The following is a 62,455-nucleotide window of genomic DNA, read 5'->3' on the forward strand; positions in this document are numbered from 1 at the left end:
CAAGGATCCTTCATTGACATAGTAGTTTCTACTTAAATTAGAATTCAGGATACATATTCATACAAATTTATTTGACTAGCGACTCAAGCAAAACACACTATGTAGTTATCAAAAGAATAGCGCACTTTGAAAAATCAGTGTGGTAGAAGTAAATTACCATTATCATAATACATAGAACATATTTTACATTTAAGTAATAATTATTACTTATGTTATAGTTCTAAATTATTCTATTTTTACAGACAAATAAAGTACTTTCCTACTTACTGTTTGGTTGGCTGGGCTTCGCTTAATTGAAACTAAAGTGTAACCCAATTTTTTTTTTTTAATTCAGCTGTTGAGATTCTTTGTAGACATTGAACATTTGTAGATTTTAAGATGCCCTGTTAAATCTTAATGAGCGTAATTCTTGGCTAGTGTTTGTGGGACGGAATGAATGTGAATGTCATACCTAGGGTATTAAACTGCAGCATTCCTTTAAATGTTACTTTCCAGAGAAAATTACAAGACATCGCAGATACCAGGGCCTTTTCATTGGGATTTTTGCAATGCTGCACTCGGTGCTTTTGTCTTTGACAGGTATTTGTTTCCTGAATGTGCTTTATGATGTTTTCTCTGTTTTGCATCATACACATGCAGAGTTTGGGATATTTAGGAATGCTGCTATTCAGACTGCCATAGCAAACAGGTAGAATAGGAAAAATGCTTTTAAGGTGAGTTTACATGTATTCTTTCACTGAATCTTTCCAGTATTGTTTATTACTGGAATATTACAACAGTAATTATATTACTGTTGTATTGCTAGAAGAGATGAGTAGATACATGTAATATTGATACTTATTTTTCAGAAATAACAGTCCTCCAACAGTACATCAGCATCAAATAGGCTGAAGATGAATAGTAGAGGAAATCCATAAAGGGTCACTTAAACTGTTTTAAAGGTCGTTACTAGAGAAATGTAATTAATTTAAAAACAAAGGTTAAAGACAATGCGTGGCCAGGAACTTACGGGTGACAACAATGGGTAAATTGTTCCTTCTGTATTCTTTCATCCAGATCTGCTCAAGTGGGAGTTGACTTGAAGAAGCAAGTCCAGTCAGTTGAATTTTACACAGGCATAGTTCTGCTACAGTAAAAAAAAAGTGAGGGGGAGAAAAAAAAGGAGAAAAGTGATAAATTGTGGGAAAACCAGGTGTGGAGTCACAATCTGTAGATTTCCTGTGTTTTAAGAAGTGCGAAGCTAGAGTGCTTTCTGAGTAGCTTGCGTGATATCTTTAGCCTAAGTATAAACTAAGGCCATGTCTTACTTATGAAGGCTTCCATGTAAAATTTGATAATTTGGAAATGTCAGTGTTGGATTTCCATTTGCACTGTTTTTTTGTTTGTCTCTATGTTCTTGAGTAGCAATTACTAACTTTAATATTGAATTATTTGCAGATGATGCTAATGGCTGTACCTTCTATATTCTGTCTCTATATTACATGTAGAATATAAAAATATCCTTGTCTTGTTTGCTATATGTGTTGATATTACTTATATCTCTGATATTTTGATGGCAACTGAAGCTACAAATCTACCTTATGAGTCAGTGGGGTCACAATAGTATCAGTTTAAGGGAATACACTGAAGGTCTAGAAGCATTCTGGTATGCTCTGCTAGGATTGTCTAGGTTTTTCTATCAAGAATTATATTGCATGCTACTAGTATATGTTTTGCTTCTGTTTTCTATAGTTTTCCCCCCTCCTTTCAATATCAACAGGAAGCTTGATGAATTTTTTTTAAGAGATTGATTGCATAATGAAGTTGAGTAGGACTTTACAATTGGAAATGGTATTGCCAGTTAATAATTTTTCTTAAAATTATGTTGTTGGATTTCTGTTACTGGTTTGGTTCCCACATAGTAACAAAGGTAGAAAGCTTTCTAGTGGAGGCTTGAGGCATCAACAGATACTTTAGATAGCGATGCTGGACTTTAGTTTAGGTATGGCTTTGTATATAAAATAATGCTGTACTGTGTCTTTGCTAGTGTCATCCTGGTTTTTGGCCTGGCTCTAGCTGAACTGGCAGTTAGAAGAATGTGGACAAAACTGGAACTGTTTTTTTTTTTTCTGTTAATATCTACGTATGAAAATACTTTGGAATTTTTTTGAATACTTTGGTATGAAAATAGTTTGGTAACTACCTGAGGACTGTTCCCCAGCTATTCTTCATTAGTGGCAGAGGAGTTAGGCATGATCAGAGGTAGTGGAAATGTTTTGAGCCTTTGCTTGTGTTGAGAAAATCCTTTCTCCAGTTAAGAGTAGAAAAGAAATGCTATCTACCAAATTATTACTATACTTACTGGTAATGTTTCATTGTGAGTCTTAACTTACTGACTTCCTGTGCTTCAATTTTGTCAAAGAGTAGTTGTGGGCCTGCATAAAAAGGCAAAATGTTTAGTGTATGTCTTAAGTTCAGTGCCTTTTTTTTTGTTTGTGAAGTGGTAGCTGGGAGGAGGAACCTATCCTTCCTTCTTCCCAGCATACAAAGAATCCAGAAGTCATTTTCCATCAGCTGATAATTTGAAATTAGGCCATGCTTATGTCATTCATTCACAAGTGCCATAGCTGCCTTAGTAATACTTATCAGCCTTACTTCTGGATTCTTGCAATTTTTAAAATTACTGTAATATGAAAGTTTTTGTTTACGTCTATGATATACTGAAGACTTTTTTTATAAATAATAGAAATCAATCCTTATACATGTGCTCTGAGTACAACATTTATATTTCACTAAGTTTAAAATTTTATTTGGGGAAGTAATATGGATGAAATACATTAGAAAATTTATAAAAGATTATCAGTGGAGGAACACACACTGGTACATTTTTCTAAAAAGTAGTGTGATGAACATAAAAGGAGTTGGTATTGTTCAGTGTAAGAAGCAGATCAAAGAGCTTTCTAAATTGCGTAACACCTTCTTTATCTGTGAATGACACTGACTATTAGAGGAGCTTTTCTATTTCCACATTCAGTTTTGTAGTGTCAAAACTCTGCTTTGAACTCAGTGTACATATTGAATTACCTGTTTACACTCCAAGTGTGATGTAGATGATTGATTTAGGATGACTAAAATAAAGGCCAAGCCATTTGAAATGATGAATTTATAGTGTATATAGTTGTTATAAGGTCAAGAAGAATTGGCAAATCATGTGAATATGCATAAAATTTATTTCTTGATTGGTTGGCCAGTCAGATTATTGAAAGTTTGGGAGATACTGTAGGACAAAAATTGCAAGTATTTTCAGATCTGTGAGTTTTTTGTTTCATAGTTACTATTTACTGTACTTTTCTTTCTTAGGTTTCTTTTAACCTGGGCAATGAAACTGTCTCTGATGTCTTCTTTCTTCTTCTTCAAGAGCTTTGATTTTATTTTTGTCTCTTTTTTTTTTGAACTGTTGGATTTTAAGAGGAAGGTTTAAGAATGGTGTCATTAGCAGCAGGATATGGGGCCTGGTTTCTGGCCATCTGGATTCCTCTGGTCTGTGTATTGTGCTCAGACCTCATTCTGATCTTGGGTGTGCCTCACATCCCGTATCTCTGAGGTAGACTTTGGTGATCTGTGTGGGGGTGACTTAGGGAATCCCTGCCCCAGTTGTCTGCTGAAGATGCCTGGCAGAACAAATTTGTAAACTCTTCAAGTTTTGTAGCTCTGAGCTTTACATATCAATTGAAACAAAATCAAATTAATTTTGTTTCTACACCAGATTGGGAAGTGCAGTGACTGAAGAGGTAGCACATTTGCTTTTACTGCTTGTGTTGTAGAGAAGGAAAGGCAAGTGGGCCTCAGTAATCTATTGCAGAAGAGGGGTGGATATCTGGTGCTGGTATTTTTTAAATAAGCATGATATGAAAGAGAAGAGTTTATATCTTGGATCTCTATGTGTGTCAGTTCCACTAGCTCTTGAATAGGGATAATGCTTACCTGTCTTTTTAGGACATCACAGATCCAGGGAGTGTGTTGCCTGACATCATGCTAGACTGAGGACAGAGAACTGGGTTTGATTAAGCTGATGCTCAAAAGAGCTTAGTGGCTGTTGGTTTGAGTCAGTGCAGTGTGCTGGTCCAGCGATAAAGCTCTAGCTGAAACAGTGGGAATCTAAATCCAGATTTGTTTCTGATGGCTAGGACTTATTCAAAACAAAACATAGTGCTCTCCATATCCAGGTCTTGTAAGAATTTCCCTGCTACTTACAAAATCTTTCACAAATTCTAAAGAATTTGAATTAGAAGATGTGTAAACTGAATCTGATGATGTATGTACCCAAGTCCTTTGAGATGCTTTATTGGTAAGCATATTGTTCTACCATCAGTGGAAAGAAAGAAGCTTGTTTTTCCATAGATTTAAATCCTTTTTGCCCCTTAGTATCTCTTCCCTTTGTTCCCCCTCTGCAGTAACCCCAGCTTTCTCACATAACACCACAATTCTGTTTTTTCCAGAGCTGTGTGGGTATTGATTGCCCAGCAGGTTGCTGCCAAAAATACATATAGCAGCTTGCTTCTCCCTCAGAGGACAGTCTTTTGGATTTGTTTTTACTGTGCAGATACTAATTTTCATGAACGTTGTTTTTTTTGGAAGAGATGAGCATAAAAAATAGTAAGTGAATAATATGATCCCATAATCTTCATTTCTCTAGGAGATCAGATTAAAGATACTATCATTCTTCAAGTGTTGTAACTGAACACTTACCAGTGTGTGAATCCGCTTTGTATTTGTGTTGCTGAGACTGTGAATACTGAGTTTTCTTTGTAGGGTGGAGGAGACACAAAAGCTACATGGTTAAAATATACCCAGCAAACCAATCATGTCAACATATTTTTTTTTATTCCCTATCTGCTCTTTAATGCAGATAAATGAACATTTCATATGAATTGAGATTGTGTAAGAGGAAAGTTCCCTCTTTGCCTATTTTGTTTTTTTCATTTATCTAGCAGTCTTTTTGAAATTGCATGTTCTTCTGCAATACAGTAGAAATACATGCTATAGGTTGCTTCTGAGTCGTTTTGTAGAGAAAGGCACAGGTATCTGATTTATACCCTTTTTAGGGTTAATACTTCAGCATATAGCTACTGTTTCAGTTTGCTGGCCAGTTTGATAGTTCAGCAGAGCATGTTGGTTGTCATCATGTTACAAAGGTACATTGTGAGTGCTATATTGGTTAATTCAAACTGAACATTTAAATGCTCTCTTATTTGGTGAACTTCAAAATATTTGCAAAGCCCGCTTCTTAGGTTAGATTATGAACAGGTTGCTTTAAATTGTGTATGTATTGAAACAGACTCTTAACTGAAACATCAAATTGCATTGATTGTAGTAATCTCATACTGTGTTTTTGTATAAATTATGAAGGCTGAATAAAACCCCAGTATACCTCATGTATTTTACAGTTCTTTCTTGATTCTTTTATAAATGTAACTTTAAAAGGTCATTACTTAACTCTAAGCATCAGTCTACCTATGTACTCCTCTTCTTTCAAGTAATTGTATTAGTGTACTGGCATAATAGCCTCTATATTGTATTTACCGTAGTTTTAATTAACGAGTTACCTGTAAAATGCGTTTTAACCTATCATTGGAATTTGCACATAGATTTTTTTTTTTTTTTTAATATATACTCCTGTAGAATGAACAGGGGGTTTATTAGGATGAGAATGAGAAATTGTGTCTTGATACTAATGGGCAATAGATACATGTATATATAGTGGTTTTGTTCCCTCATTCTTTTCCTATAATGCCCTTTGTGGTTATATTTTATCTTTTTTTTGCCATTAAGCTTAATTTCTGTACAGTTGTACCTTCTTCTAGTTTGAGGAAATGTATAAATAGTGGCTGCTACGTAGTTCATAAAACTTGTCTTAACTGGAGGATTCAAATACATAGGTGCTTGAGGGAAGTAGGTAGCTGTGCTAATCCTAGACGTTGGACAGCCAGTGTGTGTATGTGTCAAAAATTGTATTTCACAGTCTAAAAGGCTGAGAGTTTAAATGAATTCATGAAGGAGCCATGACATCAGTAAGTAATTATGAGGACAGGTAAAAGGCAGGTTGACAGTTGCAATGATGTCTTATGTTTTGACTGCTATTTTGGTCACATGTGGTTTTATTTCTTTTTTTGGTAGCTATTTTGTCTAAAGATTTTCATTTATGTTTGCAAAGTGGACACATCACCACTATTACTGGATTTGTTCCAATCATTCTTAGAAGTGAGGTATAATATCATGTGGTTAATAAGGTCATTTACAACCAATTTATACCAGTGGATCTGAACGGTGATGTTGAAACACATAGGGCTTTTTTTTTCGTTTATTTTGTCAGAGAAGGAAGGAAGCATGGGTAGGCAAAAAGAAAAAGGATGCAGAAAGAAGTGAATTAGGAAGAAATGTGTTTGAGAGGGGAAAATAAGAGTAATGGATGAAGAAAATGGAACACAATAGTATACTACAGTTTAAGAAGGAGAGGTAAAGAAAAGAGGTAAGGGTTCATGGCTGAGGAGAACCAACCACCATATCAGTGGTGAAAAGAAGTGGCTGAGGTTTCCAAGTTTTGGACTACCTGAGCAATGTTGCGTCTGAGTTTTGGAGGATTTGGCATTCCTAGAGTTCCATAAGATTTCTGAAAACTGTATTTTGACTCATTAATAATGAATGCTTTAAATTTTTTTTGTTTTTTATCTGTTAGGCCTTTATTTCCTGTGACTGCCAACAATGATACAGAATTATGGACACTTAGTTTTACAACTGAAACTTACATAAATTTTAAGTAAATGTCCTGATTGGTATATTGTACCACTGGAGCAATGAAAGAAAAGCTTTACAGCGAATCTGTAGTTGGAAGTTACTCACCATTTCTGTTGGTTAGTGCTTAGTCCCTTCAGCACTGTTAAAAGCATGTGAATGGACCTCCACATAAATGAGAATCATACTCAGAAATAGCAGTTTCAGTACACACTGTTGCCATGGATGTATTGAGTTGTATTGAGTGAGTTACTAGTTACAGATGACTTGAGACATAGTGCACCGTGAGCAGCAGCAATGTAGTTAGGTCATGATCAAAAACGTGGGAGTGAACTTTGCTACATTTGACAAGACGACAATATTTTATAATGTGTTAGTATCGTGTGTGTGTAGATACATATAGGTTTAATCTTGGCATGATATGAATAGAAAGGTCAACACAATAGAAATGGGAATTAAAAGTTACTTCCTTTGAGATAATTTCAGGTTGAAGGGAGTATGAGATAAAAATTCATAGATGTCTGAATTTATTTTCAAGGATGCATGGTAATCCAGCACTACATAACATAGGATTTGAGAAATAGTAACTGTTTGCTGTCTATAATTCTGATATTTCTTAAAAATGTCTGTGGAAGATTTTTAGAACACTGTTATGCTACTTAGCTATCAAATGAGTAAAAATGACCACAGCAGCGTTGGAAAGAGGATGTATCCAAGTGTGTTGATAAAGGTAGCTTTAGTAGCTGATCAACTGCTCTTCAGTAGAAAGTGACTGTAGATTTTCAGATGTTTTCACTGTACGGTTTGTCCTTTCTCTAAAGAGCAGCTGAGTGCATAAATTGTGTCGCTTCTAGCAGCTTCTCTCCCCAGTGGATACAACTCAGAATTGATGGGTTAGTAAATGGTAGCAAAGCGGTTTCCCTCTTTGCCCGTTGTCCTTTTCATCTGTCCCATTCTGGTTGCGTGGCAATTCTGGCTTTTATTATCAGATACAGATTTTGCTCACGGCACCTGCAAATATCGTCCCTTCGCGGGTTTTATAAAAAGGACAGTTCCTTGGCAGTTGTAGGCATTTAATTAGTGATTCTAGGGGATCTTAGTCAGTTTTTCCCTTGTTGCCCAAATCTAAGAAACATCGGAATCGATCAGTATATTTGGGATTCATTCTTGTTTCTACCTTACATTAGAAAGAATAAGAACTCATAAAGTATTAGGATACTTTAATCTACTCTGAGGTATGTAGTGTGTGACTTCACCAGCTTTGAAGAATAAAATTATTTAAACATTGACTTCTAATAGTCAAATCCTTGTTTCTCAAACACAGAAGCATAAAAAGTAATCTCATAAACCTATTTATTCTATATGTTTTATTTTAGTTTGTATTTGAACAAAGGTAACTAACAGCTTCAGTTCAGTATGTTAAATATATTGTTTTTTTTAAAAAAAGCAGATTGTTACATTGATGACATTACGTGGAATCCATACACAAATTAAGAAACGTGATTTCATATGAAATTTATGTTTAATACCCTGTGTGTTATTTTTTTGTGACTTAAAATATGAAACAAAGTTTTCTAAAACATCAGATTTATGAAAGACTACAGTTTGAACTGAGCTCTGTGAGCATATGAGAAAGCTCAGGAAAGGATTTTCTCTTTTTTTCCATCTGTATTCCTGTGGAAAAACTTGCATTGAAGGCAGCACTGTGGTGTAAACCTATCTGTTTGTTCTTCCAAAGATACTTTCCAAGGCAGTCAAAAGTAGTTATATAAGAAGCACGCATGGCTCCTGTCTCCAGGTGCTGAGGGCCCTGCTGCTGCAGCGTGCTGAGGAAGTATGGGCTTTTTGGCAAGGCTGTTTTTTGTGTCAAGAAAACAAATAAATTTCTTTCTTCTTGAAATAGTAAAAAGGGTAGGAAATGGAATTTATTTTCTGCTGTAAACTGTTATAAAGCAGGTGTCCTTTTCAGTTGGGCTACTTTCTCTTATTTACTGGAGGACAAAGGTGGATAATGCTGCTATAATTTTTCTTTTCTCCCTGTTACTTTTGACTGTGATACTTTCTGTAAAGCTTCTTTGAAGTTGCTGCTCTTTTGACTGCCTTACTACTGCTCTGGCATGTGTGAATGTCTCCTTATGGAAACTTGGCTGGAGACAAAAGTGAAAATAATAGCTCTGAAATGGCGTGAGGAAAAGTCAAGGGAAAAGATGCAAATATTAATGAATTAGAGAGGCCGTATTCTGCTTTAGGCGTTGTCCATCTCTATTTGTGCAGTTGATTGGAAAAAAAAGACAAACCAATGCAACCCTGAAATAGTTTATGTTTTGTCAGCATTCAGGGGAAGTGAGCTGGTACAAAGTGTTGTATTGCACAGCAATAGCCTGCCGTGACCCAGTCCACTCTGCTTAATTTCCATTGAGTAGTAGGAACATCAGCGAATTATGGGAAATAAAACTGGAGTATACTTTGTCATCTTGAGCTTTGGGTGCAGGAAAAGGATTAGCAGTGACTGTATCTTTTTTATATTTGTTACATTTAATCTCTTGCTGCTGTTTTTAATATTTCTTATTAAAAGGATTTATGGCAAGTTTTAATGGGATTTTCTGATCTTGAACTGTTTCTTGGACAAAGTCTTTTTGAAAAATCCTGTTGTTATTTGCTGAGTCTCTTTTAATAAATTAGAATTTTAATACCAATTATTTTCTTGTTTTTTCTGCATTGCATAGCTGCTAGTTTAATTTATTAACAGAACAATTCATGTTGAAATGTTGGGGCCAAATCCAGAGTCCTTGCCATTGCAGGCATTTCCATGTGTGTGACACAGATATTGCCACTGCTGTGGCACAAACATAACACCCACCCTTCCTTTTATTTGACACACACTAGGTAGAAAGAGCCCCTTACTTCGTACAGAATGAGTTAGCTATTTGAGAGTCAATATGTAGTGTTCAGGAAAGATAACAGCAATGGAGAATGAAGCTTGCTTTCATTCAGTTGGTATGGACATACACTGTCCATATAGATGGTGGACTACATCACACAACAGTGTGACAGTGACAGTGTGTTCTGAGACAGGTCTGGAGGACTGCCTTTGCGGTAGGAGTGTTCCTGCTTAGAACTTAATCTTTCTACTTACATTAATTCTTAAAAAATAACACAAACACATGTTCATGTGAAACCTGACTGAAAGTTACTGGTTCATTTGAGAGAGGCCCAGAAGGAACTGTTACGAAGCAACAGAATTGTTGGGCACATGGTAAATTACCATTATTTCAAGCATTTCATCAGTTGAGTGAAGAAAGCCCACCTTTTCCACTTGGGAATATTTAGATTCCAGATTAACTGATCACATAATTCAGATTGTATAACTGATGTGTGTCCTGAAACTTGCTGTTTCCCCTATTGTTTAACTACATTGTTTTCCTATTATTGTAACCCTCCTGCTATACTGTTTCTTGTAGTATTTATTCTTGTAGAGTTGGGAACTGAATACATCCCCTTTCTGCAGTCTCTCTGAATCTCCCATCTGATACTTCCAGAATATAGATAAGCTAGGAAGTTAAGATACCGGCACTGAAATCTGGGTTTGCATTTAAGATAATGTCTAGTTCAACTAACCTAGTAATAATGAAGTGCCTTAAAATGGCTGCAAATATATTCCTGCATACTCAAAGACATCTTCTCACTGGTAGCACATTACAGAGGATCTGTAGTGTAGTTAAGAGTTGGATCCTCGCCAGTAAATGGAAGCATTTTTCAGCATCTCTTCAGGAGATGAAGCTTTTTCTGCATTTTTTTAAACGTAGTATCAAAATTGCTTCTTTTCCAGTCTCTTTATTATAAGTTATTCCGATTTGTGCTAGTTCAGATTACTTCCATTTGATGTTGTAAACATTTTTTACATTCTTTTTGGTGGAATATATTTCTAATTTTATATTTTTAGAGCTCCTTTCTTCTATTCTTCATCCTTTCTTTATTCTGGGCACGTCTCTGCTTGTCAAATTTCTCTTCCATTTCTGTTTTGCTTTTGCAGTAATTGGCAGTCGCCCTCTTGGAGCTCCTGAGGGAAATCATACATGTAGAGTATAACCAAAGCAGCACCTGAGTGATACCACTGTAGGGCAGGAGACAGAAGAGTTCAGCCAACCATCAGCAGGAGAGATAGGAAACTGTGAAATGCTCAAGTAAGCAAACTGGAAGAGCAGAGACACTGGGCCTCCTTCATTTGTAATGCTATTAGGTCTCAGTAGGTGCATAATTTTTAGGTGGAAAGGCATGTATTTTTTTCAAGTGTGAAACCCTTTTTTAGTAGTGTGATTTGTGAAAAACCTAATAATCACTAGGTTATATATATTGTTGTGAATATTCTTGGGTCTCCTCTGTAGTTACTCTTTTTGTCCTTGATTTTTATTTTAATATAGTACTCTTACATTAAATTCTTCTTGGAAAAAGAATTTGGCTGTGTTGCCAACTTGTTCATTTTTTCAGGAAATCCAAACCTTATAATTTACTTTTTTTTAATGGCTTTTTGTTTAAATATATTACATTCATATCTGTAAGCACGCTTTGATTTTTGCATTGATCTTTGTAAGGGGAAATGGCTGCCAAGAGTAAATGTTGAATTGTAAAAAAAAAAGCTCTAGGACCTCCAGGTAGTATCTCTTCAAAGCTTTCTTTGGAGACTGGTAGCGATTGATTGGATCTGTGTTCTTCTGTGTTGAGTGGTTACGGACAAAAAAGTTATTACCTGGGAAGAATGGAGCAAGGAAAGTGAATCAGAATAAAAACAATGAATAATAAAGCTGTACTGTTGCCCTGATTATCATTTGCCTAGAAGGCTTGTTGGCTTAGAGCACTGGTAATGGCACAGCACATTTCAGCTGTAGGTTGCTAGGTCTGATACATTTCTGATCAGTAAAGACTGAACTTTGTAAGTATGTATGACCGCCTGGTTCATGTGAAATGTGTTTAATGTTCATGATGCAGTTGACAGGTCTTACCATAAATCACAAACAGAGTTGTCATTAATTGATCCATCTTTTCAAAGGGGTCATGAAACCAGAATTTTTCCTCCACCTACAGGCCAGGAGGGGACATTGTGGAAGTACAGATAACCTTGCCCTGCTGCCACGTGTACTTCACATCCCTTTGAAAAAGCTTATAATTCTGAAGCCTTTCAGTGGAATTAAATTTCCCTCACCTCCATTTTTGCATGCATATGAAGCCTATCTTAAGAATTTTGTAATACAGTAGTTTTTAGTGTTTCCCAAATATCCACAATTCATCTTAGCAGAGGTAGAAATACACATGGCATCAGAAATTTTACTTGTATACAGGAACAGTCCTGTTGGCATACAAAGCTGTGGGATTTTATTCTGAGTTTGGAAACAGTACTACTAAGAGTGCTACTGTTCAGTTTATTAGTTTCCTGGAATTATTACTGTAGCTTATTTCTGAAAAGAATAATAAACAACCCTGGGAAAATTGTAGTAGAACACTGAATATTACTTTCATGCACAGAGATCTTACATTTTTTTTTAGCGCTGTTCATTTTGCTGGAGTTTCAAGATTTTTTCCTAACATATGCCTCTGCTTCATCAGAACACTAATAAATATTTCAACTACCTAACAGGTCAAATACCAGCACCAGCAAACCTTAAAACATGAATTCAACTTATCTCACTTCTTGTTCTTGTTGCACTGTTTGTCATAGACTAGTTTTGTCTCTTTGCTCACGGCTGTGTTGGATTTTTGAGTTATTTTGACTGTTAGGATGCAGCCTGTGAAAATGAGTATCTGACCTATAGAAATGCTGTAGTTAGGAGAACAAGACAGTTTCTTCTGAAGACTCTTTTTTTTTTTTTGCTTGGGCCCTCCCTGCTATCGAAGGTTGATGCCATTGTGGTTTTTGAGAGAAGAAGCCTTTAGGAAATGAAGGGAGCCTCAGCCTGTAGGGGTAATAATTTGAACACAAACCCAGTTGTTTAGCTGTAACAAAATCAGTGGGAAGCTGATGAATACAGGTACAGAATTCAGAGGGCCATGAATTTTTTCTGAGTATCAAAGCTACTAGCTCTTTATTTTTGGAAGGCGTATTGTAGTGTAATATAAGTAATTTCAGAGGCGAGTTTTATAAATGAAGCATTACAGTCAAGGTCATCAGGAATACAAGGACAGTTGGAGTTGCTGCCTCACTCCCTGGGTTTACAGTTAAATGAAGAATAGTGGTAGGTAGGTAGCAATGTGTTTTTTATTAGTAGCTTTTTTCACCAGAATACTGGAGTGCAATAGTGGCATAGTGCATAGATCCCTGAATTTAAAGCTGCAAATGTAATCCAAATCATTTGAAAGCTTGCAGCATTTGCCAAATGTGCCTGTGCTAGCTGCAGTCACGTGTTGAAAAAACAGGGTTTGTGGCAGAATTACCAATCATAAAATACGTGTTTATATTTTCTTTCTAGGATCAAGTAGAACACACTGATTCAGCAGAACTGCCTGGTTGTGCTGCAGTCATCATGAGTAGGCACAGGGTCATTCGTTTCTTAACATATATATAAGAAAAAAGGTAAGAGGCAAGTTCTGGTTTAGAATATAATGATTCAGGGGTATGTACTTGAAATGCATGTATTTTTATGTATGCTTATGGATATATATTTATATACAAACACCCCTATATATGGATACATACCGTACATAGAAGATGATGGAGTATTTTTAGCATTTTGTTGTTTTGGTTTTCATTGAGAGTAACTGCCTTGTTTTAGAGCAAAGATGTGTCTTTTTTTGGGGGGGGGAGGGGAGAAGTGGGCAAAGTCTTTCTTCCTCAGTCTGTGGTGTAGGCAGATCACATCAGTGAAAAATACAGCTATGGCTGAACTCTGAACAAGCTGTTCATTACAACAAAGGTGTTTGACTTCTTCCTCCCGGAGGCAAATAATAGAGAGATCACTAAAACGAGCTGGAACAGTATGTGTACTTGACCTTTGTTTCTTGGGGTTGAAAGGAGACCTCAGGAGCGCTAGATCTAATAAATTAATTTGTCCAATTGATGTGTAATTCTATGTTGTCATGCTATGAGGAAATGACATTTTCTGGATGTCTGATTTTTATCAGGATGAATGAGTAACGTTTGGTTTCAGTTTAATCATGCCCCTTGTGACTCATCTTAGAAGTCTTTCATACATATTTTTGGTGAGGACTATAATAAACTACTTGAGTATTTTGTTAAATAAGAATTTACTCTTGTAAAGTGTATGTTCACAGTTTCATATTGAAAGTGTAGCCTACACAGGAACAGCATGATAGAAAGTCGTGAGATCTTATTCTTGTTCTTTACACACTCTCTAATTTCTAGGCCTTTGCTCTGAGGCTAATAGTTGTATGTTGGTATTATTTCCTTTTGGTGCATTTTTTATTATAATGTTTTAACGTGATTGAGTGCTGGTCATCCACTGTTAGAGTCAAGAAAATTTGAAAGACTTAAGGCTGTCAGTTCCAGTAGTGAAAAAATCTTGAGGGTAATTTAGGATGTGCAGTGCAGAAGATTATGGTTTACATAATTCCTTATTGTAGAGAGCAAATCAAATATGAGTCTTGCCTCTTTGCAGGTGTAACACAAGGGCTATCTCTTTGTACAGTTCATTTCCCAAGAAGAAGCTGGCATGTGGGATATCTGAGCAGTCTTGAGAGGCAATCTCCAAGGTTAAGCCTGTTCAGAATGCCATCTAATTTTGAGGAGGGTTTTTCTGTCTTTTACTTCTGTCTCCTTCCCTCCCCGGTAATCAGTTAAAGTTTGTATTATGTCTAAGTACTATGATGACTAGAATAGTAATTCTGGATACATATGACAGACATTCTGGTACATGCACCTTTATATTTAGATATTAGGGGAGAGTTCAGCACGTAAGCTTGATTAAAAAAACAAAACGCTCTTAAATTTTAGAGATGAAGATGATGATAAATCCATGCTGTTGTATGAAGAAATTGATAAGTACAACACAGAGTTTCTGAAATACACATGAGCTGTGATCCAACAGGAGCTTGAAAATAGTCTGATTGACAGGCTGCATGTTTTCATTAGCTTTTTTGCCATGAAAGACAGAATGCAATGGGTAACAACTGATCATGGGTCTGGACTTGCTCTACCAGTGGATGGTAGCCATCGTACTCTTTTTTTTTTAAATACAAAATAATAATTTAAAAAGCCTATTTCCCCCCCCTCCCCCAAATGAGTCTTTTCTGACAAATCTTTGCATGGAGGACTGTGTTTTTGACAAACCATCTTATGCTTTTCACTGGATTGGTGATTTATGTCTCCTTTTCCTTGCACTGGCACAATATCCTCTTTTCCATATAGTTCATCCCAATATATACTGATTTAGGAAGTGTCTCCTTTTTGGCAGCATACAGCTAAAATTGCCATTGAAATTTCTTCGTGGTTTGCTCATGTTCTTACTCTCACTTTTCCAGAGTTTGAGTTGTGTGTTTACTCGCTGGCTTCTCTCCATGCCATGGCTTGGGATAGTCGAGCAACACTAGAGTTTCACAACTATCAAGGATCCTTTAAAAATATCATTTCAACCTTTATACTAGGGGGAAGTTTGGGACTAGAATAATTCTAGAACTGTTCCAAAATTTTATAGTGGCACCTGTGAGTTACGGTCAAAGTTTCCAAAGACCTGTAAAGGAATATGTTTGGTTTTATTTATGGTGGATTTCATAAAAATATTCAAAATAAAATTAAATTCTAAACCACAGGAAAAACAGCTACCCAATTGTTATAGCATGCTGTGTTTAGAGCATTTTGTGTTTTCTGTTTTGATCTTCAGTTGCTGGCTATGCAGAGTTGAAGTATTAGATCTTAAACTGGCAAAAATAAGAGTTGATAACAATGTATTGGTCAAGAAACATTGTGGGAATCTGTTAGCAACATAAGTGCTCGTCCTCCTTTTCTATCAGGAAGAGAACAGTAAGGACTTTTGTGGGTTTGGCAGTGTGTTTTGCCCTTGGACAGAAACTTCTGGAAAAGCTTGGGGTGTTGTTATATTCTTTTATAAAAAAATAATAATAACCACGACAGATGTTATACCTGAAAATTTGCAGCTGACCTTTTCTGAGAGATACCTACTTGCATAGACAATGAGATCTCATTTAGAATGGCTGTCAGCATAGTGATTGTGAGTTTAAAAATTAAAAGTTTTCCATATATCCTCCTACATCAGTAAGTGAAATAACAATAATGATATAAAAGGTCTTTTCTCTCTTTAATTTGGACTATGAGTATCCATCAGTCTGGATTTTGGCTGATTGCATGTTTGTGCACCAGTATTTGAGCTTCAGAATTCATATGGTAACATATATTTGTTCACACACAGTTCTCTCTACTAATTTTTAAAATCTCTCTCTAATTTTTAAAAATATAGAAAAAAATCCCTCTCATATTGGACCGAATTTAATATTAGATATTTAACATTAGATAATACAGACATTAATAAAGTAGTAATTTCATAGAGGTGCTATGAAGTATTAACCACATTGGGATTGTAAGAGAGTGGGAACAAAATTCTAAGTCTTTTTTATATGCCCTTGTTATTGTTAAACATGTGGTCTCCTCAGTCTGAATATTTGTATTTTTCAAATGTTATAAAATCACACTTAATGTAAAATTTAAAAGCCAAACCCTGACTAAAGTAAATAAAAATTATTATATTTATTATGAATTTCTAACACTGCTTTCTTTGGTTAGGCATCTTTTGTTCCTGATTTGTATGACAATGAAAAACCAGCTAATACAGGACTAATTTTAGGAGATGGTGGGGGCAAATGTGGCTTATATTCTACTTACTCCAATGTGCATAAATTTGAGTTAGTTCTGAAGTAATTTTATCAGGCTTTCAACTGGGTTTTGAAGTTGTGTAAATGGTCAGGTCTGAATTTTTCTAAACATTTGAAAGTTACACAGAATCAAAATGCAGTTGTTCGAACAGTTATTTAAAAACATGTTTTCAGCAACTATATAATCAGCATAGCATTCCTTCCCCACCAACTTGCTTGTTAGTAATCATCATCTTCTTTAAAATAAGCAAAACAAAAAAATGAATGCTTGAAGCCTGTTTCTTTGGGGCCACCCATATTGCAGAGTTTGTGTTTATGTCCTAGTGAATGACTTGACTGGATGCCCTTTTTCAGTATGCAAGTGCATGGAAATCTGAGTGCGGTGGCTTCAGACAGCGTCGCAGTTTAACTCTGTGCAGTCAAAAATTTTGTATGATACTTTTCAGTCTTGCTGTGCTTCGCTGACAAATACTCTGCATCATTGACCTTAGTAGTAGGATTTTGCCTAGAAATAATTACCCACATCTTCATCAATTGTTTGCTAGACTGGAATGTTATCATTAGATGTAAATTAAATACATTATAAATGGATGTGAAATTATATGGTATTTTGTACAAAACAGTCTTACTACAGTGAGTTAATTTTGGTTGATGTTTAGAACTCTGAATGGAAAAAAAAAACTTCAAGTGAAATATTCATTGGCACAGATTCTAATTAACTTTTCAATATTTGATATTTACTAAGCTGGTAAAGATGCTTCCTATTAAGGAGTTGAAATGGTGGAGGGAAAGGTGCAAGTGAACCTTCAAACTCATGCAGTTTGGATGTAGTTTGAATGAGTTTAGTTATTTCTATGTTTAAGGAGAAGCATCTACTTTTAAAAATTATCTATTTGGTTTAATTGAAGTGTGTGTAGAAAATGTAATTGTTTCAGTTAAAATGGTATGAAAGGTTTTTAATACAATGACTTGGTGGGCAGGTTGGATAGCTCAGGAAGACCTTACAGTAGGTGTGCAAGGGATCAAAGAGTGCACTTTTGTCACAATTAGAGCTCAGAACCTGGCTCTTGATAGAGAACGTAAAATGTTGAGGTTTTTTAGCCTTCTTAAATGCAACCTTTGATCAAGGTGGCCAGCTTCTCCATCGCTTTTGTTATAATCTGTGCATCTGTGTACATGTGTTGTAACACGATCATCTTTTAAGAGCACCATGTGTCGCATTTGTGGTCAACATTAAAAACTAGAACTCTGCATTTTGTGATATTTTAACGCATTATCTTTTTGCATCAGTAACCTAATTGTAGCTGTTGCCCACAATAAACACAAAGCTGTATTTAATGTTGTAGCAATTGAAATAAAACTGGTTGATGTTTTCCTCAAAAACAGATACTCTGTGGGTAATCACAGAATCACAGAATCACTAGGTTGGAAAGGACCTTTAAGATCATCAAGTCCAACCATTAATCCAGAACCACCATGTCCCCTAAACCATGTCCTGAAGCGCCACATCCACACGTTTTTTGAACACTTCCAGGGATGGCGACTCCACCACCTCCCTGGGCAGCCTGTTCCAATGCCTGACCACCCTCTCAGTGAAGAAATTTTTCCTAATATCCAATCTAAACCTCCCCTGGCGCAACTTGAGGCCATTTCCTCTCATCCTATCACTAGTTACTTGGGAGAAGAGACCAACACCCTCATCGCCACAACCCCCTTTCAGGTAGTTGTAGAGAGTGATAAGGTCTCCCCTCAGCCTCCTCTTCTCCAGACTAAACAACCCCAGTTCCCTCAGCCGCTCCTCATAAGACATGTGCTCCAGACCCCTCACCAGCTTCGTTGCCCTTCTCTGGACACGCTCCAGCACCTCAACATCCTTCTTGTAGTGAGGGGCCCAAAACTGAACACAGTATTCAAGGTGCGGCCTCACCAGTGCCGAGTACAGGGGCACAATCACTTCCCTACTCCTGCTGGCCACACTATTCCTGATACAGGCCAGGACGCTGTTGGCCTTCTTGGCCACCTGGGCACACTGCTGGCTCATGTTCAGCCGGCTGTCAACCAGCACCCCCAGGTCCCTTTCCGCCGGGCTGCTCTCCAGCCACTCCTCCCCAAGAATGTTAAAGTGAAGTATAGTTTTATATAGGAGACTTCCTCTGATGTGTTTCTTATGTCTGTTGTATCTCTAGTGTAAAGGGGTAGGTTTTTAATTGAGCTGGAGTCTAGCTGTCAGGTCTAACACTGTTTCTTACTGCAAAACAAGGTTCTCACCCTCTCCTCCTCCATTTCCTTGTTTCACAACATTGAAAGCCACCTCTGAAGAGAATAAGGCTGTTTTGAACTATGTTCAGAGAATGGATCAAATCAGGGTCTCTGTGGTATTTAGGTTATGGCACACATTTCGCAGTGAAAATGTCTTTGCTGGTAGTGAATTGTTTTTAAAAAACAAATCAGGGTGTCTTGTTGCTACAAGCCTTTGGTAGGTAGAAGACCATATTCCTACTGTTAGGCTGAAAATGTTATTTATTATGTGAAGTTGTAGAAATAATGACTTAGGGTTGTTTTGTTTTGGGGTTGGGTGTTTGGGTTTTTTTTTAATTTCTCCCTTGTCATCTTATTTTCTCGCTTGAGAGTATTATCTTTTGATGAGACTACTTCTGTGCATTTTGCTAGATTTCCAGTGCCTGCCTTTCAGGGAAACAAGGATTATTAAAGCAGGCATTTTAAGAGCTAGCACAATTCAAGTAACACCCATTAAGTCCTTTAACAACTTTTACAAGTATGAATCATTGAAGCATCCCTGGGAAATGAAGAGTGACACAGAATACTGCTAGCCTACATTAAAAAATCAGAAGCACTGAAAGTTTAAGCTACTTCTTTAAAGCCACATGAGCTAGTCGGTGGTAGCACAGAGCTGAAGGCTGGATCTTCAGATTGTTAGCTGGCTTTCTGGTTCTCTAGACTGTTATTTTCTGACTGGTGTTGGAGCGGTTTTGCTCTTACCATTACGGCGATCCTGGTGGTTAGACAGATTAATGTGGCAATGCCACCTTAACGATTGCACTATCTGCTGTGATCTTTTGGTTTTTGAAATATCTTAACAGCTATTGCTGGCTTTGATGACAGTTCTGTTTAAATGCTCAGGTGGAGGTCAGTGTTTTCCTTGAATGTGAGAAGTTGAGGCAATACCTTCAAATGCTTAGAGTGGCACTGATAATGAGCTGTGAGAGCAAAAGCATGTGACTGGGTTTGATCTTGTTCAGTGCGTTATTGTTAAACATATCTTTGCTCATCTGTTATCAGTAGTTGCCAAACTACTGCCACTGTGAAAATTCTTCCTCTTCCCTCTCGCCCTGTTCATTGTGGTGGAAAAAATCTCAGTCGTCTAAATAATAATGAAAATTGCACTGATATGTAGTGAAAATAAAAGCTTGAGATCCGAGAAAATTTTTTTCCTATGTAGGTTGCATTTTACAGTCCTAAGCAAACACTGCATGAGAAAGAACTACATGACTTTCATTTTGTTACATTGCCCTAAAGAGAAGTTTCTAAGCAGTCAGGGAATTTCTAAACTGCAGAATTTAATTTGACATGCTGCCTGTATGTAACTCTCTCACAAATCCTGAAAAAAAACTCCTTTTATTTTGGCCTCTCAAAAAGATTTGCCACACTAAATGCATTGAATTAAGCATAGGGACAGATGTGCATATTGTTTTCTAAGTTCTGTGGTGTGGAATACATGCTACTTTGAATTGACATGGATTTGAAAACTCGGTTTGCTTAGTAACATTTTATTCATCTGATGAGGATATTTTCTGTTGCTGTGACAGCCAGGATGTAAAAATGAATGTGTGTTCTTCAAATGTTGTTGCTGCAGACACCAGGTTCACATCAACACGTTTACTTTATTATTTGTGTGTGGCAGGATTTTTAAAAACATTGTTTTGCAAGTGTTTGCAAACACTATGATCTTAAAAAAAAATTTCGATTTTGCTTAAATTTTAACTTAAAAAAATACGTTTATAAACTTGGGAGACTGGAGGTAAAATCCAAAGCAACTTTGGGGAGGTTGTTAATCTAAACTAAGCAAGTTTAAGCACACAAATAATTTTTATTCCTGGAAAATACTTTTGATTTGTGCAGGTAATGTATGTAAAATTTGATTTACAAAGGACTTCTTTTCCCCTTAAATCAGGGAAATATGTAGTGGCACGCTGCTGACTGAAGGTTAAATATCTGATTGTAATTTGTTCTCTGGCAGGTTCAGACAAAAATCTGGTGGTCTTTCCCTGACAAATGGAGAACTATTTCCAAGCAGAGGCATATAACCTCGATAAGGTTTTAGATGAATTTGAGCAAAACGAAGGTGAGTCATTTTGTCGATGCACGCTAGTTGTATTCTCGGAGAACCCCATTGAAAAGGGAGAAATCTGTGATACCCTTTTTGGTTTTGAGTTGTAAATTAATCTCAGAACTTGCAAAAAACATCTGTTAATTTTACATGGTCTGTCTTCAGTATTTGTTGGTAGTATTGTCCTCTGTTTCCATTGATCTGCTTACCTCTTTAAAATTTTGCACTCTTAATAGAAAATCCTCCATATGCTTTCTAAAGAAAGGTTTTCTGAAGCTTAATCTCACTGGCGATGTTTTAATCATTTATTTTAAACAAACTAGGCAAAACTTATTTTAAGCTTCTTTTGCAGTTTTGGGAGGCTCAAGTATAGAAATATTTTATTAGGTCACATAAATCATATAATGGAAGTTAAAATATTTGAAGTATTAGATTTTTTGCTTAGTCTAATTGCTACTTCTGTGCTGTCAAGGAAATTGAACATTTTATGGGAGTGGGAATCTATCTAGGCATTTCTAGCTGTCTAAAGTATATTAATCAATAGTTCTAAGTTGCTTGTGCAAATTCTACCTGATATTAATTGATGTAGCTCTAAGCTTCTTGAGTTCCAGAAACATTATGCAGTTACACTACTAGTGGTTGATCATGGATGTTAGTTATGGCAGATGTGTTTTACTGTTGTACCCATATTTGAACATCTCTACATTTCTGTTTCGGGCATTCTAATGCAACAGAGTTAATAGAACCTGTAGCATTAATAGGACACTAAGTTCTCTTATTTAAACACTTTTTCAGATGCCGCTGTTTCACCTATGCTATTGGGTGCAAAGTGGAATCAGATTCTAGATCCGCCTTCTCGTTGTCTGTCATTCAACCCAACCGTGGCCAATGTGAATGAAGCTACAACTCCTAATGAATGTCAACAGAGGTTGAAGTCTTTCTCCTTGTCTCATTCGGTGACTACACCAACAGGAGGAGGTGATCATTGTGCTAATGGAGAAGATTTTAGCATAAGCCCAGAGACTCCAGTCATGTGGATTGATGATCAGGCAGCAGCAGATGATCAATTGATTAAACGAAAGAGTAATCGGGATGATCAGTATAACACTGTGGAAACAGGAGAAAAGAAATCTGGGAATATAGCTTGCTTGCCAGAGGAGAGAAATGTACTAGTGGTGGCAGTCATGCATAACTGTGACAGAACACTACAAAGTGGCGATTTGCTGGATTGTAAAAATTACAATAGTCAGTCCCTAATGGACACTATTAGCTTTACACTGGATAATGAAAACCAACAGAATGATCAGTTTAGTTTTACCGTAAATGGATCCATGGAAAAAGATACAGATACAGAAAAGCAAGTAAATCGGCTGTGCACTGAAGATGACTCTCTAACTCATTTGATTAATGCTTCATCTGAAAGCCTGACTGTTGCATGCCCCTCCTCTCGATTAAAGGATGATTTTAATATGAGTAAAGATTCACTGTTTTCAGAAGCTACAACTGCAGGGATTAATGCAGTGACTCTCTTACAGAGACCAGTTGATGGTACTGTTAAAATGCAAGAAAATTGTCTATCAGTTGAAAATTTTACTAGTAAAGCCATTCCTCAGAGAACGGATCTAGAAGCTAAAACCTCTTCTGGTTCAAGTAATGGAAACTTAATTGTAGAACAGGAAACAACCCAACAGTTAAAGTCTAGGCTATCTGGGCTCACTGAAACTTGTCAACCTAACATGGCTGGAAGTGGCAATTACAAGGAGTGTGTTGCAGAACATTTTGCCCCTGAGGATGTTAGTGCCACTGAAAGCAAAGTCATTGAATGTGATAAAAATCTTGGCACAACGGAATTGCTCAGTATGGCAGAGTGTTACCCTGACTCTCAGGAGATGACTAACTGGGAACTGACAAAGTTGAATGAGATGAATAATAAGCAAACTCTGGGAGAGAATGAAAGACTTTTGCAGACAAAACAGCCTGATGAGGCATGTAGTAATAGTAAAGAAGGTGGAGATGGGATGATGGAGGCAGGCATGGATTTAAAAGTGGCTGGTATAGATGAGCTTGAAGGGTCTAGTCTCTCTGATGTGATGGCTACATCAGCAGCAAGCTCTCTGTCTAATGGTTGTGATTCCTATGGAATGCAGAACCCAGTTGTTGCCCATGTTCCAAAGACTTTACCCTCCAAGGAAGACTCGGTAACGGAGGAAAAGGAGATAGAGGAGAGCAAGTCAGAATGTTACACTAATGTTTATGAACAGAGAGGAATTGAGAACACAGAAGGGAGCGGACTTATTTTAAACAGCACTGGTGACCACATAAAGAAAAATTATTTACATAATCTTTGTAGTCAGGTTTCATCCATGCAAGGGCAAACTTCAACTAAACCAGTGACTAATTTGCAATCTATCAGTGTTCCTTTTGGTGGTGCAAGACCTAAACAACCTACAAATCTTAAACTGCAGATTCCGAAGCCATTATCGGACCACTTACAAAATGATCTTGTTCCCCCAAATTGTGGAGGAAATAGTAAAAACAAAAATGTCTTTGGTAAGACACAATTAGGGGATGCAGCAGACACTTTTCCTGGTGAAACATCTTTAAATGCCTCTGTTACTGATACTAATGGGGAACATTTGGAGGAGTATGAGTCTGGAGTCTCGAGTAGTCCGTGCCTTGCAGTAGCCCCAGATAGTCCAGATAATGATCTCAGAGCTGGTCAGTTTGGAGCTCCAGCCAGAAAGCCTTTTACGACTTTGGGTGAGGTGGCTCCGGTTTGGGTTCCAGATTCTCAAGCACCAAACTGTATGAAATGCGAGGCCAGATTTACATTCACCAAAAGAAGGCATCATTGCAGAGCTTGTGGGAAGGTAAGTTCATATTTTGTGAGTAAGCCCAAAGCACCGTTGCTTTTTTCCCTGATACTGCATAAAATCAAATCAGACGACTTCCTAAGCCACTGGCTCTAGTACCTGTGACATCTCTTCCTAAAAAGCCCTGTTTGATTTGTGAAGGAAAAAAAAGTTTCTAAGCTCTAATCTATTTAGGGTTTTAATAATGAATAACTAACTTATTTATAACTGAAAGAATCATTAGCCTGTATGTATATTAGTTGATTGAAGCAATCGACATTATTGGATTCATGTAGAACTGCTACAAAATGGCTAAGTGCAGGAAACTATTTTGCAGAAATTACTGCATTAATAATCCCATCAAAGATACTGAAACATATTGATGGGAATTGGAAGTGTGCTATTGAATTGCTGGCATTCCCGCTAGTTTAGATGGCTGATCAACTGTTCTTTTAAGTCTTCTTTACTAACTTTTCTGATATCACTTACGTTATTTTAAAGAATATACAAAAAATATAGTAAATTATCTGTAACCTGATGTAGGTACACATTGTGAGAAATTTTCTAATGAAGACAACTAAAACATAGTTTCTGTATCATTTTGTGTTGTGTAAGAAATATTTTATTGTTGACTTCTTTTTTAAAAGTTTTATATATGTGCCATCTAGGTCAACACAAATTCTTATGTGGCAAGTTTATGGTAAATGGTTAGCTTGTAAAGTATTTCCAAATATCTTGTTATTGAAATACAGTTCAGTGGCACATGGGAAGGAGGAACTTAGGAAAAAATATGATTCAAGACTTAAACTAACACTCTTGTCAAGTAGATATTAACAAATATTTTTAAGATTAAAAGAAATGTTAAAACCCATGAAAAACTAGAGTAAACGTAACTTTGGTTCACTTAGGTCCTATCCAAAGGTTTCTGAAGTTAATTGAAAGACATCCTGACTGCTATGGGCAAGATCTTTAGCTACCAGAAGAGTGCAGGGAAGCAGAATGACTTGAACAAAGGACCTAAAAGGAGCAAATGTGTCTGGAAAGCTCAAATCCTTATGCTACCTGTTTCTGGAAGCAGGCTAGCAGAAAACCCAGTCTTGCTCCTCTGTAAAGGACTATGTATGTGTGCCACTTGTCCCTTTAGTAACCAGAATGCATGGCACTCAGTCTCTTCACTGCAACACCAGATAAGTAGATTTCATTCAAATTTGATTTTGAGACATGCTGAAAAATCTTTCCTAGGACACTTTTAAAAGCTAAGCAGACATTCTTTGTGCACTGGTCCAGGACTTCCAGTTGCTTGCTTCTGCCCATCCTTTTGCAGTTTGGTTGCAGTGGAAGTCCTGGTGTGGAGCTAGTAACCACAGGAGATGAATAAGCATCATATGAGGTACATGCCTACCTTCTGTGTACCTTTTGGTTAATATCAAAGGGTTCAATTTTTTTCTCACTGCAGTAAAGGGGAATCTGTAAGGTATAGAAGTTAAAGGAATGTCCATAATTTTAGCTTTGATATATTAACTTACACTGTCAGTTATTTACGTAATTCTTTTGTTTTTTATGAGTTTCACAAATATGACTACAATTTTCATTTACAGTAATGTTTTCTATTATTTTTGTGTTTTAAACAAGCTCATTGCTTGGATTTAATTACTTCCCTGGAATGACTGAAGTTCTGAATGGCACAAATGAGAAGCAAACAATTAAAATATTTGTAAACAAAATGGATAAAACATGCACCGATAGAGCAAGGCCAAAAAATGTAGTGTTTTTATTTTCCTTTTTTTTTTTTTAAACTACTGAAGTCAAGCCTTGAAAAGTACAACCAGCGTTGTTTTGGATGGTATGTGGGGAATGGATAAAATAAAAGGTCCCTGTACTCTGTAGACAAACTTGTTTCTCAGATGTGAAAAATACATCACATATTAGCATTTAATATTCTCAGAGTGTTAGAATAATCCTCAGAATGGCTTGTTTCTAGAAGCTTTTGTTAGCTAATGTTGTCAGGGCAAAACTTGCACATGTGCAGTCAAAAGATGTGTTTCATGCTTTCTTATATTTGTTTTTCTCTTAAAAAAGTGCTTATTAATAAATGCTAAGAATTAGTATAAGTCACTTCCTGCACGTTGCTTTACAACAGTTAATTCCTGTAATGATTCTGGGAGGAAAAAGACCAAAGGCTTTCACAGGCAAGCTGTAATGTATCTAGCTGTAGTGGCTTGAGACATAGCTATTCTCAGCTGTCTGCTCTTGCTTTCTGGTTAAGATAACCATCCCCAAAGCAAGTCGTGTTGACCATGTGCCTGTGGTCTAGGTAACTGCTTAATCACAGTGACACTTCCACTGTTTGTATTAAATGTATGAATCTCACTTAAAGAATTGGGGAGATAATGTCTTCAGCTCTTGCAACTGATTTTTTCTAGGGAAAGTCATGGAACTAAATATTTTTGAGCGCAAACTTTAGCACAACAGTTTCTTTTTAAGCTTTATTAGCATCATGAAAAATCATTGTAGTAAAGGTGAATGTACCTGTTTCATTTGGGAATGAAAATTGCATTTAAAAATAGTCGAGTTGCACCTGGGAAGTCTGCCTCTGTTTTTAATTTCAGGATAATAATTGCAAAATTAGTGGAAGATGTGAACCTCAGGGAGTGGTAGAAGGTAATATACTTACAGTAAATTTTGGATTAAAATCAAGAACCTGAAAAATGTGTGTGAACACATTCATAAACTTTACCTTGTGTATTTTCTATTGTCAGATGAAACGGTCATCCTTCATAGGAAAAACAGAAAACTTGCCTGTCATCTTTTTGCTGACAGCCAAAACTATATTTTTCCACTAAAATATAAAAAAAATCACCAAACCTCCTAGCAACTAATGCTTTACCAACTCCCCATGAACCTGAAAACCCTAATAACATAAAAACTTGCTTTGACACTGCTATGTTTTTTTTAATCACATGGTATACTGAGATAATGACTTGGTGATTATTAATAACAAGACTGAATTGTCAGTTGGGCTGGATTGTGTTCTTCATCTGCATTACTACTGTTAAGGCTGATGCAGCCCAAGAGAGGAGGTGTAGATGTTCTGTCATTGCTTCTGTTTTAATATTTAGATCATTGCACTTGGGAGCTTTGCTGAATGCACAATGTGTTGTTTGATAAAAGGTCCTAAATTAGATATTAATTTGTGTTGGTCTTTCATTTATGGTTGAAGACATTGATTTTTCCATGTTCAATACTGAACTTTTGACTGAAGTTTCTCCTAGAGAACTGAAATGATGTCAAATGTCTCTAAAATACGTTGTAATGTTGTTATTAATATTCCCTAGAATGCTTGTAAATTGGATTAAGGTATAAATGTAGAAATCAGATTTTTAAAGTACATTTGCCTTTTTCTTTTTTTAAAGCATGTTCACATATGCAGAAGGGTTGTTTTTATTTTTGCATGAAAATGCCAGTGTATACACGTTTCTATTTTGTTTCTGAAATATTTAAGTTGCAGTAATTAGGAAACATTAAAATTGGTTGAAATGAGACAGGATGAGCTCTTCTTTCTTCACATTGGATTTTCGGCTCTCATGGTGAACTCAGAGCTTATTTTATATGTACTTATTTTAAACACTCGCCACTAAAAGACTGCAAAGATAATAGGCTGCAAAGTGGACGTAATTGACTGTGATCTGGATTGAAATTTAGTTAGGCTCACACATATTTTTATGTGAGAATCCTGTGTAGCTTCTTGTCTATATTACAGAAATACTGCTGTTGAAGTGATGATGGAATAATGTTTTGGAGTAAGAAAGCACCACGAATCATAATAACGCATACTGAATTGTAGATATAATATCCATCTAAAATTAAAATTTGAAATTCTCTCTTGATATCTGAACTCGTTTGTTAGGTAGCTGCTGCTATTTCTGGATTCCCTGAGTGTGACATTACCTTTCTGAATGAAACAGGTATTCGTCACATGTCACCTGAATAACAACTCTGAGGAAATACTTTTTTTTTTTTTTAAACAAAGAAAATATTATTCTGTAAAACAAATAAGAAATCATTAGGGCACCCTGATTTGTCTATTCCACAGGATTTTGTGATTGCAATTGCAGTTGTAGGATCATATCTGCGTGCATGTTTTTGTTTTGGTGCACAAGCCATGCTCACGTTTTGTGGTTTTGCTTGTCTGGAGGAAGCCTCAACTATGTTTCCTGCCCAGGACTGGGGGATTGTTAGAACTGGTTCAGGTGGGAAGCACTGGCAATGCAACTGCGTCTCTGCAGCAGGTGTCCCCACAGGGATTTTGCACCAGGTCCCCACTTAGCAGACGGTGTGTGTAAAATGCAGTTCTTGATTTCTCTCTAGTGTTGTGATGCTATAGTGTTTGTAATCATATAAATGCGAGCTTTTTTAAAAATGTATATACAAATGGAGCAAGATTTTTCTTGCACTACCAATGACGTTTAAGCTTTTTTAAATGTCTTGCTTTATATGTTGAACACTTAAAACATTTTGACACATCACTGTTCACTTAAGTCTCAACTGAGGAATAGCTTGTTATATATGAAGAGATTAAATAGCTAGAGTTGCTAATATAGATGAATTGCCCTGCTGCAAATAAAAATGAGTTGTTTGAATTAATCTGTACCACAGCAATCTCTTACGTAGAGAAAACTTGTGCATGTAAATGTAATTGATTCTAGAAAGTACTCATACTTTTTCTAAGACTGAAATTAATTCCAAGTTGTTAAGTCTGTGAGGGGTTGTAAAGTGGTAGGAATTTATTAACCCATTGTCATTTATGCCAAAGACACTTTAAAAACACCATGCAATATCAGGACAACATGCATTTATGTGTTCCACATAATACTGCTTCATCAGGATTAAGTAGGAAAAGCACCCTGGGCAGGTGTTAGTCACTGTGGCTTTAATGGAAAAATACTGATAATTTACCTCCTTATTTTGCATGTCTAGAGCTTTATGGATATTCTCTTGTCTGAATTCATCAGTTCATCACATATTTTTGAACACTACTGAAGTTGTTTCCCCTTTGGTTCCAGGTTTTTTGCGCAGCATGCTGTAGCCTGAAGTGCAAGTTACTGTACATGGATCGAAAGGAAGCTAGAGTGTGTGTAATCTGCCATTCGGTACTAATGAATGGTAAGTGGAAAGAGAATCTCAGCTGCAGTGCTTCACTGGCTTTGTGCTGAGCTGCAGTGATGCTATTAAAAAAAAAAAAATCTAAATACTTTTATTTGTGTGGGTAAGTATTCTAAAACAGCAAAGGCCCTTGAGAGATCAGCATGGAATCTCTGTGGAGAATGGGGATTCCTACACTAAATATAATTAACAAAATGCAAAAACTGGTAAGGTTTTATTGAGTTTGAAAGCTTTCATTTGTGAGCCCTATACCAGGATTGCAGGAACTGTGATTTGTTTGTTTGTTTGTTTGTTTGTTTGTTTGTTTGTTTGTTTGTTTGTTTACTTGTTCGTTTTTAATTCAGGAGCTTACTGTCTGTCCTTTGATGCCTGAGCAGATAACCTGTTACACTTTTGTATGAAGTGCCAAAGAGAAGAGTAATGCAGTTGTGCCTCTTATAGATTATGCACTATAGAAAACTGTGAAACTAGTATTTAACCAGAAATTAATCCAACTGTTCTTCTTCCGTAACTCCTTGGTGCTAGAGTAGGTGCTCCTAGCTAAAAACTTGTCCACAAATGTGGACAACTGAGTTTGGATTATTGCTTTAGAACATTACTGGAGAGTCTGTCAAAGCCAGGATGGTGCTGTGGCTAAAAGCCTGATGCGAACCTGGGACATATGAGAGAGGTCACAGGAGTGACAAAGTTAACAAATAGAACAAACAAGAAGTTATATTACTTTTGCTTGGTGTAAGGAAAGACTGTGCCAATGGTCCATGGAATGTATTTTGTATTTTCTCCTTTATAGTATTAACACTTCAGATAAGTGGTGTAAATATGGGCAAACACAGAGTATTCTTCCCACTGTGTCTTGAGGCGTCTGAAAATTTCAAGAACTTCCTGAGCTGGCAGTTACCTTTGGGTAATTATGCTGTCCAGCTGACTTATTTCCATGACACTGAGACAGCTGTTGCTGAAAGACTCGATGTTTAGTTTTTATGGCTTGAATTGAGAAGGTAGAAAAATTGGATTAGGTTGAGAGAGGATCCATGTAAGTGCTTAAATCATGAGAAAACCTGTCTCATCATGAGACATTCCAGGCATTCTGTCTTTGGTTTATTAATGGAAAGGTAAATAGGTGACTTGATCTCGGGGTATAAATATATATCTGGATAACTGAAACTTGATGACAGAAGTTGCTTGAATTGTAGAGGAAGGTCTGACAGGTGCACTCGAACATGTAGTGGGTGGAATGAGAAGTCAGACAAATTCAGGTTCTAAATGCAAACTTTTAACTGTTAGGATGACTAACTATCCTGATAATTATTGAACACTTATCATGGAATCCTCTTTGCTGCAAATATTTAGTTAAACTTTGGAGACTTTCATAGAAGATTGCTACTGTAGTTTTAACCAAGAATTTGTTAGGAGAATTCTGGTTTATGTCAGCATTCAGACAAGGTAATTTTAACGGTATCTTTATGTGTTAATGGTATAGTAGATTATTTGGGCTGCTATTTTCAGAAAGATCTGTTAATTTGTTGAGCATCTAACTAAACTTAGAAGCTTATAGGTAATATTTTTCCTCCAAAGTAGTTCAGTATTATGCAGGTTTGGTTGAAAGTAACCGAGTGCCTAGTCTTGAGATGAGCGTGCAAAATTAGTAGACAGTTTCTGTTATTAAACAGGAATATTTTTTTTCAATTTATAAAAGATTAAAGATTAATCAGTGTGAAGTGGTAGGTTTTAATTATTAATAGTTCTTTACTGTAGGCCAAATGTGTAAGGTGACAGGAAATTGTAATATCTAGAAATTAAAATGGAGTCCTGATGATGACATTGAAGGGGTGCTAAAATGTTACATTTTGAGATGGAGAAATTACCACATTTCAAGGTGTACAAGAACAAGGAATTGCACATACACCTGGCAAAAGACATCTGGCTCCTTTTGGTGGTGAGTAGGATTTGTTTTCATCTGGGGAAAGGGAAGAATCAGAAAATATTTCAGTTGAAACCAGAAGTGTTCTTGTAAAAGGGCGTAATAAAATTCATCAGATTATAATGGTTTTCTTCTAAAAGTCTTTCTGTCCTGTCGCCAGGACGGATACACATCAATGGCAGTGAACAGTGACACCAGTGCTTGGTTTATTATAGGGAGAGTTCTGCCTGCATACTTAGGTGTATTTGCCCCGGGCTACCTCTCTGTTTCTATCCCTGCTGCAGCGCTTTGTGATGGTGCTTTTGGTCACCAGTTAGTTAACCTGTAGCCTGATTGCATCTGATCCCTCCTGATCCTCGCAGTTTCTTTGTTGGTACAAGTTGTTGGGTTTTTTTCCACTCAGTGCAGCAGGTTAAGCATTAATCTTTGCACAGTCTTGGAACCAGGGGTAGGAATCACACTTTAAAAGTAGTTTTTTCATTTGGTTGCTCGGTATCTGGTCTGTGTTTCACTGTCATGTGGGGGGAGGGTTGTATGTTTTCTGGCACTTTTCCATGACCAGGCTGTGTGTTTAATGTTTCCAATGCTATTTTTACTATATTTTCAATTGGTATATATGCTGACTTGGCACTTTGCTTGTTTTAGGGAAGGCTTTAAAAAAACTCTTTTACCACGCTATGGCTTTACTGATAAAGCGATCCTAGAGATGTAACTTTTCTTTGTGCATTTTTAACACTTCCTTCTTCCAGGAAGGAGAGTGAATAGGGAAGGCTTTAAAAAAACTCTTACCACGCTATGGCTTTACTGATAAAGCGATCCTAGAGATGTAACTTTTCTTTGTGCATTTTTAACACTTCCTTCTTCCAGGAAGGAGAGTGAATACTCTAAATGAATACAGAATTGCTGTTTAAAAATACTTCCATTTAATTAATCTTCTCAAATGGAAATGTTAATACCTTTTCCACTGGCAGACATTTCGCTCTATTGGTTTTGCAGGTTGATGGGAGGAAGCAGGAGCGGTTTATGTTCTGTTGTGTTCTCTTTGGGTTTTTTTGATCATGTTAGTTTCACCTTGGTTTTCTGACAATTCATAGCCAAAGGAGCCCAAAGATGTACGTGATTTATTCAGGCTTTATAGCTGCTCTGAGAGGTTAGGTGGCATGATATTTATGCCTGACTAGAGGAATGCATTTATTTGTAACATACCAATATGGCTGAAGGTGCAAGCACACATCTAAGTTTTCTGGTACCTTGCATAGCTACAAGCCTTTCTTAAGATGAAAAAGTAGTAGTACTGTGGAGATAGTCTGTTTCACTAGCTAGAAGAGAGATTTCCCTCTGATGGATGTTGTTGACAAAGAAGTTTAATGTGTTATTGTTTGGGCAATTGAATTAAGGCTCAAGTCATGCCTTCAGAACTAATAGCATATGGGTTTTTTCAAAGTTAAGAGTTAAATTATAGTTCGGTTGTTGACCTGTACTGCTCTGCTCTGGATATAAAGAAATGCAAGGTGCTTTTTGTCATATACAAAAGATAAATCTGCTCAAGTGTCCTCTAGGTTATAAAGCATTTGTAATAGGAATGTCGATCTGCCCGTACAATGTGATAAATATACATGTATATAAGAGTGTTTTAAGCTAAATCTTTGAAGAAGAAACAAAATGAAGCATGAGGACCTAAATGTCATTCAGGCCAGTGTATTGTTATAATTTTCAGGAAATATTTCAAATGAACGTATATTTTTATTGCACAGGACCAGTGCTGTTTCTCCTCCTGCTGTACATTTTCTTGCTTAATTACAGTCTCCTGGGCTTTTAAATAGAGGAAGAGAGATGGTCTTTGGGAGGTAGCAGGGTCCATACTTACCGAAGCTGAGAACTTAACACAGTGTTTTGGACTGTTAGACACCTTCCTCTGTGCTCATGTTTCTTGTTCTTTGTTCGCTTTAGCTCAAGCCTGGGAGAACATGATGAGTGCCTCAAGCCAGAGTCCTAACCCTAACAATCCCGCTGAATACTGTTCTACTATCCCTCCTTTGCAGCAGGCTCAGGCCTCAGGCGCCCTGAGCTCTCCGCCTCCCACTGTCATGGTACCTGTGGGAGTTTTAAAGCATCCTGGAGCAGAAGGTAAGGGTACTTCTTTTTTCTTTACCTGTGGTAAGAGTTTGGAAAGAATATCTGCATTTCATCCATTCCAAATACTCTAGCTAATGCCAGTTGCAACGTTCCTGCCCTCAGTCGGGATATGAGGTTTTTAAGGACAAGTAAACTGTTCTCAGCAGATGTGTTTGTACGTGATGCTGCCATAGGGAATGCACTACATGATGTCTTAAGGGCCTTCCACACCACATTTCTCTATTTATTATTTTTTTCTCTTTTGCTCTTCTGTACTCAAATTTTCCAGTCAATGTTGCTGTGAGATCTTAAATCCTATTTTTTGTTGTTCTCTCTAGTGGCTCAACCTAGAGAACAAAGGCGTGTTTGGTTTGCTGATGGCATATTACCCAATGGAGAAGTTGCCGATGCAGCAAAACTGACAGTGGCTGGGACAACTTCCACAGGAACCTTAGCAGTGTCTCATGATCCATCAAAGACTGTGACCAACAACACTTTATCAGCAGAAGTAAGGAAGTGTTACGCTATTCACCACTCAAAACACTATGCTTGCTTTGGTCATGAATAGTATATTAGCTTCTGTGGTGATTTTAAGACTGATCTAGAAAATCTGTTGAGGCTTGTCTTAGTATGTTGTATAGCAAGTGTTCTCACTTATTTTAATGTTTGCAGAGTGCTGAAACAACCATGTATTTTGAACTGAAATAATCTATTAGGGGGCAGAGCACTAAGTGATGTTTGAAGTCTGTGTGCTCGATGGCTTCCAAGTGTTAGGCTGTACAGGCTGTGTATGAAGGATATGTGTGTAATGCATGTTTTGAAAAAGCTGAGTCACAGTCAGCAAGGGGTTTGAAACAATAAGGTTGTCATAGCACAAAGCAGAAAAATACTTTGTTTGACACTTCTCATAAAACGATGTATGCAAGAAAGTGCAGATACAATCTAACAATGTTAAATCCACCATGCCCCATGTAAATCCACCATATCCTCACTTCCATGTGAGTGGAATGGAGACTTTGCAAAAAGTTGAGATGGGCATAGGTACATTTAGATTTTGTAAAGAAATGGGTATGTGTGGAGCTAGAGAAAGGAGATGCAGTCTCTCTCTAAACAGACTTTTAGTAATAGTTCACATACAGGCGTCATCACGTGATCATCTATTGTTAAAGAGCCAAATAACTCGGTGCTTCTGGTTCTTCAGCAGGCACAGACTCCTTCACCTACATCTAGTAATCTAGTCAGCCAGCTCTTACATTTTTATCATTATTACTTTTGTAATGTTGTCCTTTCTTGTTTGCTTCCTGTAGACTGATAATGCTTCTGTATTCTCGGGTAATATAACTCAGGTTGGCAGTCCTGTTGGCAGTGCAATGAATCTAATTCCTGAAGATGGTCTTCCCCCAATTCTCATCTCCACTGGAGTAAAAGGAGGTGAGGGTATAATTTGGCAGCTAGCTTTTATGCTTACCAGTTGCAATTAACCTAATAGTTACTGTGTTTATTTTAAAAATAAGATGCTGGCAATATGCTGAATATTGGAAGAAATTCACAAAGTACTCATGGCTAAATGTTGTGACACTTATTTGCATGATTGATCCTTATTAGTATCCGGGAAGAACCCCATCTTGCAATGGAATTACTGTAAGAAGTGAAACACAAAGCAAAAAGAAAATTAACTTCAGTCCAGAAATATGTGCTAATTTCTTCACTAATCTGACTGTAGGGAATGTTTCACACAGAGATACATTTTAATTAGCCTTATGAATATTCATGCTTCCCTTCTCTGAAATTCTCTTGGAACATCCATTCCATCTGAGGCATCCCCGAGCACTGCTTTCAACAGCACTATTGCACATCTTGGCCCACAGTGAAGCTTTTAGTAATTGTGATGTCCCCTCCCAGAGTATCCAAATGGAGGAGGATTCAGAAAATTAAAAACTAATTTTTAAAAGGTTTAAAAAAGTATGTATTTGTTTATCTGATAGTTGCTTTCCACAGTCAGATTCATGACATCCTTTAATACATTCCTAGGATTATTTTTTCAGTTTTGATTTTTTTATAGAATCATAGAATGGTTTGGGTTGGAAGGGACCTTTCATGGTCGTCTAGTCCAAGCCCCTTGCAATGAGCAGGGACAACTTCAACTCGATCAGGTTGCTCAAAGCCCCGTCCAGCCTGACCTGGAATGTTTCCAGGGATGGAGCATCTACCACCTCTCTGGGCAACCTGTGCCAGTGCTTCACCACCCTCATTGTGAAAAATTTCTTCCTTATATCCAGTCTAAATCTGCCCTCTTTTAGTTTAAAACCATTACCCCTTGTCCTGTTGCAACAGGCCCTGCTAAAAAGTCTGTCCCCATCTTTCTCATAAGCCCCCTTGAAGTACTGGCAGGCTGCAGTAAGGTCTCCCCGGAGCCTTCCCTTGTCCAGCTTGAACAAACCCAACCCTCTCAGTGTGTCCTCATAGGAGAAGTGTTCCATCCCTGTGATCATTTTTGTGGCCTCCTCTGGACTCATTCCAACGGGTCCATGTCTTTCCTGTGCTGAGGGCTCCAGAGCTGGACACAGTACTCCAGGTGGGGTGTCACCAGGGAAGAGTAGAGTATAGAGGCAGAATCCCCTCCCTTGACCTGCTGGCCACGCTGCTTTGGATGCAGCCCAGGATACGGTCGGCCTTCTGGGCTGCAAGCGCACATTGCTGGCTCATGTCCAGCTTTTCATCCACCAGTACCCCCAAGTCCTTCTCAGCAGGGCTGCTCTCAATCCCTTCATTCCCCAGCCTGTATTCATACCGGGGGTTGCCCCGAACCAGGTGCAGGACCCTGCACTTGGCCATGTTGAACCTCATGAGGTTCTCATGGGCCCATTCATGACCTTGTCCAGGTCCCTCGGGTTGGCATCCCATCCCTCAGGCGTGTCAACCGCACCACTCAGCTTGATGTCGTCTGCAAACTTGCTGAGGGTGCACTCAATCCCGCTGTCTATGTCATTGATGAAGATATTAAAGAGTACTGGTCCCAATACGGACGCCTGAGGGACACCACTTGTCACTGATGTCCATCTGGACAGTGACCCATTGGCCACTACCCTCTGAATGCAATCATTCCTCATCCACTGAACAGTCCACCCATCAGATCCATATCTCTCCAATTTAGAGAGAAGGATGTTGTGGGGGACCATGCAAAGGCCTTACAGAAGTCCAGATAGACATAGACATTTTTTTATTCCTATTAAATATTTTGCTGATACAGTGCATTTCTAACGTTAGCTGGAAGTAACTTTTTATTGAAGGATAGTGTCAAAACCAAAATGTGAGCATTTGATTTCAAAACGAACCTGTTCCCTCCTGTCTTAGCTGTTCATGTGGGTGCCTGATTATTCAGTCTCCTCCACAAAAAAGGAGTGAAACTACAGTATACTTTTCAGCTTTTATATAGATAACCTCACATAAATCGTATTTTTTATGCTAAGTTGATTTTGTTTCATATGCTGTCACATATTGGATTTTCTGTGCAGCATTTTACTTCTGATATTCTAATTCTATTTTAAAAGATTCCAAAAACATTTTTCACATTAGAAAGCAAAATTACCTTTCTTTCTAGGTAGTTTTAGCTGGAAAAGTAATACATTTCTTTTAAAATCTTTTTTCATCAGTATAACTATTTTTTGTTAAAGCTTAAATGCAGAGTAGATTATAATCACATGGATGAGAAATTTTAATTTGCTAGTAGTCATCTGGGTCTAATCATAGAGGGACACTAAAGACATATTTGCAGTTTCCTGTTGGGATCCATTTTACACTGTGTTTAGACCTTCTATGATTTATTAAAAAAATGTTTTATATAGTTTTCCCCTGTTTGTTATCTTAATAGCAGCTAATGCACAGAAAGTGTAAGTTACATGACACCAGGATAGACCACGTGTTGGTGTTTGTAGTGCAGGACTGATGTTCTTGTGCTTTACTGTGATTTAAATAACTATTCTTAACTTCTTTTGTCATTTGGGATTTCAGTTGACACCATGACACATTTCTCAATTTGATTTCCATTTTCTCCTCCAGTTGATACAAAAAAAAAAAAGTTGATTTATAAAACAAGCTGCACTTTTCTAAAGGATGTACAGGGGTTATGCACATAAGTGATACTGAAGTTTGAAAATACCAGCCTAGGAAACAATCAAGCAAATCAGCTGTACTTAAATAAGTTTTTTTAAAAAGATCAAAACAGCAAAAAGCATCAGAATTGGGGTTATCTGATTATAATGCAGAGTACTGTACCAGTAAGTTAAGGACTTCACTCTGTGTTTACTTTTTTCTTTAATAGACTACGCTGTAGAAGAGAGACCTTCGCAGATCTCTGTCATGCAGCAGCTGGAGGATGGTGGCCCTGACCCTCTTGTATTTGTTTTAAATGCTAATTTGCTGTCCATGGTAAAAATAGTAAATTGTAAGTTTTTATTATTAAATAAGGCTTGGGGTATGAGAGGGGAAATGTTATATATATTATTAGTATGAACAGTGGCATTTTTATTTGGTAGGATAGTCCCTGAAAATGTGCATGGATTGAAAATGTACTACTTAGCCACACTGCATTAAATTATTAAAGGCTCTTTTCCAGTGCTATTTTTTCAGAAAATATAAACTAGACTGATAGAGCCTCCAGTCTCAGGCCTGGAGATAAGTGTCTCCTGTCCAACGTGGTAGGGCAAGGTATTTTATCACTCGTTCTTCCTTTGGTTGATTAACTCATTTCCTTGTCATCCCATTCTGGAAAAAGCAGATAGGATCCCATAGTAATGCACAGGTTCCGTTCCACTGTGCACTTCTTTTATCCTTTTCTATACTGTGCATGTGTGCGTGTGTGTGTATATGTCCTGAAGGAGGAATGAATGGCGAGGCATATAGATGGTTTCTCATGTTAGTACCTCAGTTGATCTCTGTCGGATAAGAAAATGTTACTTGAGAAATAGAGAAGAACAGTTTTGCAGTAAATGTTTTCGTTCTGTGAAAAGTTCATACAATAAATTCAGATATTTATAAACCTTTCAGCATCTGGTTAGATAGCAGTACAATTTTTTATGTATGTATAAAAAAGTATGCATATATATATATACACGTATTAGATGAACAATTTTAATAACTTAGTATTCTCAACAAATGAATTGTGAAGCTTAGAGCATGTGTCATCTCTAACACTCATGTGAAGCAGAACAACAGTGGCGTCTCATGAAAACACCTGACATCCAGCTATCCATCTTAAGAGAGAGATGTCTGAAACTGGTTTAGCTGTCAGGATCATGATATGCACAGCCAACAGCCTGGCCTTTTCCCAGGTTCCTTCATTCCCATTTAAATCCTGGCCTTTAATTTGGATACAGAAACTGCTAAAAGTCTGCTCTGTAGTGTTAAGATCTGACTGGGAGTTGTAATGCTCTGGTTCTTCCTTAGCTGTAAACTGTGAATTACTGAGCTGCTTTTGTTTTGGATGTGCTTGCTTGCAAGGTAATGGATTTTGAACCTAATTTGTCTGTGTGACAGATATCGCAACGAAACATGCTGTAAAACTGATTCTTGAAAGAGCTATCTTCCTGTAGTGAAATCTAGGGATATTTTATGAAATCTGATCATCTGTTCCAATACATGTTTTCCTCCCTGCAGATGTGAACAGGAAGTGCTGGTGTTTCACTACAAAAGGCATGCATGCAGTGGGGCAATCAGAGATAGTCATTCTCTTGCAGTGTTTGCCTGATGAGAAATGTTTGCCTAAGGATATCTTTAACCATTTTGTGCAACTTTACCGGGATGCCTTAGCAGGTAGGAATGCTCTCTCTTAGAAACGGTTTGCATAGGTGATCATACTGGGTCAGATACTCACATTTTTGTCATTTAACAAATGGCTATTTTTGTATAAAAGAATATGAAAAGAGAATAAGGATCAAAGCTGATAGGGGGCTTAGTTGTTACTGGTTATTAGTACCCAGTGGTATATTCATCTTATCAAATAGAAGTATTAATGAGATGCTGGTAACTTGGGGAGCTGTTCCAAAGATCTTCCAGCCTTCCTCTGGGTGCCAGCAGAAGAAAGAAGTTTGTGCTATAAAAGCCATGCATAGACTATTGCAGCAATGGAGCAGGAGGACTCTGCCTGTGACAGCTCTGTGTTCAGCAGCCATTGCTGAATGTTTGCGCTGACTGCTTCTGCTAAGTGCTGGGATAAGTACATCTGAAATTAGTACTGTACTGCATTTAGCAGTGAGTGTAGTAGGATACTCAGCAGGGCTCATGGGTACACTAATGACATTGCTTCTAATAATTTTTTTTTCAGCTTGAAGTCAGGGTAGCTTTTTTAAAGATAAAGAAAATTTTGAGAATTCTTGTGGGTAGTATGTTAAATATCTGCAAACCAGGTATTTCAGAAATTTGATTCCCACAGTGTGTGTGTTTATTGCCACATTATGGAGATCCTATTTATATTATCAAGTAATACGAATATATATGTATATGTGTGCTTGGAATGAATTATAGGACATTGCAGAAATTATCCCTGAATTTTGCATTTTAGTATCTCAATTATGAGATTGTGTTATGTAAACATTTACATGTTTTACATTTGCCGAGTAAATGGGCTTCCACTCTTAGCTATCATTGGACCTTAGAATTTAAAAATTATTACATAAGGAAAAATGCAAGTATTTGGTTCCACTGATTAGAAAATAAAGCTAGTTGGATCACATTAAGGTTGTATACTGAAAATACATTTACGAAGGATTCTACATATCATTTGCAATGCCTTTGGAGTAACTGAATCCGACACTTTCATAAAATAATGAAAAAAATCTTCGTTTCCTAAAATGTTTTGGTGCAACAAAGGTCAGCTTGTCCAGAGAGGTTGCCACGTTCAGAATGTACTATAATCACATGTCATAATGGATCTCATGTACACTGGAAACAAACACTTTTCCAAACCTCACTTCATTTGCTATGCTTCATCTTCTAATGATGATGTTATTCAGAGGGAGATAGATGTGAAAAATTGTGTGTGCATGTGTAGAGATATATATATGTATTGCAGATATAAATCCAGCTTGATGTGTATATTGCAATGAAGTTCTGTATAATTACACTACAGAAATACATAATTTATCACTCCTACATAATGTATTTGGAATTCTTTTTTTAGTGCTCTACTGGTAGTAATTTGATATCCTGCAGTTGCACTGGTACAAAGAGCTCCTTACTATTGTACAATTCTTAATCAGAAACCAAATTTCACTGTTTAAGAATTCCACTCTGTAATGCTCTTTTGGTAGGATTTGCTCTGTGTTGTATTTCAGACATGTAGCAGAAGTAGATAGGCACCTTGAATTTCTATGTACTACCAAACTGCACTGAAGTTTTTGTAGAACATAGCACCTTGATAAATTCCCTTTGCATTTTGTAATGCACTCTCAATATCCATCTGTTTTTCTTTCCCAGTCATGTGTGTTTGAGAGGGAGAAGTAGATATTAGCATATTTGCAGCTCTGGCTGTTCTAAGCATGATTCAGCCAGAGAGCTGCAGGCGTTTCAGTTTGATGGCTGTAATCCCTTGGAAGTGGTTAGCAGTTTTCATGCTGTTGTAGATGGAGCCACGCTTCCAAAGTTGTTCATTTCAGAGGTGCTGCACCTCTCCTGGCAATTAGAAGATAGACATTTAGGGTAAACAAGAATTCCCTTTAGAAGTAGAGACTATTTAAAACCCTGCCTCATGGTTTGATTTTTAATCAAAAAATTGAACCACTAATATATTGGTTTAAATTTATTTTGCCATCAGGACACTGAAATTCTGTGGATGTTGATTTTGTTTTGGAGTGATTTTGGGTTTCTTGTTGTTTTTATTTTCAGATGAAAAATACAGCATTCCCCTTTTGTTTATTTTATTAAAGCCCATATCTGTAGCATTTTTTTTTCATGATTCACACTTATTTACTAGCTCTTCTTGCTCAAGTTTGAATTCTGCATTCAAGCATAGAAGCACAAACTTGTATGTACTCGTGCCTCTTCCCAGATGTTTCTGCTTTCCTCAGAGGATAACTTGTTTCTTGAGGCCGAGTCCTGTCCTCTGTGCTAGGTATTGCTCTCAGCCATTTGCAGAGTATGGTTCTAACATGTGCAAATAGCGGCAGCAGAGCCCAGGCCTCAGACCTGCAGGCAGGAGCATTTAGTCTGTACACTCAACACTTTGCAGTTTGTCCTTCAGATTCATCTCCTGTTGCAGCACAGATAAGATGTCAGCCTGGTGCAGCACCGCTTTGAGCCTTCATGAGTTTTCTTACGGGAAGTCTTGAACCTCAAGCTATAGTCTGGTGTTAGGACTTCATAATTGTAAAACAATGGAGAGATTTTGGAGGAAAAATGGCATTTTTTACTACAGGTTTTATGCATGCAAGTTATAATAAATTGCAAAGTTGTTAATTAAGGCAAGTATTAATTGCTGTTCAGTTTCCATCACTTTATTTTTCCTCTGGCCCCTCATGTCATCAAGCTCCCTGCTGTGGTGCTTTTCTTGTTTTGAAATTGAAAGCTAATGATTTCTGTTGCGGTTGTAGTAGTTGTACTGTTGTAGTAGTAATCCCATGATTATCCTTGTCTGTTGGCTATAAGCCTGGCAGGAGGTCTAGTGAATGGAAAAATGAGAACTTCTGTCCATCTGAATGGGCACTTTGAAGCAATTGGATGTGTTAGTATAGAGCTGCCAGATATGCCCTAGTGCATCAACTCTTTCACGGAATACAATAAATGCTACTGTTACTTTTGTAGTGAAAATGCAAATCTGGCAACCGCTTGAAATGTCTTTGTGATCACCCTGGTTTTGGGGATATTTCGAGTGATGCTGGATCTCTGCCAGTCACAGTTTTGTGTGGTTTTTACCCAGCCTGGTTTTAATTAAGTAAGGTGCTAGCTAATACAGAGTAGCTCTATAAAGAAGCCCATGTAGGTGTTCTGAACAGAGAACAGGTTAACTGAGTGAGTGAATAATACACCCCTGTAAGTGTAACGTGGAAAGATGGATACAAAATCAAACATCATATAAGGTGTGAGAGCGGTTGTTTGGAAGACTGCCACAGACTAGTCTGTAACTAGTACTCACAGTGATAGTAAGTGAAGCATTATGTCCCTTGCCAATATGAGTAAGTTCTTTCCATGATCAGAACTTTGAATGTTGAGTTTCACATGTTTTTTCTCAATGTTGGCATCTGCTACAGATGTGTTGTGCCATCAAGTTACATTCATGGTCTTGTCTCTTCTGTGTCTGTCTGTGGCTCTTGGTGTGGTGGTTGACAGGGTTTGTATTGCTTTTCCAAAGAGTATGTGCTTATTTGCTCTTGAAGAAAAATCATCTGGCAAGATTGTTGCCAGGTGAATATTGATTTGCATCTCTTGCTACAGAACTAGGACACCTGGGTTTCCAGGATGCTGGCAAGGTGTTTGGTACTCGGCAGTTCTTGGTTATTACTGATGACAGTGGGATGAGGCTGGATGGGTGCAGCTGACTTCCCCAAGCCATGTATGTGTGCCTTCCCTGAGACTGGATGCTAGCACCAGCTTTTTGACCTGGGGGTAACCAAGATATGAAGCATACATTAGGAATTTAACCTCACTGTTTTTTGGTAAAAGCACCTAAGAAGCTTCACCACATATTGAGGGCAATAAACGCAGGAATCTTTTTCTTTACCTTTCCTGGTATAAACGATTTTACTTGAGTACAGAATGGATTGCCAAACTGATATGCAAAGTTCATTGTGCATCAGAGGAGGATACCAAAGTGAAGAATTCAAACCAGCATGGATCATGGCTGGAGAGAAAGTCACATCAGTGGATAAAAGCATGTTTTTTTAAAGGGCTTTATAGAGCTGCGTAGGATTTAAAGTCAAGGGTAACCCAGCATTAATTGAGAAGACAGTAAGTACTGACCTCCTGCAGAGCTGCTTTAGATGCATCATGCACACTTAAGGCACTTCCTAAATAGTATCAATTGTCTGATGTCACGTGCTGGAACTTAATGTAAGGAAGGGCACCTTTCTGTTCACTCTGAGATTACCTCTTTATAAAGGAAGTTGTGATATTTTGCAAATTAAATAACATGCTTTTGAGAAGGATAGCTTTTTTGGAAGGTTTTTCTGACAGCTACACTTTCTCTACAAGCCTCTGAAACACAGTTCTATGCTTAAAATGTGTAACGGTGCAGTGAATTGGGTTTGACCATGTCAAGTTGGTAATAGCAACTTACCAGTGGGGCCTTGACTTGTAACCACCTTCAAAGATGTGGCAGGAAAGACTGACAACCTCTGGTCAGTGCTGAAATGTTTGTGGGACAAGCCCATAGCCCAAAGAGGATTTTTGACTTCAGTTTGCTGGTTGAAAAGGGCACTAGAGAGGTGGGTAGGAAAATACTTGATTCTTCTCATGCTCTCCACATAGCAGGCTCTTGCATGTTCTTACAAACAATGAATTGCAGCACAACTACCTAATCCCAGCAGTTTGTGCTCTTAATAGTGGTAACTTACTGGAGCTTGCACCGTGCGAGCTGCTTGTGTCAAAAGGAGTAACTTAACAACACTGTGGCTTATGGTAGCAAAGTGTTCAACAGCTGAGTTTCAGATTTCACTCTGAGTTTTTTTTTTTCATGTTTCTGTTGGCTGAAAAAACTCTTATTAAAGCATCCTAAGCATGTGAGCCTTGAAGCCACATCTCCTGAAACGGAAAAAATAAGTAGTTGTCCCCTTCTGCTGCAGCGCTTGGCATCAGTCACAAGTGGAAATGTCTGATTGCTTTGTCATCCCAGTGGGCAGTCCTGCACGGCTCGGAACTATATGGTATTGCACAGCTTCACTTTGCCTAGCCTCTTTCACACAGAAGAGGGTGCAGAATTCAGTTCAGTTTAGCAGTTCATACAATTCGTGCATTTTAAGGTTAGAAAGGATTATTATGGCCATGTTGTTGGAACCAAATACCTCACCAAGTAATTTTACTATCAGGCCTGTATCTTCTATTTGGGTAAGAACAGATCAGAAGGGAAAAAGGAAGTATAAATGAAGAAGAGGAGATTAGTAAAGGTAGGTGGGAACTGCAAAAGCAAACAAGTGGAGTTGAGATAGAAAGGTGCCAGCAGCTATCTTAGGTAAGAGAAAATCTTGAAATTTATGAACACCAATTGACAACATTGGTTTGCACTCACTAGCAAGATGCTTGAGTTCGTGCATTAGCAGTGTATTCACTGAGCAGGCAATAGTGTCACAGCACAGGCTGACAGAGAAATGAATTTGCACATGGACAGGATCAATGATTTTCAGCAGCTGACAATGTTTGATGTGGTTCTATTGTCCTTCAGTTTGACCAGTAGCTACTTTTCATCAAGTATGCCCAGCTGAGCGTTACAGAAATTGTAGCCACTATAAGAGTTCTGGAATTTCATCTGGGTTGATGATGTCAGCTCTGGCTTGTGTGTATCTGTAAAATTACAAATCAGCTTTGCAGGATAGTGGCAAGCTATGAACAAGCTGCACCCTGCCACAGCTGCCAAAGCCTGTCACCTTTTAAAAGAGAACTTGAGAATGTAGTTCGTGCCGCACCTTGTGGGTGCAGAAAAAAACAAATTCCACTAAGGTGCCCACAAATTTGAATAGAAAGAAAATCCCTGAACCTACTTGTTAGAGCATAAATGGAACCTTTTGTTTACAGACCTGCCAGTAGCTGTATTTTAAAGCTGGAGGTCCCACGGTCATGTGAAGGAAGCAATACTTGGTGGTGATTGTGCCAAGGTGGTCTGGAGGGATGGAAAGTAGCATGGCCATGTCTCCGGAGTGAGGGCAGGAATAGCTGTATTATTCTAATGCCAGCGCTGGCTTCATGGAGACTTGGGACTTTCATAGGGGTTCAGCATAAAGGACAGACTTGAAAGGACTCATTGGTTAACCTTTCCCTTGCTGGCCAAAACTGTGCTTACTCTTATTTATTTTCTTGCATTTTTAAGTGTTTGTGTATGATTTTTAGGCTGTTTTGCAGTACAAAAATAGAGAAGGCTTAACTTGAAGATCATACTTGTATTACTGAGGATGTCAAAGTTGCATGTCTGTGACTCGTGCTTTTACTTAAAACCTTGTGTTTTTGTGTCTGTGTGTCTCTTGTGTGTAAAAGGGAGAAACGTTCCAGTTACTGTCCAGCTGATGTGCATGTTGGAGACATGCATATCACTGCCTTGAGTTCAAATACAAACACTCCAATATGAGGTGGTGGAGAAAGATCAGAAACTCCTACTTAGCAGTCTCTCGGTCTGCAGGTGGGAAAGCCTGGTATTACTGCAGAGGCCCAGGAGGTCTGCATGAGTACCTCAAACCCATGTGATTCCTCATCAGTGGTGTGATCAACCACACTGTGCTCCCTGAAATGACTCTGTTTTTCTTTGAGAGCAAATCAGCACTATTAATATTCACATCTTCCTATGGAGAATTGTGATCAGCTGTTCTGTATATTATTTGCATGCTGTTGTTGTCATTTGATAAAAGGAATCACACCATGGTTCTTTGCTTCAATGTTAAATGCTATGTTGGATGCTATAATAATCTAATCAACATTCAGATTCATTCAGCCATTCCAGTGTAAACATTTTTGGAAATTAAGAGCATCAAAGAGTAAAAATGTGAGTAAAAATTAGTGATGTTTCTCCCCTGTGTCTCTCTCAGTTGCCTTTTACATTAAGTATACTAATTAAATAAACAGTCTTTTGTGTAATTCTTAAAATGACACAGATCTTCAATATGTGTCTGAGCAGGCACACTGGTGGTTTGCCTAAATGGAAGGACAACCAGTAGGCATTAATTATTTGACCAGGTGCACATCTTTCCTTTAATGGCAGCTGGGTCTAAAAGTTTAATTTGGTCAGCTGCAGCTTCTGCAGTGGAAGCCCCTTGAATATCTGGAAGACACTGAAAACAGGCTTTCTTTGAGTGCTTTTGGCTAGGGGGAGGTTGCAGGTACCACTTCCTTAGCAGCAATACTGGCCTGAGCTATCTTTCCTCTTCCCTGGCTATCCCCAAGATGCATCATCCCCTCCGTTACACTGCCTCTGCTACTTGAAACAGGCAGATCTCTGTGAAACAGGCAGATCACAGAAATGATTGAGGCTAGTCTCCCTCCCTGCTCCCCCAGGAGATGTGGTAGGTCTGTGGCTGTATGTACTGTCCTGGTGACACTTGCAGACATGGCTCAGTCAGTCAGGTGCAGAAATGAAGGTATGTGTGCTTGTTCCTACAAAACTGCCTACCAGTGATAGTCACTGAGTACATGTATCACCAGAGGTGGATCAACCGGAGATACCATGGCTTTGGTGGCTCTAGTCTACAGCAGTTATTCCGTAACAGATTACACACTTCTGCACAGGGGGTAACCTGAGCCCCTGTGTGCAGCAAATCATTTTCTTTAATAGACATTAATGCTTCAGGAAGCAAAGTGATTTTAATACGGGTATTTTTTTCTCCCTTCTGAAAAAGTCTTTACATTCTTGATCTAGGTCTCAATCTAGTGAAGTAATGAGCATTTTTGTTCATAGGTAACGTTGTTGGCAACCTGGGACACTCCTTTTTCAGCCAGAGCTTCCTTGGAAGCAAAGAGCATGGAGGGTTCTTATACGTTGCAGCTACGTATCAGTCCCTGCAAGACCTGGTGCTCCCAACCCCACCGTACTTGTTTGGCATCCTCATTCAGAAATGGGAGACTCCCTGGGCTAAAGTGTTCCCCATTCGGCTTATGTTGAGACTTGGAGCTGAATACAGACGTAAGTAGCCATGCGTTCTTTTAGCTTCAGTTATTTCTGCAGGAGAGTATGTTCCGGTTTAGAGCACGCACACCCAACCCTAAATCGTTACCTGTCAAAGCCACACAAGCTTAAACAGGCAAGTAAAAATTGTGTTTCATACCCACATTGCATCCAACTAACAGCACTGCAGTACTTGAGGTTGTGATATGACCTGTAGCCTTTTTACAACTGTACTGGTTGATCAGGGAGAATTTTGTGGAGACAAATCGAGTTCTGAGCAGCTGTTTGTAGTTCACTTAGTGGCCTGAGAGTTATGTGCAGAACACGTCTGATTTAGCTGGTGTAGGATAAGGGAGAGCCTTTGAGATGTTAAGCTCTTTCCCTGCTGAAATGAAGGAGTGTTTGCTTTTAGGTTTTTAAAACCACCCTAATTTTCCAGAGAATAAACAATATGTGTGCAGGGGCAACTGATGTGGCAGTTTGTTGCAAAAATTCTGTAGCAACAAGTAACAAATAGGCTGGAGAGAGCGTTGTAGCTGAACAAAATCTAGCAGTTAGCATGAAATTAGCATAAAGTTAGGATAAAGTCTTTTGAAAAAGACACTTGCCATCGCTGGAGCAAAGAGATTATTGGAAGTCTGTCTACCATGATGGGCCAGAAATTTGGTGTCTTGCTTATCTGCTGTTTTAGTAGGCACATTAAATCTGAATTACTATGAAAATGATCTGTTGTTAATTTTTTTCAAACCTTTTTCAGAACTTTTTTAACAAAATAAGTTTTAGAATATGCTTTATAGGAATTTGTAAATGTAATTTGTGATGTTTAGGGAACATAGGTATTTTATAAAAAATTCTCAATGTTACTGGAGAGGAAAATCTTCAAAATTTGCCCTCTGAGGATGAGGACTATAGGTTAAACTTGTCTGAAGAAACATGGCCTCAAGTTGCGCCAGGGGAGGTTTAGATTGGATATTAGGAAAAATTTCTTCACTGAGAGGGTGGTCAGGCATTGGAACAGGCTGCCCAGGGAGGTGGTGGAGTCGCCATCTCTGGAAGTGTTCAAAAAACGTGTGGATGTGGCGCTTCAGGACATGGTTTAGGGAACATGGTGGTGCTGGATTAATGGTTGGACTTGATGATCTTAAAGGTCCTTTCCAACCTAGTGATTCTGTGATTCTGTGATTAGTGTTAAAGGTGTGTAAGTTTTTGTGTGTATCCATGAGTTTTTTAGGTATGCATTTATTCCCTTTGACATTTAGAAAACCAAAGATAGATGCTGATATTTTGGATGTGACATCTGTGTTTGACCACAGAAACAAATGTTGTGATATTCACAAACAGAAGTACCTGTTCTGAGTATGTTGGGAAGCAGGGTTTGAATCACTTCTATAGTTGTGGTTTGGATTTAGGCATATTCATTTGTGCTGTGACAGTTGTGACTGCAGGTCACTTCCTCAGTTCCTTCTGGGAAGGCGCTGCAGTTGTGTCCCAGGTTTCCTGGGATACATCTCTTTTTCTGGTGGTATTGTCAGATTTTGGCCATTTGTCCAGTACTGCTTGATGTGCAGCAGATCAGGTGCAGGAGTCATTCTGGGTTGCCAGATGTCCAGAAAATGTCGGCTGAGCATCCGCAGATCAACCATACAGCTCAAGCTCAGGGAATTCAGTGCATCTGGGACGTAGCTGAGCTGCTGTATGCAGCCAGGGTGGCAGACGTGGGAAATTCAGCACTTCTTCGTGCCTCAGGACACTGCACGAGTTGGTCAGCTGTACAGTGCTTGTGTAGGAGCTGTGATGCTTTCCAGATATTGCATCAGTGTGCAGAAGGAAAATCACGATGATGTTATTCAAACTTGCTGAGCATTTTGAGGCTGCTTCTGACTACACTGGGAACTGTGATGATGTGCGGCATTTTGGGAAATCAGACTGAGTGTTTGCCTGAGAATAGTTTAGGAATCTTCCTTCAAACACGCATGTAGAAAACCTCGGCATTATGCATTACTGCATGAGTCATGTTTCAAGCACTGTTACGGCTTTTGCTGCAACATAATGTAATGCAGCCAGATCCATACACTACACTTTGAATTGCATCATAGATGTTTTACAAGTATGGTTAAGGCAGCAAAGGAATGCAGGTATTTTGCATTGCTGACATACCATAAATGTCCTTTTAATTGTTTTTGACATATTCCTGTAGAGAATTTGCCACATTCTTATGAAATCCTGAAACCAGAAAATGAAATCATCTGTATTATCACTTGAATGTCACATGTCAGCCACAGAAGCTAAAGGCTTATGATGCTGTAGTGGAGAGCAGCAGGATGGTCATAAAAAAGGAAGAAGCCATTTCCAAGAAATAGCCTGACAAAAGCATTTAGAAAGGTCATCTTTGCCATCGGTGTCCAGATTGCTAGGTTCAGTCTTGCGGTGTGGCACTTGTAAGCATTCCATATAATTCTTCTTATTGTTTCTAGCATGGTGGGCAAGGAGCCATGAGACATGTGTAAGATGCATTATAATGTTAAACCCTTCTTCCCTTTTGCTTTTTAAACTCTGCTCTTTCCAGTCTCTTCTTTTGCTGCTGCTTACCCTATTCAATTGAGGAGATTGTGTGAGAGTCTGTTTTTGCAGAATCGCAGTATGTAAATTTCAATCTGACTGTTTCTGTTTTATTTTATCCTAGTTTATCCATGCCCACTTTTTAGTGTCAGATTTCGTAAGCCTTTGTTTGGAGAGACGGGACACACGATTATGAACCTTCTTGCAGTAAGTGCTGAGAACGAGTTTTCACGTTGCATTGGTGTGAATGGATCAATGTGGGGAGAACTGTACTCCTGTTGCATATAGTAGCTGGTACGCTTAGAAGATGACAGGAGGAAATAGTGGGCTTTTGGGTGAATTTGCCTGCTGTTACTGATAGTGGATGTTAGCTTTCAACAACACAGTGAATTGTAACAAGGTACCCAAATCAACATCCAAAACTTGGCCACCTGAGAGTGTTTGGATCTTGAAACGAGTGCATTAGTTGCTCAGATTCCTTCCTCAGAAGTGCTAGGTCATCACAGTGTGCAGTCACAGCTCTCTGATTACCCAGCTCTTCAACTGAGGTGAAGTTATTAGCTCTTCCTACTTTGCTGATACTTTCAATATAGAAGATTCTCTTTGATGCGTGACTTAATCTCACTGCTAGAAAAACTAATCCAGTAATGTAACAGAACACGGAGAGCAAGTTTTCTTACATACAATGATGACATTCAAGGCTGGAGAATATTAATTTTTATGTAAGAAAATCAGTGAAATGACTAACAGTCATGATGATGTTTTTTCATTTGCGTACTTCGATTATGTAGGTTACAAGCTGTGATGTCTCCATCTCTCCCTGCCTTTCAGTCACTGATTAGAATTATTTTAATGGGCTAACTAGTAGTCGTTAGGATAGTTATGAAACCTACAGTGTTAATGATGATCGTCATACCTAACTTTTAAAAACTTGTTTTAATTACCAGGACTTCAGAAATTACCAGTACACACTGCCTGTGGTCCAAGGTTTAGTGGTTGATATGGAAGTCAGAAAAACCAGCATCAAAATTCCTAGCAACAGATATAATGAGGTAATGCTAATAAGAAATACATTTGTGTACAATTTCTCTCTTGTTGGAGGACCTGAGATTGAAACGAATTTTATTTTATTCGCTACCACTAAGGAAAACAGCCACAAAAGCAACTGATAAATGCATGATGCACACATCTTTTGAAAGTGAGTGACAGTGGCTCCACGGGAAGAATGCAATTCAATTTACTATTAGTTAAACTCTTACTAAACTCTTTTTCTTCAGGTTTTTTAACTGTTTACATATAAAGTGTAATACTGGTTTGATTTGAGCAAGTAAGTTGACAAACTTTACATGTGAGGTAAGCTAGGAGGAAAAAGTGCGTTAGCTTTTCTCATCTATGTTGTGTGTGCATACTCAAAGCTTTTTTTAGTATTGGTTGGATTGCTGTTTATTTTATGTAAAATTTCTCTCAACATCTAAATTTTATACTTGACTTCCGGTGTGAGAGAATTCATCAGCATCTTTAGGATTTAGTGCTGTTGAGAAAGCTGGGTGCGAAGGTATGTGAACAATAACGAAGAGCAATGGAGAAGGTGATTGATTCCATGTACTGTCTGAAGAGGAGAGGGTAACTGGGTATTTTGAAACCAATCAGCAGTTGGGGTGAGAGCAAAGCTCCTGGGGGAAATGGTATTTGTAAAAGTTCTTGTAATATCAGAGCAGAATACAGCTTTATCTCAAGAGAGAATTTCCCTGCAAGGAAGCACTTGAGTAAAATAACAGTGAGAATAAAGAAATAAACTTTAAAAAAAGGAAAAAGTGTTCTTATGTGAAGTTTGAAAAAGACTAAATAGATGAAGCAAGAAGATAAAGAGTCTGTTAAAAGGTGTATTAATTCTTGATGCAGTTGTGAGAAAATGGAAAAGGTCAGTAAAGTTTGTGTGAATTAAATACTGATTGGCACGCAAGATCCAGTTTAGTAAGCGTTAGCTGTGCCTGGCGTTTGCAACTGCGATGGCTTCAATTGTGTGTTAGACATTGCGCTAAGCTGGACTGTGAGGAAATTCCTGTGTTACGCAGCTTACAAAATCTCTGCATCGTGCTTGAGTTCTCTTTCCAGTGTGAAGCAAGGATTCAACTTTTTAAATGGAGACAGTGTTATTTATTCAACATTATTGCTTGCAGTCCAGTTGAAAGGTTGAATTACTAGAAATTTTTCATCTGAGTTCAGTTTGAATTAAGATGAATTAAACCACAAGACCTTTACTTTTTCCCCCATGTAAAGCAATATTAGAAAAGTGTGTCAGTCAAACTATCTACAAAGTGAAAAACCTGATTTCGAATCTCATGCACAGATTAAACGTGGAGAATTCAGACTGTAATCAACAAATTAAACATAATATATCATTTTTCTATTAAATACATATTTTTATCCTCAAAATTATTTAACTTTTCTACACCTTATAGTGATGGTTAGTTGCCTGTTTAGTCCCTCAGCAAAGGTGACTGTCATTTTTTTTCATCGGTTGCCTTGATACAAAGCACAGTTGCCATGTCCAGTTGTTTCTCCTTATGCTAAAGGCAACTACTGGGCTCCATAAAGATGGCTGCTGTTGAGCTAAACATGACATGATAAACTAGATAATGAAATGCACTGTTGTCTGATGCGAAATCTTAATTAAGTTTCCTCCCCAAACATTACACCTGTGCACATTTGTCAATAGTGAGCATCAGCTAATGTTCCTGACGCTATAATTAAGGTTTTATGTTAGACTGAGAGAGACAAATGTGTTGTGTGTAGCGTGCATGCTTATAAGCTACAGGAAGCAGAGGATGGGAGTATGAGTACTGTTAAGGGATGTCAAATAATTCAGCGTTTTCCTTCTCATCAGGGTTTTCACTGGGGGGAGGTTGTAATTTAATTTGCCCTTTTTTCTTTTAAGCAAACGTATAATCCTTGGTTTTGAAACAAATTCCAGAGGTAGAGGACTCCCTCAGTTTTCTTTTGGATCAAAAATCTTGTAGTCTGGGCCTACAGAGAGGAGAAAAGGAAAGAAGCTCTATAATTTAGAAGAATATTTTGGCAAGTCATGTAACTAGGTGTATGTTTAGATGTTAATCAGCAAAACTGAAGTGCAGTTATATCACAGACGTTTTTTGGATGCTTTTTGGAGGCCTCCTTTGCAGAGAATTAAAATTATTTCTGGATGTCTGTGATTCGGATCTTTTTTAAAAGTCTTCAAATTGGGAACATTGTTCCACATTTCACCAACTCATGCAGGTGAAGCACAGAGACACGAAAGCTTTGGTGTCAGGTCATGGCTGAGCCAGGATTAAATGCCACAAGTCTGAGTGCCAGTCTAGCACTCAACTGTGGAGGCATTTATGATTTCTGTCATAAGCAACTGTAGTTGTGTAAACAAGCCAGATATTTCCTATCAATGTTTTTCTAATTTTTTTCCCTGGGAATTTATTTTTTTAAAACAGATAGAGATAATGGCTTTTGCAACCTATTATAGCTCAGCTATCCCTTATACCATTTATCTTAATTACATAAAAGGTGGCACTTCAAAGCATCTAGACAATATAAGACCTGAACCCTTTTTTCAAAAGCAGTTTATGGTTCTGAGTGCTAAGATCTGACATGAGAATAGGAGCACTTGTTGAGAAGCTTGCTCCGTCCCGTTGAACTGTTCCAAGAATCACCTATTTATGGTAGCGCTTGATGAACAGTGTAGAAATGGTAAACCTTTTTGTTTGCAGATGATGAAAGCCATGAACAAATCCAACGAGCATGTTCTAGCAGGGGGAGCATGCTTCAATGAGAAGGCGGACTCGCATCTGGTGTGCGTTCAGAATGATGACGGGAATTACCAGACGCAGGCCATCAGCATCCACAATCAGCCGAGGAAGGGTGAGAACGGGGGTTCGTGAGGAGGCCGCTCCCTCTCAATGCTCTGCACGACTTCTTTGCCGTTTGTGTTGCCGCCCCAGCACGTGGCTTTGTGAATGGGTCAGATGTGCAAGACAAGGAGTAGTAACATGTTGCTCTATCTGCCCTTTTCTCCCTTGGTGTTTTATTCCCCTTGCAGATCCGTGATCTCCCGTGTCGGGGGGCACGCTGCAGTTTGCATCTCGAGTACAGTCCACATCACACTTCTCTAGGTCAGTGGTGCCGCTCTGAATTTGTCTGAGAGGTGTTCTAGCAACTTCATAGATCAAGCAGACACAAAATAAAGTGCGTAACAGCTTGTTCCCTTATAAATATGGTAATACTGCTTGCATAGCACAGCTCAGGACTTGCGGTGCTCCAGAGGTCACAGTGCAGTGACTGGCTTAGGCAACATCTCTACGTTAATGATGAGAGCCATCTTTGGCATTACTGGGAGACTGCAGGTGAGGTTGTGGTTGCCTGTGCTTGACCTATACTATGTGAAAGGAGGAAGATTAGGTTTAGTATGAGAGAAAGGTAAATAGGAATAACCAACAATAGCAGCATTTTAATAATGCATCTTAAAGAAACTCCTCGCGTTCACATCAATTAGACCATCGAATTTCCAGGATTTATTTTTGTTAGAGTAGGCCAAAAGGCTGCAGCAGCAGTGTGCTGAGAATTTAAATGTTAGTGGTTTTGGAAAAATTTCTGGCAAAGACATTTATACTATCTCCAAATGAGAACAAGCAAGACAGAGGCCAACTTTGATATTTTGCAAGTATCCCCAGTCACTCCAGTGAGTATATTTGCATGGGATGTCACTCAGGACTGATGGTTTTACCTGACTGATTTTACGTATGGGACAAGAAGAGGGATTTCCAGCAGGAATTTCATGATGCTTAGTGTTCATTAAAGAGAACTTTACTTTAAATCAGGTGGGTTTGAGCTGTGGCTTTGCCAGCGGGTTGATGTTACAGTGTGATCCATAAACAGCTCACTCACAACCTTCTCCAGCTGTGTGGATTATGTTCTTGGCTACCCTAAATTAGTAGTCCTGAGGTCTGTATGGGGAGAGGAAGAGTGATGAAATTATGAGCATTTATTAAGGTTGACAAAAACTGTTGTCTGGTTTAGAAAATAACTGGGTGATTTGCCCTTCCATATCCAAGCCTGTGATGTGCATTAAACTCACTGTAATTCTAAGCAGCACTTGTCCTGATTTAGATTAATCACCTCTCTGGACGACAGAGCTGTGATACCTGATTCATTGTGTTAACAAAAGCCTCACTAAATCACTCCTGTTGTTGTTGCAGTGACTGGTGCCAGCTTCTTTGTGTTCAGTGGAGCTTTAAAACCCTCTTCAGGCTACCTTGCCAAATCCAGTATAGTAGAAGGTAAGAACTGAACTGCTTGCTTAAAACACACTGCTTCCCTTTTAACGCGGCTCAGTGCCGTAGTTTTCAGGGCTCTGCTGTTATGCCTTGGGCATTCGAATCATGCTGCTGCTTCAGCTTTATCCTACTTTTTAGCCAAAAATCCTCGTTTCCTTTAGTAGGGAGGAACTTGCCCAGATGCCCAACAACAGGGATACGAGAAAATGAGGGTACAATATGAAATGCCTGGCTTGTGAGCCTGTGATCAGTTTACTGGTTTGGGTTGAGTGAGGAAATTGTGAGCCTAAGAAATACGGAATGTGTAATCCACCGACCAGGAGAGGAAGCCCTGAAGAACTTCCCCCGTTCCCAGATAGCTCTGCATTATGCAAGATTATGAACGTGCATTGTTTATATGCTTGTATGTGGGCAGATGAGAACATGAAAAGTCAAGACTGTTGAGCTGTTAACCTGTCTGATTTGCTTTGTTCTTCTGTTACCAGTTGTCATGTCACAGAAGTAAATGACGACTGTGTAGACTGATTGAAAGCTGTAATTGCTTGTTACCTGAGCTACAGAACTTTGTAGTTTAACCTCACCACAGATGTGACAGTGCAGACAGTAGTGTTTTAAGTGTGCTCCTTACAGTTTGTGAGTGAGGTATGCAAGAAGCCCATGTGTGCAGTCAGTCAGCACAGCTCCACTGACAAGCAGGAACTCCTTAAGCTGCTCCAACTTGAGAGCTTGCAGCTGTACGAGTGTGCAGTCCATGGGCGAGTGGTCAGCCAGGGCTGAAAAGCAGCCATCTGACTGACAGTCAGTATAAGTAGGTCGTTACACTCTTTTCTGTGTCTAAATATGTGGTTTAGTGCAAGACAGAGGTACAGGTGGATTCAGGCAAGGAGCCTGTACACTGGTGAAGTGTATCATTCCTAAGTAATTTAGACTGATCCAATCCAAAGTCTCTACCTTTTGCCATGTCAGGCAAGCTTTGACTTCCCAAAACTGTCACCGCTGGAGTGCTGCTTCCAGTGCCTATGGAGGTGGTAGCTGAATGGAGGGGGGTCACACAGGGTAGCTGAGGGTAGCCTCGAGCAGGTGTCAAGTTTTGAGGCAAACTAATGCAGCCATTGCTACAGCTGGCTTTACCTGGTAGATGGACGTCACATTATCCTTGTGGTTTCCCTAGTTAACGCTCATCAGTGCTCCGTTTTAGGAATCTGAGAGTTCAGAAATGGTTTTACGTAGTGTTGCTGCCTGTGACTCTTTAAAATAGATGTTTAACCTTTCTGTTAGAAAAAGAGGAAGGTTGTTTCTTTCTTTTTTGTATAGGCTCTGTTCAGTGTGCTTATCTTGGCTTATGAGGATTTCTTGGTTCCCTAGATGGAGTAATGGTCCAGATAACTGCTGAGAATATGGACTCCTTGAGGCAGGCCTTGAGGGAGATGAAAGACTTCACCATCACTTGTGGCAAAGTAGATGCTGAAGATCCTCAGGAACACGTTCATATTCAGTGGGTAGAAGATGATAAAAACTTCAGTAAGGGGTAAGTAGAGGAGCCATTGCTTGACATTAAACCGTGACTGACTGTTAAAAATTTTAATTGATCTTAATTAGGTGCATGAGTCTTGAAATCAATAGGAATTATAAGTCTGTGTCTCTGTTTTGAGTGATAAGCTGCAATTAAATGTTATGAAAATGGAATTGAGACACCAGAGCTTTGGGGCATCAATTTAGAAAGTTGTCAGTGTTATGGATTTTTTTGCCATTGCTAATATCCAGTTATTGGAAACAGCTAATCTGTCTCCAGTGCTCAGTGCTGAACCCTGCATATTGTGGTCACTTTGCTCTCTTGGTGCTTAGTTTGCATTAAGTGGCGCTGGAAATAAAGTTGCTGAACATCGGCGGTATATTTGGGCTCTTGATTGTTAAGCCAAAACAAAGGTGTATATGGCAGCTTAAGTATTTATGGCAGTAAAGTGCTGTTGTGATGGGTACAATCAAGTTTAAGGAATCAGCATCTAAAAAGAAGGATATTTCTGTAGTTTCAGCTCTCTGGGTCAGTCTTGGGTTCTGTAATTAAATTCTGGGCTGTGTGCGTAGTGTTTCAGGTATTGCTGGCCTACACTGAGGTTACAAATGAATAAATCAAATCTGTATGAAACGCCTCATTGCTGTGTTAGCAGCTTACGAGATCTCTGCTCTGGTGTGAAGCTTTGTTGAAAACCTGCAGGAAGGTCCTTCCTGCTCTGGTTTGTGCGTCTTGACCAGGCTGGGTGTCAGAGGCCGGGGCTGCAGGGGACAGCAGGGAGCGCGCTGCCCCTCGGCTCTCCCCTCCTGCCCAGCCCTGAACGAGCCCATTCCAGAAAGGCTGCTCACTGTGAAGCTCCAGGCTCAGCACCATCGTCACAATTAGCAGTTGTATTCAAGATCACTGGTTTTGGCACCCTGAGAGAAGCTTTTGGGCATTTCCATTCTGAGACTAATTGTGGTCTATGTCCCATTAAGCTGATGCGGTAAGCTGCTGTGCAGCAGCAGTTCAAACTGCAGAACGCCCAGTGACGAAAAAACCTGCAGCAAGGCAGTTGGGAGCGTTCAGGAGCAGCAGAGGAGCTGCCCTTCGATCCCATGTAGTTCTCTCTTGCAGTGGTCTCTGTTCAGCTCATGTCTTCTGCTAAGCTGGCGCTTACCCTTTTCCCTCCCTTTTACAGCGTTGTAAGCCCTATCGATGGCAAATCAATGGAATCTATAACAAGTGTGAAGATATTTCACGGCTCGGAGTACAAGGCAAACGGAAAGGTCATTCGGTGGACAGAGGTGAGTCAGTCAGCTGGAGCTGCATGTAAACCAACACTTGGCATTTTGGGATTGTAGCTACTGCCTGGTCTTCCTTCGACCTGCTCCTCCCACTGGCCAAAATTAGAGCAGCAGATTCTTCAGAAAAACCTGTATTACCTTTCCTACCTACAAGGACAGAGTCGATACAGGATTGTGTGGAAGAAAATACCCTACCGCTGATGCACAGCTCAGGCTGCTACCGCAGCCAACCTCTACAGCCTACTCTGCGCTGGCCACCTCTTCTCCCATACGGTTGTTGAACGTGGGGGAAAACAGAAAAATACTTGCTTATGTTGTTACCTAAGGTAACAGTTGGTTTCATCTGCATTTGTGTTAAAAACTACCTTTTTAAGCAGACACAAATCTTAGTAACTATTTTTTAAAAAAATGTTCTTTTGAGCCACCTTCTCTAAAATGTTGCAAGTTAAAGTGCTATGGCATAAATCACTTGCAGAAACAGCTTGCATAGCTGATGTTAGCTGTGACTCTGCCAGCACACAAACGCTAATGTTAAAAGATTTCTTCAAGCGTTTCACTTAACCTGCCCAGGAGGAACCGTGTTACTCTGCAGCTTGCTACCCTCCTAATCCTTTTTTCCCCAGGTCACTTGGGCTCAGCAGAGACAAGTTCAGTGACAACAGTAGTACAAATCTTCAGGCTAAGATGGCTTCTACTAAAAATGTGAATTTTCTAAACTTAACACCTGTTTAAAAGTAGGTTTTTATTAAAAACTACATGGAAAACAGAGTGAATTTCTATAATGAGGCTTTTGACCAGAACTGAAAGGTTTTTGAGAACACGATTATTTAAATCTCTTTTTTTATTATTTTTTCCCCCTAAGGTGGCTTGTCTTCAGAGTCCTTTGCTGGTCTATCCCCAGTGGCTCTCCTTTAAGTCTTCATTTGTAAGAAGTTTAAATGGCACCTCAGTAATCTTATTTTCTAGAAAAGCCAAGTGTTATGTCTTGTGTTAATTCTTTCCTTCAGGTGTTTTTCCTAGAAAATGATGAGCAACATAATGGTCTGAGTGACCCAGCCGATCACAGCAGACTGACTGAAAACGTTGCAAAGGCTTTCTGTTTAGCGCTCTGTCCTCATCTTAAATTGTTGAAAGAAGATGGAATGACAAAGCTAGGCCTGCGCGTTACACTTGACTCGGATCAAGTAAGTCTTGAATAGTTTTGGGTTTTTGTTCCCCAAAAAGGGAACAGAACACTTCAACCATTCTCTTGGTTGAAGAAGTACCAGTATCAGATGCTAAGCTAGTGGTGCTGACTGTTGTCTGATGTTTCGGGACATCTGTTAAAATTGGAACGCTAGTGCCCAGTCTGAATTAACACCAGGCTTGACCCCCACAGGCCACTAGCAGTACCTGCTCTGTAGTCAAGAGACCTGTGAACAGCTCTGCCCCAGACTCAGAGGAGGCTCTAAATTTGCCTTTTCACCGTAAGTTACAGACAGGCTTGTGTTCTTGGGGGAGCATACAACATTGTCCATAAGCACGGCTGTTCTTAAAAGATGACATTGCACAGATGGAAGGTCCCCTCCAGAGTGCTCTACAGCAGCAGCTCCAAGCAGAGATAAGGGTGTCCTGGCAGGATGGTTGGCCTTGCCTTGGCGTAGACATGTTCTTAGCATCACCCAGCTTTTAAATACTGCATGGCTTAATCTGATAATGCAGGGTGCGGTTCCTGCTGATCTGAAAGATCTGCTTTGACAAAGCAGTAGAAAGAAAGAGGCTACTTTTGTCTAGGCAGCCACTGGGAACAAAGAGAAGAAAAACAAGTGGAAAAGCCACCTTAGTGCCCATTGCAGCCTGTTCAAGTGCCCAACTTCTCCGGGCAGAGGCCAGGGTGCCTCACAAAGCTCCTCCTCCTGCACCGTGCTTTGCTTCCTGCCCACTGAATCATGGCCTGGCGCCCTATCCTCTGTAAACCCCCTCTTCCTTTGTATTTTTTAGGTTGGTTATCAAGCTGGGAGTAACGGACAGCCGCTGCCCTCTCAGTACATGAATGACCTGGACAGTGCCTTAGTTCCAGTGATTCATGGAGGGGCATGTCAGTTGAGCGAGGGTCCAGTCATAATGGAGCTCATCTTTTATATTCTGGAGAACATCTCATAAGAGGACTTCATTTTCTGTTCAGACCTGTTCCAGCAGCAGTTGTATCTGAATCATTTGCACTTTAAAACTGGAAAATTAAGCTTTTGTTAACACTATGGGGGGTGGGAGGGGGCGGGAGGGACAGTTGTTCCATAATTCTAAATCTTCTATGCATTGTCAACAAACAGAGGATCAGGGCAGCTTCTATACTACAACATGGCTATGCTATCCTTGCAGCTAATACACTTCTGTTACTGTTTAGAAAAATGCTTATATTTAAAGACTTACAGTCATGTACTCTAAATGCTCAAACGGGTGCAAAGATCACTGGGGCGTAAATAAAAAGTGAAACTCCAATCTTGTACTGTTTGTAGATGGACATGTAAGAAACAACAATCAAGACCTCCATTCTGACCTCATCATAATGCCGTTTGTGGTTATTCTGTAGACATTAAAAAGTAACGTTTACATTATTTTGACCAGATTATTGGTTGAAATATGTTTGGAGTAGCCCTTGAGAGATAGGGAAAGATTACCTAGCCATAACTACATTTGTGTATGTGTCCAAATGAGCAGAAGGGCAGGCATCTCTCAAAGCGGTATTATGTAAACTGCAGTTTTGTGTGTGTAATAGGCTAGTTTACTTTTTTTCCTCTATTTACTATAAAAAAACCCCATCACCTCAGCAGATTTCTATAATCTCCTAGAACAACTCTGCTATTCTGTACTTTTTGTTTACAAATCTGTATGAAGCAGAGGAAATATTAGCCCTAAAGTGCAGTTATATCTCATTCCTCTTCCCCAGTAGGTCCCGCTTTTTAAAGAAAAGTAAAACCCAGGGCAGCTTTAAGTCTCCTCCTTGCTGTATGCTGTAGTGAAACGCTAGTGTCACGTAATACAAGACAGCTTGCACTTCATATTAGCAGCACCATGTAAAAGCTTACCTGTGAAAAAAGTATAGAGTGGCTGTTTTTGCATGTTCTGCTGAAAAAGGCTTTCTGGTCAGCTCTGAACACTTGCACTTGGCCCAGTGCTCTCGGTCTCACCTGAGAGGGCTCAAGTAAGGAAAGCAGTGGCTCCCCTCTGCTGCCACCACATTGCAAAGCTGGAATTGAGAATCAGCCAGAGGAAACGTGGTTCCACCTGCGTATTGTCCTCATGGAAAGCTGCTAACCAGCAGAAAGAGCTGGAAGCAGAAGGGGCTTGGTTTGTTTAGCCATAGCCATGCAGAGCAGCTGTTTTGAGTCCTTTCCTCCTCAGGAAGGGGGGCAAATGTTCCTCCTCCTGTCTATACAGAAAGTTAATTTGGGAAGAGAGGGGCTAATTTATGGTGAACGCAGTATCTCAGACATGGCATTGTCCCTGCTCGCCATCAGTTCTGGGGGATGCAGCAGGGATTACTTTGGTTTTGCTGTACGTAACACAGGCGTCCTTTCACATATAAAGGGAAGTGCAAGGCTACTGTGAGACTGATGCTATATTTTTTTAAACAAACATACAGCATTAGCTGGGCAAAGGAAAAGGTAACCATATGCATAGCAATGTATTTTATGTAAAGACAGCACAGTATACGTACAGACTGCATTTGTGAATAAATGGCTACGGCTTTTTTAAAAAAAAGTTTGACAAATCCAATATTGCAAGTTGCAGCTGTCACCACCCAGCATCTGGGGAAGGCAGGCAAGAGGACCAAGGTCTCCAGAGATAAAAGCTGGCCAGCAAGAGGTAGCACCCTACTGCAACTGAATGGAGTAAGCGTTGCAGCAAGGTGAAACCTTACCGTTGGCATTTGGGAAGAGGTGGCTGGCTGAATGCAGCTTACTTCATGTTTCATGAAGGACAAACCTTAAGCTGTTACACAATCACTAGCCTTCCTATGTATTTGTGCAGCAGAGCAGGACCAAGGTTACTTTCAGACTCCCCTCTGCAGGCTGTTTTTGCACACTTTGGGACACAGCGCAGCACTATGCCGTGTAGGCAAGATTCAGTATCTGGAAGAGCGTTCCATGAACTAAGTAATAATATTCCTTCTAGAGCCTGCACTCCAGCTTTGCCACAGCAGCAGCTTTCCAGTTGCTTTAGTTGCATTGTTACACTTAATAATGTGGTAAAAGAGGTGAAAATCTTTATCTTCTCTTCCTTTGCCCCAAAAATCTTTTAGGTTTTGATTATGTTTGTGCAAAACACTATCAACTGGTGACTGACATGTTTGCTTCAACCATAGCCTTTTAAATGACCTTAATTACCATGTTGTTAAGAAATGAGTACTTGTTTTAGAAAAAAAAATGTACTTTTAAAATTCAGTTAGTTAACACTGCAAAAAACTGCATATTATATTTTTATTTTCAACATGTAGTTTTGTATATTAAATTTATTGAAATTAAAAACTAAACACTGTATTGTCTTCATCTGCTCAGGAAGACACAGGCAGCGCTGCCTTAGTTGTCTGGACTCTTCTGTCTACAAACTGGGCTGACCTAAGCAGCTGGTGCAGGAGTGCTCCAACTCCCCAGTGCAGACACAGCCTCTCCTCTGAGATCAGTCATTTCTCTTAGCTCACAGAGATTTAAAAACACAAATGTATTTGGTACCATTTTTTGTATGCTGTGGATCAAAAGCATTCCTGAAAAGAGTCATAATCCAGTTTTCTACATGACAAAGAGTGGCTATTTTCCCCATCACCTGGAAGAATGGTAAAAGCCTATTTTTGTAAAAATACAAGGAACATTTGGGATGCAGCAGTCTCTAGCGTACTTTTTTTTTCCCCCTCCTTATTTAAATAAAAAAAAAAAAAAAGAAAAAGGATGAAGGCACAGAACAAGCGGTGCAGCAAGCATGGCAGACAACTGGTAGCCAGAA

General features: G+C 38.7%; 1 protein-coding gene across 1 annotated transcript; it reads left to right on the top strand.

Annotated features, from left to right (window-relative positions):
- Positions 1–20,898: 20,898 nt before the first annotated feature.
- Positions 20,899–59,617, top strand: ZFYVE9 (zinc finger FYVE-type containing 9; the record flags this gene model as incomplete). The annotated part of the gene is made up of 17 exons (XM_082002887.1): positions 20,899–20,968; positions 21,749–23,823; positions 28,869–28,968; positions 32,840–33,016; positions 33,343–33,512; positions 34,312–34,435; positions 37,326–37,448; positions 38,660–38,815; positions 46,590–46,814; positions 49,480–49,562; positions 50,303–50,407; positions 53,114–53,264; positions 54,599–54,679; positions 56,042–56,204; positions 57,370–57,475; positions 58,483–58,659; positions 59,456–59,617. The coding sequence occupies 17 exons, from the start codon at positions 20,899–20,901 to the stop codon at positions 59,615–59,617; spliced, it is 4,248 nt and encodes a 1,415-aa protein (XP_081859013.1).
- Positions 59,618–62,455: the final 2,838 nt, after the last annotated feature.

Source organism: Phaethon aethereus (genome assembly GCF_964289735.1).
Source record: "Phaethon aethereus genome assembly, chromosome: 8".
In the NCBI taxonomy this organism is placed as follows: domain Eukaryota; kingdom Metazoa; phylum Chordata; class Aves; order Phaethontiformes; family Phaethontidae; genus Phaethon; species Phaethon aethereus.